General features: G+C 41.7%; 15 non-coding genes across 15 annotated transcripts; 7 read left to right on the top strand and 8 right to left on the bottom strand.

The window, feature by feature from the left end:
• Positions 1 to 23552: 23552 nt before the first annotated feature.
• On the bottom strand, positions 23553 to 23625 carry trnav-uac (transfer RNA valine (anticodon UAC)). The gene has a single exon. It is a non-coding gene; the product is annotated as a tRNA-Val (tRNA).
• A 263-nt stretch (positions 23626 to 23888) lies between these two features.
• trnav-uac (transfer RNA valine (anticodon UAC)) lies at positions 23889 to 23961 on the top strand. The gene has a single exon. It is a non-coding gene; the product is annotated as a tRNA-Val (tRNA).
• A 511-nt stretch (positions 23962 to 24472) lies between these two features.
• trnav-uac (transfer RNA valine (anticodon UAC)) lies at positions 24473 to 24545 on the bottom strand. Its single transcript has one exon. It is a non-coding gene; the product is annotated as a tRNA-Val (tRNA).
• Positions 24546 to 33697: 9152 nt separating this feature from the next.
• trnav-uac (transfer RNA valine (anticodon UAC)) lies at positions 33698 to 33770 on the bottom strand. The gene has a single exon. It is a non-coding gene; the product is annotated as a tRNA-Val (tRNA).
• A 250-nt stretch (positions 33771 to 34020) lies between these two features.
• Positions 34021 to 34093, bottom strand: trnav-uac (transfer RNA valine (anticodon UAC)). The gene has a single exon. It is a non-coding gene; the product is annotated as a tRNA-Val (tRNA).
• Positions 34094 to 34500: 407 nt separating this feature from the next.
• On the bottom strand, positions 34501 to 34573 carry trnav-uac (transfer RNA valine (anticodon UAC)). The gene has a single exon. It is a non-coding gene; the product is annotated as a tRNA-Val (tRNA).
• A 462-nt stretch (positions 34574 to 35035) lies between these two features.
• trnav-uac (transfer RNA valine (anticodon UAC)) lies at positions 35036 to 35108 on the bottom strand. Its single transcript has one exon. It is a non-coding gene; the product is annotated as a tRNA-Val (tRNA).
• A 396-nt stretch (positions 35109 to 35504) lies between these two features.
• trnav-uac (transfer RNA valine (anticodon UAC)) lies at positions 35505 to 35577 on the bottom strand. Its single transcript has one exon. It is a non-coding gene; the product is annotated as a tRNA-Val (tRNA).
• A 462-nt stretch (positions 35578 to 36039) lies between these two features.
• trnav-uac (transfer RNA valine (anticodon UAC)) lies at positions 36040 to 36112 on the bottom strand. Its single transcript has one exon. It is a non-coding gene; the product is annotated as a tRNA-Val (tRNA).
• A 264-nt stretch (positions 36113 to 36376) lies between these two features.
• Positions 36377 to 36449, top strand: trnav-uac (transfer RNA valine (anticodon UAC)). The gene has a single exon. It is a non-coding gene; the product is annotated as a tRNA-Val (tRNA).
• A 434-nt stretch (positions 36450 to 36883) lies between these two features.
• On the top strand, positions 36884 to 36956 carry trnav-uac (transfer RNA valine (anticodon UAC)). Its single transcript has one exon. It is a non-coding gene; the product is annotated as a tRNA-Val (tRNA).
• Positions 36957 to 37254: 298 nt separating this feature from the next.
• Positions 37255 to 37327, top strand: trnav-uac (transfer RNA valine (anticodon UAC)). The gene has a single exon. It is a non-coding gene; the product is annotated as a tRNA-Val (tRNA).
• A 369-nt stretch (positions 37328 to 37696) lies between these two features.
• Positions 37697 to 37769, top strand: trnav-uac (transfer RNA valine (anticodon UAC)). The gene has a single exon. It is a non-coding gene; the product is annotated as a tRNA-Val (tRNA).
• A 364-nt stretch (positions 37770 to 38133) lies between these two features.
• On the top strand, positions 38134 to 38206 carry trnav-uac (transfer RNA valine (anticodon UAC)). Its single transcript has one exon. It is a non-coding gene; the product is annotated as a tRNA-Val (tRNA).
• A 289-nt stretch (positions 38207 to 38495) lies between these two features.
• trnav-uac (transfer RNA valine (anticodon UAC)) lies at positions 38496 to 38568 on the top strand. Its single transcript has one exon. It is a non-coding gene; the product is annotated as a tRNA-Val (tRNA).
• The last annotated feature ends 33239 nt before the right edge of the window (positions 38569 to 71807 follow it).

Genomic DNA, 71807 nt, shown 5'->3' with positions numbered 1-71807 from the left:
CCCGTGCCGACCCCGCCCCGCTGAGGAGGAACTAGAAGAACTCAGCTGTAGTGGAAAAGCACCTTTACCGAGCCGAGCCGTGCGGTGAAAGTGTAGTGGAAAAGCGCCATTAGTACAGCGACTGACAGCAGCCGAAGTGTGTAGCCTACAGTACGTCTTTGGAGTGTGAAGGTGATTTTCAACATCTATTGTATCTTGTGATACAACAAAGGCTCTGGATTGCACACAGGTGCAACCATCGATATCCCTGCATCTGTCCAGTTCCAGCTATTTCATTTTGTGCGAATGCGGCCACCTCCTCCAAGTTTGTGTGGTTTATCCTCCTAAACAAACCAAGTTTCTGACACAGTCTCTTTAACGTCCTTTTACTTATGACCACACCGTGTTTATGAGCCAAAAGAGAGAGAACCTCATTATTACTGAGGCCGATTCTGAAGTACAGCTTAATCAAGGCATCTGTAGAGTAAACTATAGTTTGATATTTTCTCGTTTTATTCATTTTAATGCCTGGCCCCCTTTTTTTTTGCCTGACCATTTTTTTTTTTTTTTGGCTGGCCCTAATACTCCTTCGTAGGTGATCACCTGCCCATCAGTGACCTCTTCCCTCTGTCACACCTTTATCTGAAGTTTCGACCTTCAGTTCTTTGACGGCTACGACGGTCCACACCTTCGTAGACCTTCAAGTCCTCTGATAGACAGCATGTGTCCTCTGACCTGGAGTCTCAGTCCAAGACATGACGACTGTCCCGGGGGAGCGGTTAAACTTGATGTTGTGTTTTCCCAGTGAACTGGTGATGTCAGCGCCTGGTGATGCAAACCCAAGAGCAACAGTTGGAGACATTTTAACTTTTCCTGCTGCAGCGGTTGATATCATAAACAGCTGAGATGCAACATTGATATATAATAATTGATAATAGAGCAGATTTCAGAATAAAACACTCAGAGAAACTAAAAATCCTGCAGAGTGAGTGTTGGTTGGGTGGTGTTGTCCAGGTGGTGAGGGGGCGGGGCTTAGTTGTGACATCACAAAGTGACAGGAAGTCCTGACGGCTGGTTTTAAGGCTCAGTTTCTGAATACAGGCTGTGTGCATTTCTCTGTGGACTGAGGCTTTGATACTTTCACAGTATTAATATAGAACCTAGAGCTGCTTTATAATCACACTACACATGGACATCTACCTTTATACTGTATGGAGCTTTAACACAAACATCTACCTTTATACTGTATGGAGCTTTAACACAAACATCTACCTTTATACTGTATGGAGCTTTAACACAAACATCTACCTTTATACTCGGGGGTTGGGTCATATTGCACCACAGTTGTTTTCTTTTATTCCCTCCTCTCTGTCTCTCTGTCTCTCTCTCTCTCATCAGCTGCTCTGACTGTTCAGACTCACATCAATAACTTTTATCCGCAGCAGCATGCGGCCGTCGCTAATGTGGCTAATTTGGGGGCCGGTTGGTGGACGGGTGGTCAGGAGGAGGAGGGGTTGGGGGGGTGGGGGGTCTGACTGATGGATCTGGATTCCTGCTCCAGCACTAAAGCAAACAATGAATGTCCTGAAAAGCCTGCTCGTATTTTTAGGGTCTGACTGCATTTTACGTAACGGGTCAGTAATAAGAATAGCTCCATCAATCACTGGGCTGCAGCGTCCCGACGCTCTGGGAACAGTGGGATCAGAAAACACAGACCGGGACTCCACGGCCACTGTAACACCAGGGTTCAGCTTTAATAACACAATGTAGTTTATATCTAACATGGTAACTTATAATTAAAGGGATAGTTCACCCAAAATTGAAATTTCACTCATTATTATCTCCTCCCCCTCATGTGGACTAAGGGCTGGGAGAAGTTTCAGAGTCCTCCGTGGCTTCTCTGAGTTACAGGGGGTCTCGGCGTAGCAGCGCATGTCCATATGACGGTTGCAAATGGATACCAACTGTCTTCGTAACAAAAAGACACACCAAAAAACATCCAGATACCTCCATGCTGCTCGTATGTAATGTCTGTCTCTTGTATTGAAGCCCCAAAATGCGAAATTGTCCCGAAAAAAATGAAATAAGTCTATACTTCAAGCTTGCTCTGTAGCGGAAGCTTCTTGAAGCTCCTCTTCCCGGTTCGTCAAATTTGGACGAACTGGGAAGAGGAGCTTCGAGAAAGAAATTTCTCATGTTGGGGCTTCAATACAAGACGGACATTACATACAAGCAGCATGTGTCGTTTTGTAACGAAGACAGTTGGTATCCATTTGCAACCGTCATATGGACATGCACTGCTACGCCGAGACCCCCTGTAACTCAGAGAAGCCACGGAGGACTCTGAAACTTCTCCCAGCCCTTAGTCCACATGAGGGGGAGGAGATCATGAGTGAAATTTCAATTTTGGGTGAACTATCCCTTTAAGTATAAAGTCAGTTAAACCTGAAGTCCCCAGGTCCGGTGTCTCCTCCTCTGTGTCTCTAACCCTCCTCTCCTCCATGTGCTTTTGTTTCCAACAACGAAGCTGGTAAGAAATCAATCCATGGAGCGGTGGATAACGTTATAAATCATATACGACAAACTTTTTTATATGAAGGACCCCTAAACTGACCCCATTGGACAAAATGTTGAAGCAAACACCAGAAACACACAAACATATATACTGTATATGTTCTGAGACTGAAGAACGTTACTTTTTTAGTCGATGTCTGTCAAATTAGGGCCAATGCAGTGAATTTGTGCAAATATTGTAGAGAAAAAAGTGGTACAATTTCTCCAATAATATTTAAACATTTCCAGAAAATGTGGTAAAAATTCTTCCCAGCTTACCGCTAATGCTACGGTTCATTTCTGCGTGTTTCCGACTTGTCAGAACAAAATGAGCAGCTGGATGAAGTTCAGCTTCCACAGGCTTTCTCTCCTCAACCTGGACTCACTAAAGCTCCGGCTAGTTGAGATAAAAATGGACCCGAATGCCGAAGCGGAATGATTATTATCAGAATGAGCCGCGCGGCACTCAGAGATGACATCATCCAGGTCAGAGGTCAGTAGGTCAACCTACAGACCCCGGATGTTGATAACAGCTAACCCCGGACTCAGAGGGGAATAGCACTAGCCTATCAGAGCTAAATATTGGTGAAATGAACGAGTTTCTCTGCAGATAATGTGTTATTTAGAGGCTGCATTCAGTTATCTGGGGGAGGAAATGATCGGATTTTATGATAGAAATAAGGTCCAGAATGTTAAAAAAAAACGGCAATTACCCTTTAAGGTGCACATCCTAAAGCGTTCCTCTTTCACAACTCATTGAAGTGCAGCAGTTTCCTTTTTCCACCCTTGCTGACACCAAAATCCAAACTCTCCTAACTCTTATTTACCTAAGTCACATTTTTTTATGAACAGGACTCTTATTTTTTGGAAAAGATTTTTTTTTTTTTCTGTTTTTGGTTTTGCTGCTTTTATTTTGGAGGCGCGTCCTTCCTCTTCCTGTGTGGGCCCAGGCTTCAGGAGTGTCAGACCACATTTCCACTCCCCCCCCTCCTCCTCCTCCTCCTCCTCCTCAGCAACAACCAAACACCCACTCTGTTGATTTTTCCTGCTCAAAGACACAAAGGTGCGTTTCATTTTCACCTCCACGCCTCATTTCTGCTGAGACGACGATGATGATGGTGATGATGATGATGATGATGAGCTCAGTTGTTAGGGTAACAGGTAATTATCACTTGTCACCAAAGCTGCAAATGTCATCATTTTCCAGCTCATTAATTATTCATTAATTCGCCGTAGCGACGCTTGTCCTTTTATGGACGTGGAGTCGATCCCAGCAGCCGACATGTAGAATTAAATAAGCAGGCAGATAAATAACATCATTATATACTTATAATGCATTTTGCTTCTGTCAAATGACACTAACAGAGATCTAATTTTTCAGATTAAAGCATTTTTTTTTACATTATATTATTATAATTAGCTTCCATTTTCCATTCAAACTGTTTTAATGCAAATGAATGCATTTCCTTTTTTTTTCTAATCAACTTTTTCTTAATTCTCCAGTTTCATTTTCTCTCATTTTACGCTCATTTAACTGCAGCTTTATTTTTCTAGTCACTCAGGCGTAACAGAGTCAAATCAACTCATCACAATCTGAAACTTTACCTGAGAAACTTCAGGTTTGGTGTTTTTAAGACTCTGACTGCAGGACGGTCACTTTATCCCTCCTGCATTCCTCCTGGCTCAAGGAAGGAAGGATGAAAGGAAGGAAGGAAGGAAGGAAGGAAGGAAGGAAGGAAGGAAGGAAGGAAGGAAGGAAGGAAGGAAGGAAGGACAAAGGGAAAGAAGAAAGGAAGGATAAAGGGATAGAAGGAAGGAAGGACGAAGGGAAAGAAAGAAGGAAGGAAGGCAGGAAGGATAAAGGGAAGGAAGGAAGGATAAAGGGATAAAAGGAAGGAAGGAAGGACGAAGGGAAAGAAAGAAGGAAGGACGAAGGGAAAGAAGGAAGGAAGAAGGGAACGATGGGAGGAAAGAAGGAAGGGAAAAGGAAGGAAAGATAGATGGAGGGAGGGAACAGATTGGGTCAAAAAAGAAGGAAGGAAGGAAGGAAGGAAGGAAGGAAGGAAGGAAGGAAGGAAGGAAGGAAGGAAGGAAGGAAGGAAGGAAGGAAGGAAGGAAAAAAGGATTCTGGAAAGAAGGAAGGGATAAAGGAAGGAAAGAAAGATGGAGGGAGGGAACAGACCAGGTCAACTAGATCAAAAGAGGAAGGAAGAAGAAGTAAGGACGAAGGGAAGGAAGGAAGGAAGGAAGGAAGGAAGGAAGGAAGAAGAGGTAAGGACGAAGAGAAGGAAGGAAGGAAGGAAGGAAGGAAGGAAGGAAGGAAGGAAGGAAGGAAGGAAGGAAAGAAGGAAGGAAGGAAGGAAGGAAGGAAGGAAAGAAGCAAGGGAAAAGGGATTATGGAAAGACGGACGGGAGAAAGGAAGGAAGGATGGAGGAAGTGAACAGACTGGGTCAATTTGACCCAGAAGGACAACAGGGGGGTAAACAGAGTTTTAAAGGGACAACCAGGAGTTTTGTTAAAGTGAAGTGTCTCCACACTACATTTATGAGCCTCCGCACCGTGAAATTCTTTGACCGGCGCAAGACAGACTCATGTTTTCATTCATCAAGAATTAAAGTCAGAGGTTGGAAGACGATCACATACCGTCGTAGTTCCCACCATAAACGGAGATTCATTCGGCGGCGTTATTCTCATGACTCGCCACGAAACCGAAAGTAAAGAAACGCTGGTCGGCTCACCCAGCATTTCCACCACCACTAATAATAACAAAATAACCATAGAGACAAAACCATAGATTTATAGAAAATGGACCATTAACAAGTGGTAACGGAGATTCTAGTGATGTGCAGATCGATACTGAAATATCGAGACTTCCGATACCAGGTCTGTGTGCTCTAGAATCGATACTCAAATGAAAATATCGATACTTTTGATACTTCAGTCATTTGTGGTTATGCATATCATTAACAGGAACACAGTGGAAAGTAACTAAACTATTCAGATCTTGTTTAAATGACACGCGGTTGGTAGGAACTACTTTTTCTTCCACCAAGTGCGTAACGTGTGAGCACAGCGGCATGCAGCTGCTCACAAAGTCAGTCTGTGTAGAGTCGATGGTGGAGCGGAAAGGAGTCAGGTGGAGCTATTTCAGTGCCACAAACAGTGAAGACGAAGTCTGGAATATCTGTGGGAAAATGATGAATAATATTATAAATGCATGAATTAAAAAAAATATATGTTTGTTTATCATTTTCTTATTTAATTGCTGGTTTTATTATTTTACTTATGTGCTTTTTTTAGTGTTTGAAACACTATTTTCGGCTATATTCTAAACGAGGCCACTACCTCAATATAGTTCAGAGTTTAAAATAAATACGTTACTCTGAAGTCTTGCATCCTTAGGAAGCTATGACTTGAAATACAGTACTTTTTTTATTTTATTAGATTTACAAGGCACATTAGGTGCACAAAGTATCAGTATTGGATCTGTATCGCCGATACCAGCCTGAATTTTACTCAGTATTGGATCTGAAAGGAAATTTGTGGTATCGAACATCACTAGTAGATTCATCCACATTAACGTGAGACTTTTTTATTGTCCCAGAATTTTTCCTTCTGCCGATGGAGAAACTCGTCGTTGTCCCTTTAAAGATAAGGTCACATAACATAGGATAACATTACATAAGACAGGAGCAGAGAGTCAGTGAGTTGGTGTTGAACAGCGATGAGGTGTTGGGGGTCGGGCGGCGCCAGGTGAACACAGAGAGACAGCAGGATAGATACCTGTGGCTCTGGAGCTCAGACTGGGCCGTGGAGCCTCGGCCTGTTACGTCACGGTTGAGCGAGCAGCCGGTGGACGGGGCAGACGGTGCTCGGCGGCGGACCTCAGGCCGGTGCCAGCTCAGCACCGTGTGGCGAGGAGAGGACGGGCCGATCCCTCACAGGAAGTTGACTGCAGTCGACTCTGCTGATTCAGGACCGAGTCTGTTCTGTTCTGTCACGTCGTTAAAAACACGTCTGTTGTTCCTCAGACAAACTGTGAATTTCTGTAAATTAAAAAAAAACTCTGAGAAGAGCTTCTGTTCTTCTCCAGCAGCTGTTTCTGGGTCAGAGCGACTCAGAGGAGCCGTGGACACAAAGATGCTTTTTGTAAATGTAATCGGATTAACGTGGACACACTGAGGCTCTGCAGGTGAAGAGAGGAGAAAGAGGAGCAGCTTGTTATTGTTGTTGGTTTGGTTCCTTTCAAATAGTTTAAAGCTCCTTCAGTATAAAGGTAGATGTTTGTGTTAAAGGGATATTAGTTCAACATTTTGTCAAATTGGCCCATTGCCATAATCCCTATAGTCATAGCAGTACTGTAGGTTTGTTACCTTTAATTGTCGGTGCAAGCTGTTTTTAGAACGGCGGAGCAGAGCCGTGAGCTGCTCAGAGCTACGCTACGGAGGCTCATGGGATGGTTTCCCTCATCAAACTTGTCAAATAAACAATCCAACAACTCCACAACGCTCTGGTGGACAAGTTGTGACCTGCACATTCACCACGCTATGAGATAATAACACAACGTTACCACACAGAGTTGTTTTAGAGGGAAATACAGAGACTGTTGATGAAAATTGCATGAATTTCCCTCTACAACAACTCTGTCTGGTAACGTTGTGTTATTATCTCATAGCGTGGTGAATGTGCAGCTCACAACTTGTCCACCAGAGCGTTGTGGAGTTGTTGGATTGTGTATTTGACAAGTTTGATGAGGGAAACCAAGAAATCCCATGGGCCAATTTCACAAAATATTGAACTATCCCTTTAAAGCTCCATACAGTATAAAGGTAGATGTTTGTATTAAAGCTCCATACAGTATAAAGGTAGATGTTTGTGTTAAAGCTCCATACAGTATAAAGGTAGATGTCCATGTGTAGTGTGATTATAAAGCAGCTCTAGGTTCTATATTAATACTGTGAAAGTATCAAAGCCTCAGTCCACAGAGAAATGCACACAGCCTGTATTCAGAAACTGAGCCTTAAAACCAGCCGTCAGGACTTCCTGTCACTTTGTGATGTCACAACTAAGCCCCGCCCCCTCACCACCTGAACCCACCATCCATCCAACCAACACTCACTCTGCAGGATTTCGTTTCTCTGAGTGTTTTAGTCTGAATTCTGCTCTGCTTTTATTTACTGGATCACTTTATAAAACAGTCAGCCAATCAGAAGAGAGACTCAGAGCCTCCTCCTCCTCTCTTCTGATTGGCTGACACCGACCTGTTGTTACTAGAGCTCCAGAGAGAAGCTGAGAGAGGAGATGGAAAACTACACTGAGATGGTTTTTACATCTTCTCATGTAGCCTATCAATAGTTTTGTCATGCTGACATCAGTAAAACCCGACGTCATCGTGTCCATTGGCCGACACAGTGTTTTCATCAATTCAGGTTTAATATCCAACCAAAATTAATGTGTTCTTCTGAGTTTAGAGTCGTTAGTGTCCAGTGTTTTTATTAGAGCTGGTGCTCTGCTGAGTTCACAGTCGTTACGTTTAGAGGAAACTAACGTGTGAAGATGTTTAATTCCACCGAGCGTCTGAGAGAAGACCAGACCAGACTCGTCCTGAGCTCAGTGTGAATGTATTCAGACTGTGATGGGATGTGACAGGTCAATCTCTGCTGCTCTGCATCCCATAGCGTCGCTGCTCGGAGGCAGAGCAGAGCGGACAGACCCACGTTGCCACGGCTACCGACAGTCTGGCACGGCAGGTAAGCTTCCCTCTCCCTCCTTCCCCCCCGAGGGAGAGAGGCTGTGAATTCATTCTGCTTCAGACCTGGTTTCTTCCTCTTCCTCATGGAGACGAGGGCGAGATGGGAGAATCACAGTCGTAACGCAGAGCGGAGAATTAAGCAACGCCGTCACTTTAACAACCTGTTAATGAGGGGGAGGAGCCAGAGGCCTGAGTGACAGCAGCTGAGACTCTCTTCTGATTGGCTGACTGGTTTCTAAAGTGATCCAATAAAAAAAATGGAGCAGATTTCAGAATAAAACACTCAGAGAAACTAAATCCTACAAGTTATTGTTGGATGGATGTTTGGGTCCAGGTGGTGAGGGGGCGGGGCTTAGTTGTGACATCACAAAGTGACAGGAAGTCCTGACGGCTGGTTTTAAGGTTCAGTTTCTGAATCCAGGCTGTGTGCATTTCTCTGTGGACTGAGGCTTTGATACTTTCACAGTATTAATATAGAACCTAGAGCTGCTTTATAATCACACTACACATGGACATCTACCTTTATACTGTATGGAGCTTTAACACAAACATCTACCTTTATACTGTATGGAGCTTTAACACAAACATCTACCTTTATACTGTATGGAGCTTTAACACAAACATCTACCTTTATACTGTATGGAGCTTTAACACAAACATCTACCTTTATACTGTATGGAGCTTTAACACAAACATCTACCTTTATACCGTATGGAGCTTTAACACAAACATCTACCTTTATACCGTATGGAGCTTTAATACAAACATCTACCTTTATACCGTATGGAGCTTTAACACAAACATCTACCTTTATACTGTATGGAGCTTTAATACAAACATCTACCTTTATACTGTATGGAGCTTTAACACAAACATCTACCTTTATACTGTATGGAGCTTTAACACAAACATCTACCTTTATACCGTATGGAGCTTTAACACAAACATCTACCTTTATACTGAAGGAGCTTTAACACAAACATCTACCTTTATACTGTATGGAGCTTTAACACAAACATCTACCTTTATACCGTATGGAGCTTTAACACAAACATCTACCTTTATACTGTATGGAGCTTTAACACAAACATCTACCTTTATACCGTATGGAGCTTTAACACAAACATCTACCTTTATACTGTATGGAGCTTTAATACAAACATCTACCTTTATACTGAAGGAGCTTTAACATCATTTTTGCTGCAGGGTGTTTCAGTTTTCTTGATGAATTAGTGCAGTAACAACTACAATCTTCCTCTGGGATTTCATCACTTCCATCATGTAGAAACTCTTTATAAAGATCACTCAGGCTTTAAATTGTAAAACATCTCGTGCTGGTGGATTATTTTCTCTCCTCACAGTTTTATAAAACACTGGCTCGTCCTGAGATTTCAGTTTTATATGGACGGTCGGCGGCTCTTTATAATTGTTTCTGGTGAATGGCTTGATTGGGGTCATCTCACCGCGGGTAATTGCAGTAATTGTATTCTCCCTCTTGCTCATTATGCAAAGCAGAGAGGCAGCGCCAGAGAAACACAACGCTTCATTATGTTTTTTCCTCCGGTCAGCGTGAAGTCGTCCGTGTCCTCGCTCAGTAGACCGAGCGTCTCTCAGGTGAGAGGTCACGTCCATTGTTAGTTAAAGTAGAAAGTCAGCGATTCAGGCGTGAATGGTTTGGTTGTTACAGTGAAAAACGACCTTTCACATTATTGTCCACGTCCACGTCTACAGCAGAGCTCATCAATAACCCCGAGATAACGGCCCCAATCAATTACAGCTCCATTTTAAATAACTACCAGACACAGTGACAATGGACTGGTCACAGTGAGTTATCGATAAGTGACAGTTTATCACCGTTTGTCTGGCTGCACAGTCGAATCTCCTCGAAACACAAAGCCAGAGGACGTTAAATCTGAACTCTGTCTCCTCCTCTGTGTCTCTAACCCTCCTCTCCTCCATGTGCATCTGTTTCCAACAACGAAGAAGCCGGTGAGAAATCAATCCATGCACTGCAAAAACTCAAAATCTTACCAAGAATATTTGTCTTATTTCTAGTCAAAATGTCATTTCTAGTCAAAACAAATCTAATTCTGCTTGCAATAAGACTCATCACATTAAAAAGCAGCTTGGCTTTAGACTCTTTTTACTTCTTTCAAGCATATTCTCACTTGAAATAAGTAGAAAAATCTGATAGTGGAGCAAGTTTTTCTTTCTTATTACAAGCACAAAAAACTGGCAGATATTTCTACTTATTTCAATTGAAAATTAGTTTGAAACAAGTGAAAATGATCTGAAAACAAGTTAATCTTTAGGTGATGAGTCTTATTTTAAGTTGAAAGAGTTTAGTTTTGACTAGAAATGAGACATTTTGACAAGAAATAAGACAAATATTCTTGGAAAGAGTTTTTGCAGTGTGGAGCGGTGGATAAGGTTATTTATCATCTACCATGTTACCATGTGTATATCTGTGTAGTCTTATCTGTCATCAACAAGAGATCACGGGTTACGGGTTAGCGTGTTACGTTTGTGTGGCGGTGTCGCCATGGAGACGAGAGCTGGGACACCGGGTCGGAGGCTCTGATCTTACAAGGTTGGTTTGGTTTTCAGCCAAGAGACGCTCCATTCTCCCTGGAACTAGTTACAAGTCATTTAGTTAAAGGGATAGTTCAATATTTTGTCAAATTGGCCCATTGCCATAACCCCTATAGTCATAGCAGTAGGTTCGTTACCTTTAATTGTCGGTGCAAGCTATTTTTAGAACGGCGGAGCAGAGCCGTGAGCTGCTCAGAGCTACGCTACGGAGGCTCATTATGGGATTTCTTGGTTTCCCTCATCAAACTCATCAAATACACAATCCAACAACTCCACAACGCTCTGGTGGACAAGTTGTGAGCTGCACATTCACCACGCTATGAGATAATAACACAACGTTACCACACAGAGTTGTTTTAGAGGGAAATTCATGCAAAACCACTGATGTGCGTTCCCGTCTGGGGCAGTTTTCTCTGCATTTACCTCTAAAACAACTCTGTCTGGTAACGTACCATGTTGGAAATATTAAATAAAATCCAGTAAATGCTGAAGCTGTTCGTTTCCTTACATTTTTCTCATTGAAAAACTGTACAAATGGCATTTAGATGATGTTCTGCATAAAAAATGAAATGAAATAATAGAAAATTGGTTACAATAGTCAACCGTTTGACAGTTTCCACTGTATTATTAATTAATGTGATCTCATTGTGCGAAAACTTCACTTCGTGTCCAGTGTGAACGCACCGTGACTCACTCTAGTGGTCAGGAGAGGAACTGCAGCTGCAGGTTGATGAGTTGTTACCATCTTGGTCAAATTTAGGTCATTTCCCATCACAGCCTCTCAGTCTCCAGCCCTGTGATTAGCTTTATTGAGGATAAACCACTGCACTGATTCCTCAGCAGTCTTAAGTTTGTCCCTCTCGCTGTAGCCGTAGTTCAGTCAGAGCAGATTTGTATGAAGCTCAGTCTTCTCCCGTGTTTCCTCTGAGCTGCTGCTGCTGCGACTCTAAATCTCTGCAGCTCAGCAGGCGACGAAGAACAGCAGCCTGTCACTGTCCCCATGTCTGTGTGTGTGTCTGTGTGTGTGTGAACGGCTCATTTAATGCAACACACACACACACACACACACACACATACACACACACTTACACACACACACACCGGTTGTGCTGTGTCACAGTCACACACACAGAGAGGAATCAGTCGGTTTGACAGGAAGAAAACTGATGAAGAACCAGAACCAGAGATGGAGGATTTCATGATACGACCCACAGGTGGACCCGTCCGTGGTTGCTATGGTTACAACAGTAACCCCCTGCACAGACAACAACATGGGCTCTTTTTTATTTATTTCTGTTTTACATTATCCCACCATTCATCATCATCTCAAACAGTGACAGACAGTCCAGTGTTAGTTAGCTGGTAGCAGCTACCACAGGTAGACACAGGCCACGCCCCCAGAGCGCAGGTGACATCATCATCATCATCTGAAGACATTTATTAGACTATTTCAGGTTTTCAGTGGTGGACAGTAACAGAGTAAATGTACTTGACTACTGTAGCCTACTTAAGTACATATCCCGAGGATTTGTACTTTACTTGAGTATTAGATTTCTTTGGTACTTATTACTCTTACTTGAATACATTTCCAAGACAAATATTAGTACTTTTACTGGATTTAATTAGTAGGAAGGCTGAAAAGTACTGGTTACTTTCAGGTCTTTTTCTAAACTCCTATTGGACACAAGCTGTGTTTGTCCAAGAAGGAAACCCTAACCCCTAAAAGCAGCACATCAGTGCAGCTACTTTCAAAGAGTTCACGAAGGGAGAGTAAGGACAAAGGGATAGAAGGAAGGAAGGAAGGAAGGAAGGAAGGAAGGAAGGAAGGAAGGAAGGAAGGAAGGAAGGAAGGAAGGACGAAGGGAAAGAAGAAAGGAAGGACAAAGGGAAAGAAGGAAGGAAGGACAAAGGGAAAGATGGGAGGAAAGAAGGAAGGGAAAAGGAAGGAAAGATAGATGGAGAGAGGGGACAGATTGGGTCAATTGGGTCAAAAAGGAAGGAAGAAGTAAGGACGAAGGGAAGGAAGGAAGGGAAAAAGGATTGTGGAAAAAAGGAAGGGAAGGGAAGAAAGATGGAGGGATAGGGAACAGATTGGTCAATTGGATCAAAATAGGAAGGAAGAAGAAGTAAGGACGAAGGGAGGGAAGGAAGGAGAGAAGGAAGGGAAAAAGGATTGTGGAAAGAAGGATGGAGGAAGGGAACAGGTTGGGTCAATTTGACCCAGAAGAACAACTCTGATTACGGCGTATACATGCCGGAGAAAGTCGAATTCCAATCGCATTGTCTGGAAGTTGGAGAACTCTGATATCAGTCGGACTACAGCGTTTACATGAACTCAGTTGTCCAGTTCTAGTCGGATTAAGGCAATAATTCAGTTTTCTCAAGCGTCATGTAAACGTACTGACTGAGTGAGTGTGAACAGGAACCAGAGGAACAAATGCAAAACGTTCAGATATCAGCAGAGACACGTTATTTGTTTTCAGATTAATAGTGTGTGTGAGGACAAAGCGTGTGTGTGTGTGTGTGTGTGTGTGTGTGTGATGCCTCTCAGTAATAACAGCAGGTCACCTTGAGCAGACGTCGCCTGAATACTGAGCAGATAAAAACCTGCTGGAGCTGAACGGAGGAGCGGGAACTGGTCCGTCCTCATCATCATCATCATCATCATCATCATCATCATCATCATCATCATCGTCCACACCAGGATTAAATCACCTGGTATTTAAACGCAGATTTATAGGATTTTAGTTCAACATTTAGTCAAATTGTCCCATTGCCATAATCCCTATAGTCATAGCAGTAGGTTTGTTACCTTTAATTGTCGGTGCAAGCTATTTTTAGAACGGCGGAGCAGAGCCGTGAGCTGCTCAGAGCTACGCTACGGAGGCTCATTATGGGATTTCTTGGTTTCCCTCATCATCAAACTCATCAAATACACAATCCAACAACTCCACAACGCTCTGGTGGACAAGTTGTGAGCTGCACATTCACCACGCTATGAGATAATAACACAACGTTACCACACAGAGTTGTTTTAGAGGGAAATTCATGCAAAACCACTGATGCACGTTGCCTTCAGGGACGGTTTTTCATCAACAGTCTCTGTATTTCCCTCTAAAACAACTCTGTGTGGTAACGTTGTGTTATTATATCTGCAGGCACAAAAATATTCTGGTAACCCTTTAATTTACAATCCGTTAATTACGTGATAATGTCAAGAAATACCCAAGAAATAACAATGAATTGCGTCATAATGTCTAGAAACAGCCGAGAAATATCGGTCAGTTGCAACGACTTGGTGGATTCTGGCCTTTCCCAAAAAATTCAAAGCATGAAAAGTGTGTAATCTTTTGTCTTATATGAAAAACATGACATTACTATGAAACTGACTGTTACTTCTAGACAATTTCTTTAAATTATGACACGATTAATTGTTTTTTCTTGGCTTTTTCTTTACATTATCACGTAATTATCATGTAATTAGCGGTCTTTAAATCAAAGGGTTACCAACTATTCCTCCAGCGTTTTGTTTTTCCTTCAGGATCCGGGATTCACTCAGTGTTGCATCAAATATAAACTAAAACTAACTCCTAAATCTGCTGAGTGTGTTAACAAACCATCCAACACCAACACCTTTCAGCCTCTTTAAAAGCCCTGACAGTTGCTGCTGCTGCTGGTTGGTTGGTGTGAAATGCATTCTGGGATACCGTCTGTAGTGAAGAGCAGCTAAAGTGTCTTAACTCTGACAGATCTGCTCCTGAATAAAACCTGATGAGGCAACGAGCAGCGATCGCCTTCACCAGTTCAGAGTCAGTGAACGTCTCATTGAGGCGTGAGCGTCTCCGTCGGCTGCATTAACCAGAATAAACCAGAATAAACCCATGGGCTCGTTAACTCCTGGTTCTTTTGCTCCTTTAGTCCAGACTAATTGTAATAGATTTTTTTTTCACCATTCATCATTTCTATGAGCTGTCCAGAACAACATACTGAAAGTCCTAATTAAATCCTAGTTGGGGAATTTAATTCTCATCAATCCAAGATGTGTGCAATAAGGCCAGACAACAATACACCCAATTTTATTTCCTTTAGTCCTATCACAATGAAACTTCACATACTTAAAGTACTATCTATGAAAATTAACATTTTTCGTATTACAAGTTTCTTTGAAAATGAATTTGAATATACAAAAGAGCTATACACTAATGGTGACAGTATTTTCTCATTTACAGAGTGATAAAAAGAGATATCCAAAATCCTCCCCTGTAAAAACTTTTGACTCTAATATGTCAACAAAATATAACAAGAATTTTGAAAGTAGCTTTATCCATTGTTCAGATTAATGTTCTGGAAATGTATGCAAATTAGCGCATATTTAATTTGGCATTGCCCCATTTACATATTTAAACATAAAATATGACAAAAGTTGTAATACAAAAAATATTAGTTTTAATGTAAGTGATGAACTTGGGGAGTTTCATGGGGATATCTGTTAGTTTACATTTTTACGCTATTCAACTCATCTTAAAGGGATAGTAGCATTTTTTTAAAGTGATGATCTACAAATAGCCCCTAAGTACTTTAATTGCAGTAGAAGACTCTCTGCACTCCTCCCGTTAGCAACGCCAGCCCATAATAGCCCTGCCCAGAGATTTACAACATACATTGTTGTGAACAGACCCAAAGAAACGGCCTATTTTCGCGGCCTAAAAGAGGTTTTACCTGGAAAAAAATACACAGTTCCATTGTTCACTATAATATAATTTTTTCCAGCCCCTCAAAGTGCAGGAAAAACACAGTTTTTATTTGGACCTAACCAACTCACGTATCCCTCCGCCCAGGGTTAGCACCCACCGATCAGCAGTTGGTTAGGTCCAAATAAAAACTGTGTTTTTCCTGAACTTTGAAGGGCTGGAAAAATTATATTATAGTGAACAATGGAACTGTGTTTTTTTTTTCAGGTAAAACCTCTTTTAGGCCGTGAAAATAGGCCGTTTCTTTGGGTCTGTTCACAACAATGTATGTTGTAAATCTCTGGGCAGGGCTATTATGGGCTGGCGTTGCTAACGGGAGGAGTGCAGAGAGTCTTCTACTGCAATTAAAGGGATAGTTCACCCTAGAATGATATTTCGCTCATTATCTACTCACCCTCATGTGGACTAAGGGCTGGAAGAAGTTTCAGAGTCCACCGTCCCTTCTCTGAGTTACAGGGGGTCTCAGCGTAGCAGTGCATGTCCATATAACGGTTGTAAAGGGACACCAGAGCTCTTCGTAAAAAAACACACACAAAAAAACATCCAAATACCTCCATGCTGCTCGTATGTAATGTCCGTCTTGTGCTGAAGCCCCAAATTGCGTAATTGTCCCGAAAAAAATTAAATAAGTCTATATTTTAAGCTTGTTTGTAGCGGAAGCTTCTCGAAGCTCCTCTTCCTGGTCCGTCCAAATCTCGCGTGATTTGCGCCGGCGTCAGTGCGGTTACTGCGAATCACGCGAGATTTGGACGAGCAGCATGGAGGTATTTGGATGTTTTTTTGTGTGTGTTTTTTTACGAAGAGCTCTGGTGTCCCTTTACAACCGTTATATGGACATGCACTGCTACGCTGAGACCCCCTGTAACTCAGAGAAGGGACGGAGGACTCTGAAACTTCTCCCAGCCCTTAGTCCACATGAGGGTGAGTAGATAATAAGCGAAATATCATTCTAGGGTGAACTATCCCTTTAAAGTACTTAGGGGCTATTTGGAGATCATACAACCCCACTTTTTAAAAAAATGCTACTATCCCTTTAATTCACATATGGTGCTTTTTCCATTTTGGGGTCTAAAATGAGCTGGACTACTGGACTGAACAAGGTTTCATGAACGTCTCCTTCTCCGTCCTCAGCAGCATCAACTGCTCTGGGATCAGCCTGCACGTGTCCACCGGGGCCACATCCATCACCAGAGGAGGTCGTTATGGTTTCTATTACCCATCATGCATCTGGGTTCATCAGCAGCAGCAGCTCCTGTCATCCATCTGGACCGAGCGCCTCGTTCCCATGTGACGAAACAAACGCTCCCATTAGCAGAGTGGAGGTTACGGCCTCGGCATCCCATAATGATCCTGGTCGGTGTAGTAAAAGCTGCTGATGATGAAACACATCAAACACACAACATGGACCCTGGATGGAGGAGAGGGATCTGTGTAACCCACGGTTACCGACCGACCGACCGCTATAGGCTACCGTTTCAGCCAATCAGATCATTTATCTTCCTTTGATGTGACTTTCACTGACCTTCAAATACTCAGAGGTCAGTTTCACTAGGACAATGAGCTTCTTTAAATAGCTCATATGATAATAACTATTAGCATCACAGCACAGCGGAGGAACGAGTCGTGTTGTTACTCACTGCACTGCAAAAACTCAAAATATTTCCAACAATATTTGTCTTATTTCTTGTCAAAATGTCTCAATTTTAGTCAAAACTAATCTCTTTCCATTTAAAATAAGACTCATCACCTAAAAATTAACTTGTTTTCAGATCATTTTCACTTGTTTCAAACAAATTTTCACATGAAATAAGTTTAAAAAAATCTGCCAGTGAAAGTAAGTTTTTTGTGCTTGTAATAAGAAAGAAAAACTTGCTCCACTATCAGATTTTTCTACTTATTTCAAGTGAAAATCTGCTTGAAAGAAGTAAAAAGTGTCTAAAAACAAGCTACTTTTTAATGTAATGAGTCTTATTTTAAGTAGAATTAGATTAGTTTTGACTAGAAATGAGACAAATATTCATTGTAAGATATTTGAGTTTTTGCAGTGTGTTTTCTGTAACATAACGATTAGTTACTTCATCTGTGATTGATCGACTCGAGTTATGTTAATGAGAGTTGTAAGATGTTGCACAATGAAACTGTTGTTACGACCTTTTGAAGATCAGAGTCAAGTCACCAGGGCCCAGTTGTTCTAAAGGTTTAATCTGAGCAAATTTTGAATAATGGATTGAATCAAACCTTGAAAATGTGTCGTTTCAAAACTAAAAACGGATTCTGAGACCAGATCAGATCAGATCAGATCAGATCAGATCACGTGATCCAGTCTTGGTTTTAATGTGGATCAAACCCTCAGCAGATAGCAGACACAGCAGCTGTATCCGTGGTAACAGCATTACGGCGGTGACGGCCGAGGCTGCAGCTCCACAGCGAAGGAATCAACAGACTCAATGTCAGCCGGAGAAAAATACTGAGACTCTGCATTTATATTCAGCCTGGACTGATGCTCATGTGTGTGTGTGTGTGTGTGTGTGTGTGTGTGTGTGTGTGTGTGTGTGTGTGTGTGTGTGTGTGTGTTTGTGTGTGTGTGTGTGTGCCCAGGTCCATACTGAGTCAGTCTGTGGTTGAACGATGTAGTTTCTGTTCTCACAGTTGTTTGTTTCTATTGATGATGTCGTCGTTTCCTGAGGTTTTAAATGTGTTCAACAAGGAAAAAACTCAAAATTATCCATTGCAATGGCCCTTTATTCATTTCTCAAGTGGTAAAAGGGTCGGGGTTAAGGTCAAATCTTTTAAATGTGGCTCTGGTGAGTGACATAAAGTCATTTTGAGGCAGAAAACCCCGTTTCACTGCAACACCTGGAGCTGGAATCAATGTTTGGCAGGTGCAAGACTCCAAATGATGCATTGCAATGGCCCTTTACTCCCTTTTCAAGTGGTAAAAAGGACTGGTTAACTGGTCACTGTGCTTCCTACACTGCAAAAACTCAAAATCTTTCCTGAATATTTGTCTTATTTCTTGTCAAAATGTCTCATTTCTAGTCAAAACTAAACTCTTTCCACTTAAAGTAAGACTCTTCCCCTAAAAATCAACTTGTTTTTAGATCATTTTCACTTGTTTCAAACTAATTTTCATTTGAAATAAGTAGAAAAATCTGCCAGTCAAAGCAAGTTTTTTGTGCTTGTAATAAGAAAGAAAAACTTGCTCCACTATCAGATTTTTCTACTTATTTCAAGTGAAAATCTGCTTAAAAGTGTCTAAAAACAAGTTACTTTTTATGTGACGAGTCTTATTTTAAGTATAATGAGATTAGTTTTGAAGTTGTGCTTCAAGGTCTCAGAGAGGAAACGCCGGCTGCTCCATAAATATCCTGCAGATCCTGATTCCACTTCATCGAGCGTCTCAGAGATAAACGGATCGAACGGAGCATCGTGCATCAGGTGTTCCATCTGCAGAAGGTCGTTCCGACTCCGTCTCCATCTCTCTCCTTCGCTGCTGCTGCTCTCACTCTCAGGTTTGTCTTTCAGCTCCTCTCTGTGGTCTCCGGCTGAAACTGGAGCCTCCGTCCTTCCTTCCTTCCTTCCATGGATCAACCTCCATGTTTCACCTCCAGCTCCGACCTGCTGCTCAACTTTCCTCCACTTTCTTTATGACCTTTATAGCTATACATTAGTCTTCATTTATATTCCTTCCTGTCCTACCTGTGACCACCTTGGTTTCCCTCATCAAACTCATCAAATACACAATCCAACAACTCCACAACGCTCTGGTGGACAAGTTGTGAGCTGCACATTCACCACGCTATGAGATAATAACACAACGTTACCACACAGAGTTGTTGTAGAGGGTAATTCATGCAAAACCGCTGATGCGCGTTGCCTTCAGGGACAGTTTTTCATCAAGCAGTCTCTGAATTTACCTCTAATTTACCCATTGAGATCATTGAATCCAGTCCTGCTCTGCTCTGATTGGATGTTTGATCGACAGCTGATCTGAGATCCACTTCAATAGATCTAATATGAGCGAGAGGAAGCTGCTCGGCCTCTTCACCTCCAGCGTTTTCTCCCCCCGACTCCTCGTTAAACAAAGAGCAAAGAGTCAAAGCTAACAATTAAAGCTTCTGTCCACAGGATGCTCGTTAACAGAGACTGTGTCGTTACTCAGCCAGAGAGCAAAGAGGAGAATAAAACAAGGATGAAGGGAAATAAAAGACAACAGAAGACGTGTCAGGGAGTTGGAGGAGTTGGCGTCCTCCAACTCCTCTTACTCTACAGTTTCAGGCCTGCATGCGCTGCGCTACGTGAGGTTTGGGTTTCCCTGGTCTGAAAATAGCATCACCCCCCTCCGACTCCATCAGATACCAGTCATACTGCAGCTCCAGCTCATCACCGCGGAGACGGAGGGACGACCACGTCCACGTCCTTCAGAGACACAAGACAGGAGAAGAGAAAGTCAACAAGTCGTTTATTATAATCCGTTAAAGCTCAGATCATAATAATGATAAACCTTCTTTATATAGCACCTCTCATGACATCCTTTATTGTCATTGTATGGACATACACAGAAATTAGGGGTGCAACTCTTTTTTTTAGAATTTTTTAACTTTTTAGAGAAATTTTACCTGTTTTTTTTGTTTTTTTTTGGATAATTTTTTAGAATTTTTTTTTTTTTTTTTTTTTAGAATTTTTTGAAACTTCTTTTTTGAGGAAGTTTGCCTTTTTTTGTTGTTGAAATTTTATATTTTTTTGTGAATTTTTTTAACTTCTTTTTTTAATTTTTAAAACTTTTTTTTGAGAAATTTTAGCTGTTTCCTGCAAATTTTTAAACTTTTTTTTTTTTCTTTGGAGAAAGTTTACCACTTTTTTCAAGAAATTTCTCTAAAATCTTCTCAAAGATTCAGGCCACTGACCCTAATTTGAACGTGAATTGACTAAGAAAGTAACGTTATTCAGTCTCAGAACAATTACAATTTTGTCCCATTGCGGTCCGTGATCTCATTTGTGTCAATCTAGGGTCCTTGATGTAAAAATGTCTCAGAACCACTGAACTACGACACCTCACATCTTCTAGTTGTTTGTATAATTTTTCCTCAGAGCAGTTGTAGATATTTTCCTTTAATAATCAATAATCGTGTTTTTCTGGGAGAGCTGGAGCGGCGGTCGGGCCGGACGAGGTAGGAGCAGCAGCAGCATTAACTGATGAGATGTAACAGCGTCATGATGCATTCGATGGATTTTTCTTTTAAATTAGCTGCAGGTTGATTGACAGCTGGCTACGCCCCCCTCCCCAGCAGGAGGAGGAGCTGACAGATGTGACAGATGTGACAGATGTGACAGATGTGACGGACGCTTCGTAGAGGGTCTGTTTCTCCACCGCAGAGCGAAGCTGCAGAGGAGAAACAGAGTGTCATGGTGGAGAGAGAGAGGAGAGGAGGGAAGTGACTCCATGTCCTTGTCAAGGACCTAATTACCTGCAGCAGCAGCAGAGGGGGGAGGGGGGAGGGGGAGGGGGCCGGCTCACACACAGAAACCTCTCATACTCTCATCTCCAGAGTGTGATGTGACGGCTCAACGTGGTCGACGATGTCACTTCCTGTCTGAGAGGTTTAGTTTTGTTCACACCTGAACCTCCAGGAGGAGATGGAGATCCCTCATGATGTCGTTTCAGTCCGACTAAAACCAGACTAGTTTCCTTTTTTCTTTTTCAAGACGAGTAGTTTTTTTCTCCTACCTTTTTGTTGACGGTTTCGGCATTTTCTTCCGCCTTCATCAGAAGTGAAGAAAACGCCGAAATTGTCAACAAAAAGCCATGTTGACTCCCTAAAGGGATACGCCAACGTTTTTTTTGTGTGTCTTGCATCACTCCCGAGTCCATGACCAGCAGATAGACACCATCCTTTCGACTGTGTGTGCAGTAACAAGGGAGATAGAGCCGTATCGCCGTAATTAGCTTAGCTCAAACGCTGGAAGTGTATGGGTAGTGTTAGCCTGCCTCCTACCCGAGTCAGAAGCTGATTTCATTTTAGCTCTAAACTCTGTAAATATATCACTTTATCCACATTTCAAACATGTTTAGGTGAGAAAGTAGCCGTTTAGATCAGCAGTGTGTCGTTAATTTGTCTAAATACCAGCTGTTTACAATTTTGTTTGGACGAATTCGGCGCTACTCAAGCTAGCCGTTGTGGCCAACGCACTTCTAGTTACTTTCACTAAATAAAACACCCGTTGCCCTTTACATACAGAAAACCATGACGATAGAATTTGTGCTTTTACTTTGAAACAGGAAGCTAACCTACCCTCGATGTAGCTAGCTTGAACCAAAATAAAGCGTCTTTGCTTGAACCCTCCGTTTTGACCGATCTCGTCCCGTTAGCGGCATTTGACCGCTCAAGATGCCTTACCGGAGAGTTTTGTAGCTCTGAGACGAAGATCGGCCCGCCGGTTTCCCTTTAGAGCTGCTGAAGAGTTTCTCTGATGACTTTAGGTGGAGGCAGGCTAACACTACCCATACACTTCCAGTGTTTGAGCTAAGCTAATTAGCGACTTTAGGTGTAGGCAGGCTAACACTACCCATACACTTCCAGTGTTTGAGCTAAGCTAATTACGGGCGATACGGCTCTATCTCCCTTGTTACTGCACGCACAGTCGAAAGGATGGTGTCTATCTGCTGGTCATGGACTCGGGAGTGAGGCAAAACACGGAAAAAATAAAATGTTGTTGTATCCCTTTAAAGGTGCGTTGACAGGTACCTGCACCCTGAGGCGTTCAAGGACCTGCCTCCACTGCAGGAATCCAGAGTGAGGGGGTGTTAACTCCCTGACAGCAGACGTACGACACCACTAACGAGAGGCTCTTAGCACAACAATTACCCCTCTCTCCTTCAGGCTTCACCCCATGGGGCCGTGTGATCGGCCCCCGGGGGCCCATCATGATTCATTTACTGCAGCGCTGCATTGATTATAGAATATGACGACTCAGCATTGATCTGCCAACACATGTAAAGACAGAGAGAGAGAGAGAGAGAGAGAACGACTGGGATCAATACGCAGTCAGCTTCCATCTCCCAGGCAGTAAATCCACATCACATCAACATGAACATGGACTTCAGCTTCGCTCCGACAGCGTCCCACGTCCCGTCGTTACATCCCACAGGACTGAAGCATCGCTTTTTCAATGATGCCTTTATTGCAAGATTAAAAAACACAATTATAAAGAAATTACACAATATAGTCATGAAATAGGCCGATACTAAATCAATAAAACTATGTCAGAAACTGAAGCACATTGAGCAGACACAAGAAAGCGAGCTTCCCACTCAATGCTTTGTAAACCAGAGGGTGATAGTAATGAAGTACACTGCAAAAACTCAAAATATTTCCAAGAATATTTGTCTTATTTCTTTTCAAAATGTCTCATTTCTAGTCAGAACTAATCTCTTTCCACTTAAAATAAGACTCATCACCTAAAAATTAACTTGTTTTTAGATCATTTTCACTTGTTTTAAACTAATTTTCACCTGAAATAAGTAGAAAAATCTGCATCTGAAAGCAAGTTTTTTGTGCTTGTAATAAGAAAGAAAAACTTGCTCCACTATCAGATTTTTCTACTTATTTCAAGTGAAAATCTGCTTGAAAGAAGTAAAAAGTGTCTAAAAACAAGCTGCTTTTTATGTGATGAGTCTTATTTCCTATAATGAGATTTGTTTTGACTAGAAATAAGATAAATATTCTTGGTAAGACATTGATTTTTTTTGTTGATCTGTACCTTACTTGAGTTTTTTTTTTTTTTTTTATCAGGACACTGGCAGATTTTTCTACTTTCAAGTGAAAATTTGTTTGCACTGATTCAAGCCTCTGGTTTCCATCTAGAAGTCCAACACATCAAGTATCTTTTCGATCATTGATCTCCGCCTTGAAGACAAATCATTTGGTTCCACTGGGGATTGAACCCAGGACCTTCTGCGTGTAAAGCAGACGTGATGACCACTACACTATAGAACCACTTCATGTGTTAAATCCTGTCTCACCTCCCGGTCAGTCAGGTTTAAATTACACTCTGTGTTAAAAAGGCCGAGTAGTGAACGTCTTTTGCTGGTTTTGTTCAGCTGGTGTTGAACTCATTAAACGACTCTGAGCTCTGATTCTTAAATTCAAGAATAAACTTGACTGGACAGGACGAGACGTTCACTACTCTGCTTCTTAACACAGAATGTAATTTAAAACCTGACTGACCGGCAGGTGAGACAGGAAGTAACACATGAAGTGGTTCTATAGTGTAGTGGTCATCACGTCTGCTTTACACGCAGAAGGTCCTGGGTTCAATCCCCAGTGGAACCAAATGATTTGTCTTCAAGATCAATGATCGAAAAGATACTTGATGTGTTGGACTTCTAGATGGAAACAAAGGAGATCAGAGGGTTCACTCAGTGGAGGTTTAACATCTACATAAACATATCGTCTGCATAGATGTGAACATGGAAAGGCAAAAGTCAGATCAGTGAACGTCTCGTCCTGTCCAGTCAAGTTTATTCTTGACTTTAAGAATCAGAGCTCAGAGTCGTTTAATGAGTTCAACACCAGCTGAACAAAAAGGATCCAGTGGTCTGATGGTGACAGTGTGACAGTGAACACCACATACAGACCTGGACAAATTGTTGGTACTAATCATCTGCATCTATGCAGACGATACAGTCGTTTATAGAGATGAATAAAAGCTGAAGAGCTTGTTGTTAAATCTGTACAGATGATAAGTTCAGTGTTTTCAGATACAGATAGAAACCCCTGATTTCCTTTGTTTCCATCTAAGTTTCCTTCCAATCATTGATCTCGATCTTGAAGACAAATCATTTGGTTCCACTGGGGATTGAACCCAGGACCTTCTGCGTGTAAAGCAGACGTGATAACCACTACACTATAGAACCACTTCATGTTTCAGTTCCTGTCTCACCTACCGGTCAGTCAGCCACTTTTCACATTTTTGTCTTTTCTTGATGCATCAGTGAGGGGACAGAGGATTCAAAGATAGAGGACGAACCAGGGTCCGTCCTCTTCCCAGTTCGTCCAAATTTGACGAACCGGGAAGAGGAGCTTCGAGAAGCTTCCGCTACAAAACAAGCTTGAAATATAGACTTATTTAATTTTTTTCGGGACAATTTCTCATTTCGGGGCTTCAATACAAGACAGACATTACATACGAGCAGCATGGAGGTATTTGGATGTTTTTTGGTGTGTCTTTTTGTTACAAAGACAGTTGGTATCCGTTTGCAACCGTTATATGGACATGCACTGCTACGCCGAGACCCCCTGTAACTCAGAGAAGCCACGGAGGACTCTGAAACTTCTCCCAGCCCTTAGTCCACATGAGGGGGAGGAGATAATGAGGGAAATAATTTCAATTTTGGGTGAACTATCCCTTTAATTAAAATGTTATTTCATGGTTTAATCAGGTTGTTTTTGTATATGTTTGTGTATTTGTCCATGTGTCAGTCAGAGCAGGTAAAAGCTCAGCTCAGTGTTTTTCTCTGAGGCCTCGAGTCACTGAGCAGATGAGACAGGATGAGACAGATAAAAGCAGAGGAGGAGGAGGAGGAGGAAGAGGAGGAGGAGGAGGAGGAAGAGGAGGAGGAGGAAGAGGAAGAGGAGGAGGAGGAAGAGGAGAGAGGAGGTGATGTGTTTGTCTCTGTAGATAAGATCCCGTCTGGGAGCAGCAGAGTTTTATCGTACAGACGATCTGCAGGGACACGAACGCACCACAGACCGAAGCACCTGCAGGTCAGTCACAGTCAGCGGTGCGTTCAGGGAGCCTCGGTAAAACAGAACGTCCAATGCTCCAATCAGCTGCTGCATCTTCATACGTGTCACAATCACATTTTTATCATATATTATAATGATTTGGTCTTTATATATCTGACCGTCTGTGTAACTTTGTTGAGTAGGCTACTATGCACTGCTACACTGCTCTGCTCTCTCTTCTTTTTTCTTTTTTATATTGATTGCCATTGCACTATTTTATATTTTTAAATTTACTACCAACCTCTTTGGTTTTAAATATCCTTTTCTTTTCTTTTTCTTGTATCCTTTATTTATGTTATGCAAATGACCAAAGGTAAGAATTTCACTGTAATTATATGTGACAATAAAGTCAAGTTACAACTTAACTTACAAGGCAACGGCATGTTTTGTCTTTTATTATCTTTACATGTATAATATTGACATATGTCAGTGAGGTTTGGTATGGATATACTGTATGTATGTGTGCAATATAAATATAGATCATACATACACGTACATATTCATAAACTAAATACATACATAACACATAATAACTGTATATTAGTGACATTATATTACAGATTATACAGTATAAGTCACAATATGTTATATGTATAGATGCAGGTGGTGACAGATATAACTCCAGCACTGCAAAAACTCAAAATCTTAACAGGAATATTTGTCTTATTTCTAGTAAAAATGTCATTTCTAGTCAAAACTAATCTCCTTCTACTTAAAATAAGACTCATCACATAAAAAGCAGCTTGTTTTTAGACACTTTTTACTTCTTTAAAGCAGATTTTCACTTGAAATAAGTAGAAAAATCTGATAGTGGAGCAAGTTTTTCTTCCTTATTACAAGCACAAAGAACTTGCTTTCACTGACAGATTTTTCTACTTATTTCAATTGAAAATTAGTTTGAAACAAGTGAAAATGATCTAAAAACAAGTTCATTGTTAGGCGATGAGTCTTATTTTAAGTGGAAAGAGGTTCGTATTGACTAGAAATGAGATATTTTGACAAGAAATAAGACAAATATTCTTGGAAAGATTTTGAGTTTTTGCACTGTCCGACCTTTAAATACATATATAAACATATACTGTATATTTAAATGGTCTGGAGTTGTACTGTATCTGTCACCACCTGTATCATGTTCATATACACACACACACTCTGCATGTGTGTGTGGGTTAAATAGGGAGTTGCTTTGTGGGCGTCTCTGTCTGGTGTTGTGTGTTGGCATGACGATGGCTGTGACCAGCGTGTGGATGGAGGACGGATTTTGTGTCATCTGAGCTGCCGTATTGTTTCCCCTCAGTCAGAGGAGCGGCAGGAATGCTCGGCGGCTGCTGGGGGGGGGGGGGGTGGGGGGGGGGTCTATACTTAGAGATTGACTGCATGCTCACACACACACACACACACACACACACACCCTGAGGACCATGCAGGACCCTCAGAGACAGAAAAACGCTGAAGCTGAATTTTCTGCACTAAACTATATACGAATCAAATCATGATGATGGGGAGGTGAGGGGGGGTCGAGGGGGTCGAGGGGGGTTGACGGCTGCTGACTCGCCTCCACACATCACCCCCCAGATAAAAAGCCTGACACGCCACCATGCCTGAGTTTTACAGCCACATGTTCAGGATGTAAATCCAGGTGACGCTCGGTGTGTTTCTGCAGCAGGATGTAAATGAGAGATCGATCTACAACATGAACTCTACTCACACGTCATCGGCACTGCAGCGGCTCAGCGACTGTCAGACTAAGTCCTGTCTTCATGAACACAAAGACTCATCAGAGTTTTATACAAACAGACACAGAATCACCTGAGAAACGTTTATGACAATGTGTTTTATGTTTCATAATGTCATGTTTAATGTCTGACCTTTATTTTTCTTTAAAGAGACCATGAGGAGTTTGTATTTGGTTATAAAAGAGTCTCATATTAATGTGGATGAATCTACGTTGAATGAATGAATGAATTTTATTTTCGAACATGTATTAAAAAAAAAAGTAGGTAACACTTTATTTTAAGGGGTCCTTGTTCCTGTGTATCTACCTAATTAATTACAGTGTAATTACCTATGTAACCGTATGTAATAACATGTACTTACATTGTAAATACATAGTGTATTTTAGTGTACTTACAGGTCCTTGTTACACTTGTGATAAGAAATGCCAAAGTGGCCTCTCTCTTTGCACAAGCATTTCTTATGACAAGTGTAACAAGGACCTGTAAGTACACTAAAATACACTATGTATTTACAATGTAAGTACATGTTATTACATACGGTTACATAGGTAATTACACTGTAATTAATTAGGTAGATACACAGGAACAAGGACCCCTTAAAATAAAGTGTTACCAAAAAGGGTGTAACTATTTGTACATACAAAAAGAAAGAAAAAGAGAAATAAAAATAAATAAATAAATAAAGTCAAGACATAACAAAACACTGCGCATTGTTCGAAAAAGGAGTGGGAGGAACAAAACTTTTAACTACTCTTCAGTTTCTAACCACACAGATATCCTTATAACTATAATACACCTATATAAATATATACCATATATACACTTCTATATAAATATATAATTACAAAAATAAAAATATACTACATACATATCCTATATATATATATATAAACTATCCCCATAAATAAATATATACCATACTAACAATATAACAATCAACCCTATTCTATTTATAGATTACGCACTTGTTAATGGATCTATTTTAGATAAATATATCGTTTTGTCTTTACAGTTATTTTGATATTATTATTTAGTGGTCGACTCGTCCAGCATTTCCTAGTTTCAATTTCCCGGACGCTGCCCGGTGGGTCATTGGAATAACGCCGCCGGATCGCTAGTTGGCATCGTTTATGGTCAGAACTACGACGGTATCTGATCGTCTTCCAACCTCCGACTTTCGTTCTTGATCAATGAAAACATTCTTGGCAAATGTTTTCGCTTTCATCCAAGAATTTCACCGTGCGCGCCGCTGAGGCTCATGGGAAATGTAGTGAAAACACTTTGCTTTCCGAAACTCTGTTGTTCCTTTAAAACAGTTATTTTATTGTACAAAATTTGAACAATTCAACTCATTTTTATGTGTTTCCTGTCACCATGAACCTGAACCTGAACCTGAACCTGCTGATGATGAAATTGATCAAATGTTCAAACCTTGTGATTAATGATCAGAGGCTGAAGCAGCTTCACCTCCCCCCCCTCCTCCTCCTCCTCCTCCTCCTCCTCCTCCTCTGGATCTTTACATTGACTCCCAGTCAGTCAGAGCTGCTGAGTCGTCAGGGCATCAAACAGCTGGAGGATGGAGGTGGGAGGGGGGGGGGTAAACAGCTGGTTAAAGGTGTAACGAAGCCAGACGTTTCCCCTGTGAAGCCAGTTCACCAGAGCTGAACCACACACAGAACAGCAGAGTCTGTTTATAACCAGGGACATTGAACCTGACGCTGGCTCTCAATGCAGCAGCAAGACTTTCATTTACAGGACGCTAATTATGTGATAATGTCAAAACAAATCTCATTCTACTTAAAATAAGACTCATCACATATAAAAGTAGCTTGTTTTTGGACACGTTTTACTTCTTTCAAGCAGATTTTCACTTTAAAAAAATCTGACAGTGGAGCAAGTTTTTCTTTCTTATTACAAGCACAAAAAACTTGCTTTCACTGGCAGATTTTTCTACTTATTTCAAGTGAAAATGTGTTTGAAACAAGTGAAAATGATCTAAAAACAAGTTCATTTTTAGTTGATGAGTCTTATTTTAAGTGTAAAGAGATTAGTTTTGACTATAAATGAGACATTTTGACAAGAAATAAGACAAATATTCTTGGAAAGATTTTGAGTTTTTGCAGTGTAGAAATAACGATTGATTGTGTAGAAATAGTCCAGAAATAATTGATTGTAATTGACAGTTTCAAGGACTTGATGGAGAAAAATTCTGTCCTTTCCCATAAAATTCATCCATGTGTAATATTTTGCCTTCATGAAAAACATGACATTACTATGAAACTGGCCGTTATTCTTGACATTATCACATACAGTACTTAGCGGCCTGTAAATTAAAGGGACGATGCATTCAAAGACTTAAAACCTCAAGTTATGAAGAAAAAAAGTGAGGTGACATGTTGTTGAGGTCGTCTCAGGCGTCTGATCTGATCTCAGTTCAGTGTTTAGAGACGACGCCTTCAAAGAGCGTGAAGGTCGGAGGACACGGCTGTTGTCTCTTAACAACACGTCGTCCACCACAGTGGAGTCAGAGCACTTCACACTTTACATCTGATGATGGTGGTGGCGTCCCTCAGGACCGATGATCCATTAACCGTCCGCTTCTTCCTCTTCTCTTGTCTCTACGATCTAGCTGTTCTGTTGTTTTTTTGTTTTTATTTCAGTTTAGTGACGTCACGATGACTTGTTTTCACGGTCATGTTAATCAAGGTATTATCACGGTATTATGATGCCATGTAAAGCCCTTTGAGACAAACTGTTTGTAAAAACGGGCTATACAAATAAAATTGCCTTGCTTAATTAATCGTAAAGATTCCTAAATACCATCACTTTCCAAAAAAGATTATGTCAAAACCATACAGTACAGTAGGACTATGTACAGATACTGGGTTCAATTACTTTAATGTCAATTTACCTAATGAAACATTGAATTAGTAGGAATTTATATGTCAGTGTGTCATTTGTAACAATTAAAATGAACTTAAACATTTGGTCTAGATGACGATTAATGACTTTAATATTTCAATCATTTCCCCTGGAGGATGAATAATTGGACGTAGGCTATATTAATAGATACTGGAAATATTTTGTGTAAACAATAAGTAATTATATTTTGACTATATTTTGATTATATTTGATTTTACACATTCATAGTGTTGTGAAGTGAATTAATGCAGAATAATTGTGATAATCAAACAGTAATACTGGGATTTTTTCTCTGCCAGTCATCGTACGAAGAAAATCTATAATCATGAACTCCCTACTTCAGTTATATAATTAACCAAACTTCTGTTTAATACGAAACTCTGGTTCCTCTTTGGGGGATTTCAGGAGGAAGGAGGAGACGATAGAATCATTTTAATCACTAATCTCTGATCGATTAGACACTACACTTAACACTACATTCATGTATCATCGTGGCATGTCATTACCTGTTGTTGTCTGTACTTATGTCGATTGTTTGTATGTTTGTCTATGTGGTTATATGTGTTTATAACGTATTTGTCCCTCACGTCACCTATTAAATAAAAAAAAAATTTAAAAAAGAGAAAAAAAAAGAAGCAGCTTCAGTTTGAGGATCAGTCGACATCGTCCTCATCATCACCGGCTGTCGTTTGTTTCATCTTCATATGAATTTATATAGAAGAGGAGAGGAAGTATCAAACTGAACATCGTTAATACGTCAGCGTTTAGTATTGATCAGAGGGAGGAGGGGTAAAGGGGGGCAGGGGGGCAGGTTTCAGAGTGAAGCTGCCGTTTGCATCGACTTGATTTATGTGCATCCAGATTGAAAGTGAGACCCCGGCCCCTCCCCCACCCACCTACAGCACATACATGTACATGAGCACATACATGTACTCAGCCTGAGTGTTGCAGCTCTGCAGCAGAGGGTGGAGGTGGGGGGGTGGAGGGTGATGGGGGGTCGTTGTCTCTTTGCAGCCAGCTTGTTTCCTGACGTGCAGCCTCTGCGACTTCATGATCTCAGCTCGGCTTCGTCTCGGCCGTCACGCTCACTTTACCTCAGGCTCCAAACGGCAAATGGTGCAAATCTGAATAATACACTGCAAAAACTCAACATCTTACCAAGAATATTTGTCTTATTTCTAGTCAAAAACAAATCTCATTATACTTGAAATAAGACTCATCACATTAAAAGCAGCTTGTTTTTAGACACTTTTTACTTCTTTCAAGCAGATTTTTCACTTAAAAAAATCTGACAGTGGAGCAAGTTTTTCTTTCTTATTCCAAGCACAAAAAAAACTTGCTTTCACTGGCAGATTTTTCTACTTATTTCAAGTGAAAATTAGTTTGAAACAATTGAAAATGATCTAAAAACAAGTTCATTTTTAGGTGATGAGTCTAATGTACGTGGAAAGAGATTAGTTTTGACTAAAAATGAGACATTTTGACAAGAAGTAAGACAAATATTCTAGGAAAGATTTTGAGTTTTTGCAGTGTAGCTACACGCTCCTGCTCCCAGAATGCCGCTGGGCTAACAAACATTAGTTCAGTGTTGTTACCTCTGCCAGGCGGCGTCTTCACGGTCAGGCTGCTGCTACAACATGAATGGATTTAATGACGACATGTTCACACACACACACACACACACTGCAAAGTAAAAACTCAAAATATTTCCAAGAATGTTTGTCTTATTTCTTGTCAAAATGTCTCATTTCTAGTCAAAACTAATCTCTTTTCACTTAAAATAAGACTCATCACCTAAAATTAACTTGTTTTTAGATAATTTTCACTTGTTTCAAACAAATTTTCCCTTGAAATAAATAGAAAAATCTGCCAGTGAAAGCAATTTTTTTTGTGCTTGTAATAAGAAAGAAAAACTTGCCCCACTATCGGATTATTTTGAGTGAAAATCTGCTTGAAAGAAGTAAAAAGTGTCTAAAAACAAGCTGCTTTTTAATGTCACAAGTCTTATTTTAAGTATAATGACATTGTTTTGACTAGAAATAAGACAAATATTCTTGGAAATATTTGTCTAATTTCTAGTCAAAACTAATCATTTTTCCACTTAAAATAAGACTCATCACCTAAAAATGAACTTGTTTTTAGTTAAATTTCACTTGTTTCAAACTAATTAATATACTAATACTAAAATTTTCACTTGAAATAAGTAGAAAAATCTGCCAGTCAAAGCAAGTTTTTTGTGCTTGTAATAAGAAAGAAAAACTTGCTCCACTATCAGATTTTTCTACTTATTTCAAGTGAAAATCTGCTTGAAAGGAGTAAAAAGTGTCTAAAAACAAGCTGCTTTTAATGTGAGGAGTCTTATTTTAAGTATAATGAGATTTGTTTTGACTAGAAATGACATTTCGACTAGAAATAAGACAAATATTCTTGGTAAGATATTGAGTTTTTGCAGTGCAGGGACAAGAGAATCACCTCCTTTAATTCACCTCTGACTTCTATAATCCTTCGTCCTGATTGTCTTTGTTGTAATTTAGCTGCTTCCTGATCCTCAGGTTAATGAAGTCTTTCTCTGCACTGATTAAAAAAGAAAAAAAACACACTGTTATATATAAAATCGTCTTAATGTGACTCTGGTTTCCAAATGTACAATTACAGTACAGTAAGACGTTTTAATAATGTCTTGTTCCATAGGAGTTATTTCATTAATTAGCAGTTCAATCTGGGAAAATACACCATAGGCTACATCATCATTTGTAGGATTAATTAACCAGCAGAGACTCATGTTCAACATGAAGTTCATTACACGGCCGTTTGAGCTTAAAAAATGTTCATCAGCCACCAAATCAGACTTTTAATTAAAGATTAATAAACCTCCTGCTGAGGCGTTTTTTGTCTGGAAGCTGTTTCCTAACCTTTGACCTGTTGATATTTATTGATCAGTTTGAAGTGAAAACATTAGTTTTGAATGTATCTTCCTGTTTCTGACTCTGGATCGCTGGTCTTCCCATCTCTGTCCGACAGCTGTGATGGATGTGTGGGATGTTTTACCGCCGCTGCCTCCATAAACAGCTTTGCTCTGATTAGAGTGCTGCGTTTACTGACACCGGGTCGTTTTTATTTCCTCCTGTCTTAAACTTCAGTCAATAATTAGCTGAAGGAGATAAATGTCAGCAGCTGTAGCAGTTGAGTGGAGCAGGAGGTCGGTACCTCGCTGCTGCTGTTGTTGTTGGCACATTGATTAACATTAACCTGATCGATAGGTGATCAAACCCTTGACCCTGGTAAACGTCCCTCTGATCCACCAGGTTCACGCTGTTTGTGATGTGCAGAGAAACTTCAGTGTTTTCCTGCTGCTTTATGATGCTTCACATCATCAGTGTGGCGTTCAATGACCCCAGTTCACATTGGTGTCATGCTTCTATGTTTTCTTCTACAGTGAAGATGAGTGACGCCTTTCCATGTTCACATCTATGCAGACGATATGTTCATGTAGATGGTTAAAAGACGAGCTTGTTGTTTAACCTCCACAGATGGGAATTTCTAATTTCCTTTGTTTCCATCTAGAAGTCCAACACATGAAGTTCCCTTCCAATCATTGATCTCAATCTTGAAGACAAATCATTTGGTTCCACTGGGGATTGAACCCAGGACCTTCTGCGTGTAAAGCAGACGTGATGACCACTACACTATAGAACCACTTCATGTGTTACTTCCTGTCTCACCTGCCAATGAGTCAGGTTTTAAATTAAATTCTGTGTTAAAAAGGCCAAGAAGTGAACGTCTCGTCCTGTACAGATGATATATTTGTTTATGTAGATGAATAACAGCTGAAGAGGTTGTTAAATCTATACAGATGGAAACAGATTTCCTTGGTTTTCATCCAGAAGAGATCCATCACATCAAGTTTCCTTCCAATCATTGATCTCGATCTTGAAGACAAATCATTTGGTTCCACTGGGGATTGAACCCAGGACCTTCTGCGTGTAAAGCAGACGTGATGACCACTACACTATAGAACCTCTACGCATTTGACTTCCTGTCTCACCTTCCCATGAGTCAGGTTTTAAATTACATTCTGTGTTAAAAAGGCAGATCAGTGAACGTCTCGTCCTGTCCAGTCAAGTTTATTCTTGACCTGAAGAATCAGAGCTCAGAGTCGTTTAATGAGTTCAACACCAGCTGAACAAAAAGGATCCAGTGGTCTGATGGTGACAGTGTGACAGTGAACACCACATACAGACGTGGACAAAATATTCGTACTCTTCATCTGCATCTATCCAGACGATACAGTCGTTTATAGAGATGAATAAAAGCTGAAGAGGTTGTTGTTCAATCTGTACAGATGGAAACAGATCTCCTTGGTTTCATCTAGTAGTCCAACACATCAAGTTCTCCTTCCACTCATTGATCTTGAAGACAAACCATTTGGTTCCACTGGGGATTGAACCCAGGACCTTCTGCGTGTAAAGCAGACGTGATGACCACTACACTATAGAACCACTTCCCTTACTTTTATGAAACACTTATAGACGTGGACAAAATAGTCGGTACCTTCTGTAAAGACAGAAAAACCCACAACTGTGACTGAAACAACTGATCGATAGGTGATCAAACCACTGACCCTGGTAAACGTCCCTCTGATCCACCAGGTTCACGCTGTTTGTGATGTGCAGTGAAACTTTCCTGCTGCTTTATGATGCTTCAAATAATCAGTGAGGCGTTCAATGACCCCAGTTCACATTGGTGTCATGCTTCTATGTTTTCTTACACAGTGAAGATGAGTGGCGCCTTTCCATGTTCACATCTATGCAGATGATATGTTTATGTAGATGGATAAAATGCCAGAGCTTGTTGTTAAACCTGCACAGATAGAAACCTCTGATTCCCTTCGTTTCCATCTAGAAGTCCAACACATCAAGTTTCCTTCCAATCATTGATCTCGATCTTGAAGACAAATCATTTGGTTCCACTGGGGATTGAACCCAGGACCTTCTGCGTGTAAAGCAGACGTGATGACCACTACACTATAGAACCAGTTCATAATTGAATTCCTGTCTTACCTACTCGTGAGTCAGGTTTTAAATTAAATTCTGTGTTAAAAAGGCCGAGTAGTGAACGTCTCGTCCTGTCCAGTCAAGTTTGACCTGAAGAATCAGAGCTCAGAGTCGTTTAATGAGTTCAACACCAGCTGAACAAAAAGGATCCAGTGGTCTGATGGTGACAGTGTGACAGTGAACACCACGTACAGACGTGGACAAAATTGTTGGTACTCATCATCTGCATCTATGCAGACGATACAGTCGTTTATAGAGATGAATAAAAGCTCAAGAGGTTGTTGTTAAATCTGTACAGATGGAAACAGATCTCCTTAGTTTCATCTACAAGTCCAACACATCAAGTTTTCCTTCCAACCATTGAAGACAAGACATTTGGTTCCACTGGGGATTGAACCCAGGACCTTCTGCGTGTAAAGCAGACGTGATGACCACTACACTATAGAACCACTTCCTTTAGTTTTATGAAACACTTACAGACGTGGACAAAATAGTCGGCACCTTCTGTAAAGACAGAAAAACCCACAACTGTGACTGAAACAACTGATCGATAGGTGATCAAATCATTGACCTGGTAAACGTCCCTCTGATCCACCAGGTTCATGCCGTTTGTGATGTGCAGTGAAACTTTCTTGCAGCTTTATGATGCTTCAAATCATCAGTGTGGCGTTCAATGACCCCTGTTCACATAGGTGTCATGCTTCTATGTTTTCTTATACAGTGAAGATGAGTGACGCCTTTCCATGTTCACATCTATGCAGAAGATATGTTTATGTAGATGGTTAAAAGAAGAGCTTGTTGTTTAACCTCCACACAGATTGGAATTTCTAATTTCCTTTGTTTCCATCTAGAAGTCCAACACATCAAGTTCTCCTTCCACTCATTGATCTCCACCTTGAAGGCAAATCATTTGGTTTCACTGGGGATTGAACCCAGGACCTTCTGCGTGTAAAGCAGACGTGATGACCACTACACTATAGAACCACTTTATGTGTTACTTCTTGTCTCACCTGCCAATGAGTCAGGTTTTAAATTAAATTCTGTGTTAAAAAGGCCGAGTAGTGAACGTATTTTGCTGGTTTTGTTCAGCTGGTGTTGAACTCATTAAACGACTCTGAGCTCTGATTCTTAAAGTCAAGAATAAACTTGACTGGACAGGACGAGACGTTCACTACTCTGCTTCTTAACACAGAGTGTAATCAAAAACCTGACTGACCAGCAGGTGAGACAGGAAGTAACACATGAAGTGGTTCTATAGTGTAGTGGTCATCACGTCTGCTTTACACGCAGAAGGTCCTGGGTTCAATCCCCAGTGGAACCAAATCATTTGTCTCCAAAGTTGAAATCAATGATTTGACTAACAGTTGATGTGTTGGACTTCTAGATAGAAGCAAAGGAGATCAGAGGTTTAACAACAAGTTCTCTACTTTTATTCATCTACATAAACATATCGTCTGCATAGATGTGAACATGGAAAGGTGTCACTCATCTTCATAAGAAAACATAGAAGCATGACACCAATGTGAACTGGGGTCATTGAACGCCACACTGATGATTTGAAGCATCATAAAACAGCAGGAAAACACTGACGTTTCTCTGCACATCACAAACAGCATGAACCTGACCAGTGGATCAGAGGGACGTTTACCAGGGTCAATGGTTTGATCACCTATCGATCAGTTGTTTCAGTGACAACTGTGGGTTTTTCTTTCTTTACAGAAGATACCGACTATTTTATTATATAGCAAAGCAAGTGGTTCTATAGTGTAGTGGTCATCACGTCTGCTTTACACGCAGAAGGTCCTGGGTTCAAACCCCAGTAGAACCAAATAATTTGTCTTCAAGATCAATGATGGAAGGAGAACTTCTTCTAGATGAAAACCAAGGAAATCTGTTTCCATCTGTACAGATTTAACAACAACCTCTTCAGCTTTTATTCATCTCTATAAACGGCTGTATCGTCTGCATAGATGCAGATGATGAGTACCGATAATTTTGTCCACGTCTGTATGTGGTGTTCACTGTCACAGGACGAGACGTTCACTGATCTGCCTTTTTACTGCAACACAGAGTGTAATTTAAAACCTGACTCATGGGAAGGTAAGACAGGATATAAGACATAAAGTGGTTCTATAGTGTAGTGGTTATCACGTCTGCTTTACACGCAGAAGGTCCTGGGTTCAATCCCCAGTGGAACCAAATGATTTGTCTCCAAAGTTGAGATCAATGGTTGGACTAACACACTCCAACACTGTGTTGGACTTCTAGATGAAATCTGCTTCTGTCTGTATAGACTTCACAACATCCTCTTCAGCTGTTATTGATCTACAAAGACGACTGTACCAACGTCTGTACTTGGTGTTCACTGTCTCACTGTCACCATCAGACCACTGGATCCTTTTTGTTCAGTTGGTGTTGAACTCATTAAACGACTCTGAACTCTGATTCTTCAGGTCAAGAATAAACTTGACTGGACAGGACGAGACGTTCACTGCTCTGTCTTTTTAACACAGAGTGTAATTCAAACCTGACCGACTGGCAGGTGAGACAGGAAGTAGCACATGAAGTGGTTCTATAGTGTAGTGGTCATCACGTCTGCTTTACACGCAGAAGGTCCTGGGTTCAATCCCCAGTGGAACCAAATGATTTGTCTCCAAAGTTGAGATCAATGATTGGACTAAGACACTCCAACACTTGTGTTGGACTTCTAGATGAAATCTTCTTCTGTCTGTATAGACTTCACAACATCCTCTTCAGCTGTTATTGATCTACAAAGACGACTGTACCAACGTCTGTATGTGGTGTTCACTGTCACACTGTCACCATCAGACCACTGGATCCTTTTTGTTCAGCTGGTGTTCAACTCATTAAACGACTCTGATTCTTCAGGTCAAGAATAAACTTGACTGGACAGGACGAGATGTTCACTACTCGACCTTTTTAACACAGAATGTAATTTAAAACCTGACTCACGAGTAGGTAAGACAGGAAGTCAGATGTGAAGTGGTTCTATAGTGTAGAGGTCATCACGTCTGCTTTACACGCAGAAGGTCCTGGGTTCAATCCCCAGTGGAATCAAATGATTTATCTTCAAGATCAAGATCAATGATTGGAAGGAAACTTGATGTGTTGGACTTCTGGATGGAGACAAAGGAGATCAGAGGTTTCTATCTGTGCAGGTTTAACAACAACCACTGGACCCTTTTTGTTCAGCTGGTGTGGAACTCATTAAACGACTCTGAGCTCTGATTCTTCAGGTCAAGAATAAACTTGACTGGACAGGATGAGACATTCATCTGCCTTTTTAACAGAGTGTTATTTAATACCTAACTCATTGGAAGGTGAGACAGGAAGTCAAAGGTGAATTGGTTCTATAGTGTAGAGGTCATCACGTCTGCTTTACACGCAGAAGGTCCTGGGTTCAATCCCCAGTGGAACCAAATACTTTGTCTTCAAGCTCCTGACCAATGATTGGAAGGAAACTCAATGTGTTGGACTTCTAGATGGAAACAAAGGAGATCAGAGGTTTAACAACAAGCTCTGTATATTTTATCCATCTACATAAACATATCGTCTGCATAGATGTGAACATGGAAAGGCGTCACTCATCTTCACTGTGTAAGAAAACATAGAAGCATGACACCAATGTGTGATATTGTATACCTGACTCACAGTCTGACTAACCAAAGTGTGACATCAAACTTTCAAAATAACTTCACAGCAGCACGTTGATAATTCCTGATGATGAGGTAACACTTTACAATAAGGTCCAAAATTAGAGTAGTTACTGAGGAACCAATGAAGAACTAATGAAGAACTAATGAGTAGTTACTGAGAAACTAATGAGTAGTGGATGAAGCTGTTTAACATCAACATCATCATATAAAGGAACATAACACCCCTCCTTACATAAACATCGCACCTGTTGCTGCAGGTAAAGTCATCACACACACTGTTATCTGTTCTTTCTGTCTCACTGATAAACCTCCTCCTCCCTCAGACAACATCCTCACACACACACTTTATCCTTTTCAGGGCTTTGATCCAGATGTTTTTACATAACGAGCTTTTACAGCTGCCAGTAAAGAACCCTGTGAGTCGATCAGACGCGGTTTTATTATTTATTATCCGTCGTAAAGGAATTTGCAAAAAAAAAACACGATCGAAGAGACTCGGAGGAGATGGGACGGTTATTTGAATATGAGGTGGAACTCGGCTTCAGCGTCCAGAGCCGATCAGATAATATAGTCAATGATCAACTGGTTTATTGATCGGCTAACAGTAGCTGTGATAAGAAGAGGAGGAATCGGGTAAATATTAACTCCAGGTGACGGTTGATTAGCTCATTAGGAAGTCATGTCACCTGAACGCATCAATACCTCCAGACCAGTCTCCTCTGCCTTGAACAGCAGAGATGAACATCTTCTTTTCTTTTCTCCTCCTGAACTTGCTCTAACAAACTGTGACATTGTTTATTCATGAGTGTTGAATTCCCACTGGATTCTGTTTCTGTTGAGTTTTACATCACTACCATCCAACGCTGTGCTCCTTCAAAGCCAAACTGAAGACTTTTCTGTTTAGCCGTCCATTTTCTTGAATGTCTTTGTGTGTGTGTGAAATGCAAATACAGAGACTGCTTGATGAAAAACTGTCCCTGAAGGCAACGCACATCAGCTGTTTTGCATGCAATTTCCCTCTAAAACAACTCTGTCTGGTAACGTTGTGTTATTATCACACACAACTTGTCCACTTGCATTAGGAAAATGAATTAATATTAAAGGGAGAGTTCAATATTTTGGCAAATTGGCCCATTGCCATAATCCCTATAGTCATAGCAGTAGGTTCGTTACCTTTAATTGTCGGTGCAAGCTATTTTTAGAACGGCGGAGCAGAGCGGCGAGCTGCTCAGAGCTACGCTACGGAGGCTCATGGGATTTCTTGGTTTTCCTCATCAAACTAATCAAATACACAATCCAACAACTCCACAACGCTCTGGTGGACAAGTTGTGAGCTGCACATTCACCACGCTATGAGATAATAACACAACGTTACCACACAGAGTTGTTTTAGAGGGAAATTCATGCAAAACCACTGATGCACGTTGCCTTCAGGGACAGTTTTTCATCAACAGTCTCTGAATTTCCCTCTAAAACAACTCTGTGTGGTAACGTTGTGTTATTATCTCATAGCGTGGTGAATGTGCAGCTCACAACTTGTCCACCAGAGCGTTGTGGAGTTGTTGGATTGTGTATTTGATGAGTTTGATGAGGGAAACAAACCGAGAAATCCCATAATGAGCCTCCGTAGCGTAGCTCTGAGCAGCTCACGGCTCTGCTCCGCCGTTCTAAAAACAGCTTGCACCGACAATTAAAGGTAACAAACCTACTGCTATGACTATAGGGATTATGGCAATGGGCCAATTTGCCAAAATGTTGAACCATCCCTTTACTATTGATTCATTTTCCTAATGCTGCACTTGACTTATTTTTTCCTTGTGACATTTTTTGCAGTTTTTCTATCGCTGCACTGTTTATTTTTAAATCATCCTCAGCTGAAGGAGGAAACATCTTCATCACAGTGTTGAGAGTGAAGCTCGTGTGCTCGGAGAAGATCTTTGTTTCCTGTTCTTCTCTTCTCCAGGTGACTCCAGTAGCAGCAGCACGGAGGAAATAAATAACGTCTGGAAGTAATTAGTCCTCTGAAGAACATCCCCCCGGGACAACGACTAAAACACCGGCTCTAATATCAGGCAAATATGCTTTTTTCTTCTTTTTTTTTTTACTCTTTGTGCTTACACAGAGCTGATTAGCATCTGATGGTCCAGTGAAGAGTTTCCACAGAGCAGACATGTCCACGTCCACCGTGTCTCTCTGAGGAGCTTTAACACAAGTTCACACAGTTCAACGTTATTTAGAAAGAAAAAGAGGAAAAGAAAAAGAAAAACTTTCCAAAGACGCTTCGACATCTGAAAACAGAGAAGTTGAAGTGTTTTAGTTTATTGACGTCTGCAGGTAAAAACACTCAGGATCACACAGACGCTCTGAGGTTTTGTTTTGTTGTTTGACTCCAGTTAAAGGGACAGTTCAGGTGGCTTCATTCAGAACTGGTTGGTGTCGTTACAATCTACTAAACAATAAGCTGCATGTTTCAGACCCGTCATGATAATTACAGTAGCATCTTTTTGAACAGTTAGTGTAGTTTGCATCTTTTCTGTCTGTGTGGTTCACATGTTTCAGACCTCAGGCTCTTACTATAGTTAGTTTGCATATTTTTGAACAGTAATGCTGCATTCAAGACAACTCTGAAGTCAGAAATCTGGGTTTTCAACTGGGAGATTCAAAGCGTTCAAGACGCACCACGACCAGAACAACTACGAACGAACTTTGCATTCAAAGTGCTTCATGCAGCTAAGGAATAAAAACTAGGGCTGTCAGAGTTAACGCGTTAATCGCGATTAGATTAATTAAAAAAATTAACGCGATTAAATTTTTTAATCGCGGTTAATCGCGGCCCATTTTGTCCTCTGTCTGCTGGACTGGAGGACTGGAGTGTGGGACCTCCAGTCCAGTAGGTGGCGGTAAGGCACCTTCAAGTTGGTTGCTACACAAATATACACAGTCTAACATATATCCACAGCTCCATCCATTGATTTTTTGACGGCGTCGGTTGTCAACAAATGCACATGGCCAGGCAGAGGCGTAGCAAAGTAAAGGGCAATTTCCACTGGATGCAATTCGTTTCAATTCTGTGTGAGTTTCATGCATCATGTGTTATGATTAGGTAGGCCTGCTAGGTCTGGTCTAAAAGTTGTTTGTCTAGAGATTATAACACTTTGGAGGGTTGAAAGTCCAAAGCGCCATATATAATATTTTTAATAGAGATTAATCGCGAGTTAACTATGGAAAAAATGCGATTAATCGCGATTAGAAAAATTAATCGTTTGACAGCCCTAATAAAAACATTACAAAGGCCACAAAAATATTTTAAAAAAACCTCTGACTTTAAAGCAGAAGTAAGCGATCCGGTGGTTTTGGCTAATGCTGCGTTCCAGGCAGGCTTTTGAAACCGTAAATTACAGCTTCAAGTCACAACTTACGACTTTGTAGCGTTCCAGGCAACCCACTCGTGTTTCTCCGACCTGTTTTACCTGTGAAAGTCACTATAACGGCCACTCGTAACTTCTGACCCGTGAACTCGTACCAGATCGAACTGGTACCACTTCACAGGTCGGAAAAACACGAGTTACGAGTTGCCTTGAACGCACCATAACGTCTTGTCAGCAGATGGAGTTAGCAGCCCCCGCCCTCGTCATGGATCTATTGGTCCTCGTCCCTACGTCACCACATTCAGGCGCATCCCTTGGCTGCACACACAGAGAGGACTGCCCCTTTATGCCGTTCTCTCTCCTCTATTGGATAAAGGTTGTAGGATACAAGGAAAGTTTTCTCCTGGGCTCAGAGCAGAGCAGAGTGACTGACAGACCCGTGTTTCAGACCAAACACTCTATAGAAGTGATTGCTGTCGGAAGATACAACTATTTAAGACTTAGATTAACACAAACATTCTGCTTACTTCTGCTTTAAAAGCAGGTAAACACTGAACTGAAACACTCTGGGCGCCGCTGATGGTTGGGTGGTGTAGGGGGGTGTAGGGTGGGGGATTGTTGGTCTCCAGGCAACAGACTCACAAACTGGCCGGCGAGCAGCAGGTGCTGAGGTTCAGATCTGGTTCTGGTGGCGAGCGACCGTTCACTGGTCTCTGAGGTTTATTTTTACCCATCAGCCCCTGCAGCCCCCCCCTTCTGCCCCCCCTGCCCCCCTCTGCCCCCCCTGTGTGGAGAGCAGAACATGGCCGCCGTGCTGACAAACCGGACCGGGCCGAGTCTGGAGCTGCAGCGACACCTCCGAGCGTCTGACGGTGATAATGTGAGAAGAGCGACGCTCTGACAGCTGGAGAATAAAGACCCTCCAGAATAAAGATGACTGCAGCCCCCAGGCAGCTGCCCCCACCCCCATCCCCCCACCCCGACCCCCCACCACCACCATGCTGCGTTCAAGAGCTGCCAGGACTTCATGGAAACACTGAGCTCCACTAATCTGACAACACTGAAATATGAGTTGAATTAAAACTGATTAAACGATCACGACTGTCAGTGAAGTCAACGTTAACCCTTCGTCACACAGGAAACACTACGACAGAGTGTTAGGGCCACATTGAGGGAAAAAAAATCATAGACTTCAAGAATAAAGTTATAGTTTTACAAGTAAAAAGTCATATTATGAGAATAAAGCCATATTACAAAAAGTCCAACTTTTATCAGAAAAAGTCATACAAAAAGTCACAATTGTATGAGAAACAGTCATAATTTTACTTAAAAAAGTCATACTTTTATGAAAAAAAAGTCATAATCTTACGAAAAAAATCATAATTTTATCAATAATTTTAACATTTTACGGGAAAAAGTCATAACTTTATGAGAAACAGTCAGAATTTTACAAAAAAAAAAACTCAGAATTTTATGAGAAAAAGTCATTATTTTAGAAGAAAAAAGTCATAATTTTATGAGAATAAAGTCATAATTTTTATTTTTCTCAATGTGGCCCTCAAACTCCGCCATAAAACACATCTGACTTGTGACAAATAAAATAAGTTATTTAAGTATAAGTTAAGTGATATGTTTAGAGTAAGTATTTTTAATGCACATTTTTATGTTTCAATTAATGTCCTTTGAATTTTAGCTGTGTTTTTTAAAATATTTTTATACACATCTTTTGGAAAAGGCTGAAGATCCATATGGTAACTTTGTTGATTTGCATATTTACAAATAAAGGTCTTTTTTTTTAAATTATATATATATTTTTTAATTTTAATTATAGAAATAACAATTAATTATGTAATAATGTCAAGAAATAGTCTAGAAATACCTGTCAGTTTGATAATAATGTCATGTTTTTCATAAAGGCTAAAGATTACACATGCTTTTCACGCTTTGAATTTTTCTCCACCAAGTCGTTGCAGTTGACTGTTATTTCTGGAATATTTCTACGGAAACAGTCTTTATTTCTTGGCATTATTATGAAATTGACCGTTATTTCTAGGCTATTTCTAGACATTATGGCACAATTACTTGTTATTTCTTGGGTATCTATGGACATTATCACGTAATTAACGACCTGTAAATTAAAGAGTTACCAAAAATATCAATTTGTCTTCAAATTAAATCTCTTCTGCTTCAAAAATACAACAATTTGCTCCATAATTAACATAATTAGTCGATAAATGTAGAATTTAGAGCAATATGAATCCAGTTTTTCATGTTGTGCTGAGCTCAGAGAGTTTCAGACTAATGACAGAGGAGTGTGTAGTGTGCAGTGTGCAGTGTGCAGTGTAATCAGCAGGTGGACGTTCTCTGTAAACACACTCAGCTCCGTTTATTCTCAGCGTGGACAGAAAATAAAAAACATGTTTTCACCGTTTGCACCTGATGATGATGATGATGATGGGATGGAAAAACCCCGAACTAAATAAAACACAGAGGTTGTTTTGTTTCCAGCAGCAGAGGCAGCAGCAGGTCTGAGATCAGTCAGTTTCTGTGTTTGATGAATTTAGACGAGCGTCTAATAACGGTGTTGATCTGATATGTTAATTAGCGTTGGAGGAGCAGGTCGTCACTCTTTGATGTGTTAATGTGTGTGTGTTGGGTTCACACACACACACACACACAGACAAAGAAACAAAGCTGCAGCTCTGATCTGCATCTTAATCAGATTAAAACAGGTTCAAACCACAGAAACATCACAGATCAGCTGATGATGATGATGAATGAAAAACACTCAATATGTTTCAATGACACTTGAAAATACAGAATTATTGCTTTAATCCGACTATAGAACTGGATAAGTGCATGTAAACGCGTTAGTCCGACTGATATCAGAGTTCTCCTTATTCGACTAAGACGCCCAGATAACGTGATTGAAAATTGGGTTACATAATAAGTAAACACTATTAAGCATTAGTTAAGCATTAATAAATACTGAATTCATAATTTATAACACATGAAAACTCATTAGTATGTAGTTTATAAACAGTTAACATGTTTTACTCATTGATAAGCACCAACTGTGTTTATAAACTACATACTAATGAGTATTCATGTGTTATAAATGAGGAATTCAGTATTTATTAATGCTTAACTACCGTAAAACTTCAAATAATGGCCGAGTCCCAATTTGCCACCGGTCCAAATTAACCGCCGGGTGTAGCTAAATATTTTTTATATTAAACGAACACTATTAATAAACGCAGGTCCCAAATAAGCACCTGTTGATTTGAGCAATTTAAGCAAATAAACGCCTGGGCCTTTATTTGGTGTTTTACAGTAGGCTAATGCTTAATAGTGTGTACTTATTCTAAAGTGTTAAAGAAATTGTATTTTCTTCTGTATGTATTCACCTTAATCTGAGTTCAACTGGACAATGCATGTGTTCATGCTCCACAACAGTAAAGATGACACTAAGAGTAGCGCAGGAACCGGCCTGAACTCGACCAAGAAAAGAAAAATTTAAAAAGTGGCGTCAGCGCCGATGGAGAGCATTTCACACAGAGCAACCAGCGAGAAAGAAAAAAAAAACAACATTTGCAGATTCTCCTAAACCCTGGAGCTCCAATTGGTTCACGTCAAAATTCAGTGCAAATTCTGCAAAAGAAGCTGTGAAGTTTCACTAAAATCTGCTCTGTACTTGTCACAGGTCCAGACTGGTCACATCATCACATCGTCAGGTGAGTTCCTGACTCTACGTGTCGACATGAAGACATTTTATCGACACTGAACCTTCAGTCGTCGGTGTCTCTGAGTTTGGAGCCTCATTAACTGGAAAAACCACTTTAACTGCTCCGGGGAAGAATGTGGGGGTCCAGACCTCACACTGGGGGTCAGGTGTGTAGCTGGAGGGGGCGGGGCTTAATTGGTGCAGGAACAGGTTTCATCTTTTGATTTTCTGTCTCTTTGCATTTTTTTTTTTTATACATTCAGCAAAACTCAGGAAACTTCAGAGAATGAAGATTTGCTGCTTTTCTTTCTTTTCGTTTCACAGTCATTTGAACATTTTTAAAGGGTTTGAACAGTTTATCAGATGGAAACAAACATTTAGATCAAGTCAAATCACAAACAAACCGATCGATAAGAGTCACTTTTAATGGGCGAAGAGATCTTTAAAGGGATAGTTCAACATTTTGTCAAATTGGCCCATTGCCATAATCCCTATAGTCATAGCAGTAGGTTCGTTACCTTTAATTGTCGGTGCAAGCTGTTTTTAGAACGGCGGAGCAGAGCCGTGAGCTGCTCAGAGCTACGCTACGGAGGCTCATTATGGGATTTCTTGGTTTCCCTCATCAAACTCATCAAATACACAATCCAACAACTCCACAACGCTCTGGTGGACAAGTTGTGAGCTGCACATTCACCACGCTATGAGATAATAACACAACGTTACCAGACAGAGTTGTTTCAGAGGGAAATTCATGCAAAACCACTGATGCGCGTTGCCTTCAGGGACAGTTTTTCATCAACAGTCTCTGCATTTCCCTCTAAAACAACTCTGTGTGGTAACGTTGTGTTATTATCTCATAGCGTGGTGAATGTGCAGCTCACAACTTGTCCACCAGAGCGTTGTGGAGTTGTTGGATTGTGTATTTGATGAGTTTGATGATGAGGGAAACCAACTGAGAAATCCCATAATGAGCCTCTGTATCGTAGCTCTGAGCAGCTCACGGCTCTGCTCCGCCGTTCTAAAAACAGCTTGCACCGACAATTAAAGGTAACAAACCTACTGCTATGACTATAGGGATTATGGCAATGGGCCAATTTGACAAAATGTTGATCCCTATCCCTTTAACAACATTTTTCCATGTCTTGAGCTCCTGCTGGTCTGACCCGTCTGCTCCTCCTTCCTTCCCATCATGCATCAGTGCTGCTGAGGTGAGGCGAGGCGGTGTGTTGTGTTTTCCTCCTGCAGGTGGAGGAACAGAGGAACAGCGCCGTAGTGTCCCGGCTGACAGGTGCTGTGTGGACGTTGGACGGAGAGATCGACGCTCTGCCAACTGCAACTAGGGCACAGAGCTTGGCCCCGGGACAGACACCCTCAGACCGCCATGGAAAAAACAGAACAGAATGAGCATAAATAAGCAGCGGAGAGCACACACACACACACACACACACATAGAGACACACACACACACACACACACACGGCTGTTATTTCCTTGCAGCAGACAAGTGGCTGCTTTCTCCTCAGCTCCTCTTCCTGAGTAAACAGCTCCGCCCGCCGCTCCTTTCCCCTCAGCAATTAGCTCAAACAGGACGTCTCAGTGTCCCGCTTTGTTTGGAAACAAGAGGTCACAAGAGGTCACATCACCTTCATCATCATCTTTTAAAGGGATAGTTCACTCAAAATTCAAATTTCACTCATTACAGTATCTCTACTCACCCTCATGTGGACTAATGCTGCGTTCAAGACAACTCGGAAGTGGGAAAAAAACGAGCTCCGAGTTGTAAAAAATGAATTGAACGGCGTCAAACTCGGAAATTACAGGTCGGAAACTCGGGTATCATATCAGAGCTCCGACTTTCCGACTTGACGTCACGACAACATCAAAACATGGCAGCCCTCATCTTAAACAGTTAGGATTTAGACATTTGAAGTTATTTGTTGAGGTTTGAATGCATATTATTGTGTATTATTGCAGTAGCCTATATGAAATACGTTTATATTGAGCTGTGATTGTTGTATGGTGTGAAATTGTGTTCCTCGTATGTGACGGGAATAAGGTTTAACTGTTATCAAGGCTGTAACATTATATGTGCACTCATCTGCAGCGTCTCCTCTCCTCCAGAATAAACATCATTTACTGCTGCATTGATTTTTCATATTCAGCTATGAGCCACAATACGCCAAACTTCCTTCGGGTATCCATGTTTTTTCTCTTCCGAGTTCCTGCAGCGTGAACGCAATGATGTCGGAAGTCAAACATTTCCGAGTTGGGAATCCCGACCTCCGAGTTGTTATGAACGCACCATAAGGGCTGGGAGAAGTTTCAGAGTCCTCCGTGGCTTCTCTGAGTTACAGGGGGTCTCGGCGTAGCAGTGCATGTCCATATGACGGTTGCAAATGGATACCAACTGTCTTCGTAACAAAAAGACACACCAAAAAACATCCAGATACCTCCATGCTGCTCGTATGTAATGTCCGTCTTGTATTGAAGCCCCGACATGAGAAATTGTCCCGAAAAAAATTAAATACGTCTATTTTTAAAGCTTGTTTGTAGCGGAAGATCCTCTTCACGGTTCGTCAAATTTGGATGAACTGGGAAGCTTTAAAAATAGACATATTTAATTTTTTTCGAAACTTCTCCCAGTCCTTAGTCCACATGAGGGTGAGTAGATAATGAGTGAAATTTGAATTTTGGGTGAACTATCCCTTGAACCCTGAGGCTGTGGAGCAGGACCAGAGCTTTAGAAACCAGCCTGGCCCGGTTTAAATGATGTAATGAGTTTATAAAATGGTTTAGAAGTTACTATTGATTGTTTTTCATCTTACAGTAAAGGGATAGTTCGACATGTTGCCAAACTGTCCCATTGCCATAATCCCTATAGTCATAGCAGTAGGTTCGTTACCTTTAATTGTCAGTGCAAGCTATTTTTAGAACGGCGGAGCAGAGCCGTGAGCTGCTCAGAGCTACGCTACGGAGGCTCATTATGGGATTTCTCGGTTGGTTTCCCTCATCAAACTCATCAAATACACAATCCAACAACTCCACAACGCTCTGGTGGACAAGTTGTGAGCTGCACATTCACCACGCTATGAGATAATAACACAACGTTACCACACAGAGTTGTTTTTGAGGGAAATTCATGCAACAGAAACAAACAGAAAGTGAAGCTGCAGCAGCACGACTGTAAACTCACTGTGGAGTTTATATCTGTATCTAATTTAGATCTTTAAGCTCATATTCAATACGTGTGTGTGTGTGTGTGTGTGTGTGTGTGTGTGTGTGTGTGTGTGTGTGTGTGTGTGTGTGTGTGTGTGTCTGTGTGTCTGTGTTGTCTCTGTTTCTGTCCTCCTCTCAGAAATAAGCCGCTCAGCTCAGCAACAGTCCAGCAGCTCCCAGAGGCTTCGTGTGCATAATCTCCAACTGTGTGTGTATGTGTGTGCATGTGTGTGCATGTGTGTGTGTGTTTCTAACCAGTTCAAACCTGCTGAAGTTTTTTTGTTTTTCTTTTCTACAAAATCGAATAAAATCCAAAAAATATTTGTCTTGTGTCCATGAGCTGATGATGGTGAAAAGTCCGAGGGTCATTGAAGGCATCACACTTGTCACTGAAAAGGTGTTTCCTATAAAGAATGTAACATGACATGAATATTTACTTCTTTTTTCCCCTTATTTTTCAGAGATGATGGGTTTATTTATATATGGGAGATTAAATATATTTGACCTTTTTCTGTTTCCTTTGTTTTAGATTGCCACAAGTTTTTTTTTATTTTGTTATTGTGGTCTTGAATAAAACGTTGTTGGATCAAAATCCTAAATCTTGAGTATCTAGTTCTTCTCTCTGCTTTCCAATGTTGTGATGAAACACCTGTGATAAACCAATTGCATTGGTGTATTAAGTACTTAAAGGGATAGTTCAGCATTTCGTCAAATTGGCCCATTGCCATAATCCCTAGGACCAGAGCGTTAGAAATGTAATGTGACCTGAGTTTATAAAATGACTTAAGTCTGTTGGAGTCAAGCTGCGTTCAGGTGTAACTCACATAATACTTGTAGCATGTTAATCACACATGGTTTAGAAATTACTAGCCTATAGATTGTTTTAAATCTTAAAGGGATAGTTCAGCATTTCGGCAAATTGGCCCATTGCCATAATCCCTATAGTCATAGCAGTAGGTTCGTTACCTTTAAATCAGAAGTAAGCGATCCGGTGGTTGTGGCTAACTTCCTGTCAGCAGATGGAGTTAGCAGTCCCCGCCCTCGTCCCTACGTCACCACATTCAGGCGCATCCCTCGGCTGCACACACAGAGAGGACTGCCCCTTTATGCCGTTCTCTCTCCTCATTGGATAAAGGTTGTAGGATACAAGGAAAGTTTTCTCCTGGGCTCAGAGCAGAGCAGAGTGACTGACAGACCCGTGTTTCAGACCAAACACTCTATAGAAGTGATTGCTGTCGGAAGATACAACTATTTAAGACTTAGATTAACACAAACATTCACCTTACTTCTGCTTTAATTGTCGGTGCAAGCTATTTTTAGAACGGCGGAGCAGAGCCGTGAGCTGCTCAGAGCTAGTATTTTAAAAAAGGAAGCCACACAACAATTGAAAAATGTTAGTCTTGATGAAGATCGATAGACCGAAACGTATTTGACCCAGTAAAACGGAGCTTTGATGTGAGTGTGAGAGAAAGAAATGGTTTTGCAGAGGTCAAAGGTCAACATAGTCAGCAGGATTCATCCTCTGGGGATCACGATTGTAGAACCAGTACAGGTTGGTTTGAGTCGACACCTCAGAGGTCAGAGGTCACATGGTGGTGAACTCCTCTGTGATTACCCAGAATCCTCAGCTCCTCCTGACAGCGGCTGCAGGAGCTTTGACATTTCATTTCACTTCAGCCGTGCTGTGTGTCATTGTCGTTCTTGTTGTTCTCGTTGTGTGACGCCGGCCATCTGTCTGCTGCCATCCGGCCCGGCGGGGAATCGAACAGGGCCCCGGGGCGCCGGAGGAGCCCAGCGTGGCGGCGTTTTCCATCCGGCTGCACAACAACACCTGAGGATCGATGGTCGATGGCTGTGATCAGAGCTGCATCGTCTCTTTATCTCTCAAACTCTGATTTAATTAGAATCAGCTGCTTCTGCTCAGACGACCTCTGACCTCTGATTGGTTCCTGAGCTGCGATGGATTAAACACCAGGTTTATTTTTAACCTCCAGCTCACAGACGGACGACGACACCTAAAAGTTTCTCTTCAATAGGAAGAGTGTAACCCTTTAATGTACAGGCCGCTAGTTACGTGTCAAGAAAAAGCCAAGCAATAACGGTCGACTTCATAGTAATGTTGTGTTTTCCATAAAGTCAAAGATTGCACATGCTTTTCATGCTTTGACTTTTTTGGGAAGGGGTTAGGGGTTACGAGAGGTGTGTTAAAAGTCCAGTTCTGCCGACAATCAGCTCGGAAAACGGTTGGCAATCGTAAATATTAGAAATGTTCAATATTTACAATCGTCGGCCCTGACATTTTTATCAAAAGTCATCTTGTGTGTGGGAGAAGCCGACGATCCTGAGTCACAGACTCTGTGGATGTAGAAGCAAAACAAACCATGGATGTATTAGCTACATTAACTTACCGCTTTTAACATGAATCATTTTGGAAAAATGACAAATAATTCATGTAGGCTACAGTAAATTAGTTTTGTTTTTTCACCAGAGAATCACCTTTCAACTGTTGATATGTTCTTCATCCATTGTGTGTTGTGACAGCGCTGACTGGCTGAAAGCACCATGTAAAAAGGGGAAAGTACTTTCTACTGCAGGCTGGTCGGCCTCACCAACAGTCTGAAATACATTTATCTTCAATATGACAAATAGACCGATGCTTCTGTTCTCCTGTTTGGTCTTGGTCTTGTACTTGGTCTCGCTCCCTCAAAGTCTTGGTCATGACTCGGTCTCGGGTTTGGTGGTCTTGACTACAATCGTCCTGTCTCCTTTCTGTTCCAACGTCTCTGTGTCTTCACTAACTGGTCTGGGATCAGCTCCTCAGATCTCCATGTGAACAGCAGCGGTGGCGTCTCATCTCATCTCGTCGTGTCTCATCAGAGGAGAGAGTCCATCGTCCATCGTCCGTCCTCTGGCAGCTCCATCAATCAGCTGCAGTTTAACCTCCGTCCACCGTCCTTCACGGACAAACGTCCACACGCTGCTGCTGCTGCTGCTACTGCTACGTCTCCGTCAGGACTCGAACACACGATCTGTCACCGCGGCAACATGAGCTGCTGTCACTGATGAGATGAGTGGAGGAGTTTTATTGAGCCTCAGCGGAGACGAGGACGAAGCAGCAGGACGGATGTTGATCAGTAAGGTCCAACGTTGACCTGCAGCGTCTTTAAACTGTCTCTGTCCTCATGTCTAACTAGATAGATAGATAGATAGATAGATAGATAGATAGATAGATAGATAGATAGATAGATAGATAGATAGATAGATAGATAGATAGATAGATAGATAGATAGATAACTTTATTTAATCCCCAAGGGGAAATCTAAAATGTCACAAGCAGTGGCTAAGGGAAAATACATAACAACCACAAGACAAAACACAAATCACAGAAACACAAAAGCAAAACGCGTAAAAAAAAATGCGTAAAAACATAATGTATAAAAACACGATAAATAAAATATATATGTTTCTGTCTTCATGTCTCTGTCCTCATGTCTAACTGTCCTCAGCAGTGAGAGACGCTGCAGAGCGACGTCCGTCGTCCTCCGAGGTGCGTTTGTTTTCCCCACAGCAACATAGTCTCCGGCGTCCTTGTGAGTCGTTACCGTGGTAATTTGTGTGTGAGCTTAACGAGGCCTGAAGAGTCACAACTCATCAACGACCTCTTCGCTCCAGGAGGAAGTTGAGAGTTTAAAGCAGCTTGAATCAACGTCTCTGTGAAAACACGAGAATCGACTCACTGAGGCCGATGTGATGCAGCTTCAGCTCCGTCCTCAACTTCACTGTTACTGTTCAGCAGCAGCATTTAGCATTTAGTAGCTAATTTCCCAGTAGAGGAGGTGGAGACCAAAGACGGAGCAAAAAGAGAGAGAGACTGTGTCGACTGACAGCTCCAGAGCTTTTATTTTAGTAAGGAGAACAATAAAAAGATAAAACAATATTAGAAACATAAAAACATTTTTTTTAAAACCCACCAAACTTGAATTAAAGCGGAAGTAAGTGATACGGTGGTTTTGTCTAACTTCCTGTCAGCAGATGGAGTTAGCAGTCCCCGCCCTCGTCCCTACGTCACCACATTCACGCGCATCCCGAGAGAGGACTGCCCCTTTATGCCGTTCTCTCTCCTCATTGGATAAAGGTTGTAGGATACAAGGAAAGTTTTCTCCTGGGCTCAGAGCGAGTGATTGCTGTCGGAAGATACAACTATTTAAGACTTAGATTAACACAAATATTCCGCTTACTTCTGCTTTAAGAACTAAAAAAAAACAGTTTTGTAAAGTAAAGTGCAACATGTACAAAAAGTGCAGAGTAATGCTGCGTTCGAGACAAGTCCGAACTCGGATCGTTCCGACCACCGACTTGAAAAAGTGCAATCCGATGCCACCTCGAGTCGGAGAAAGAAATCTACCCCGACTTGGCCGAGAATCAGTTGTCTGACGTCACACAACAATCTGCACCCGGTCAGAGAGGCCCACCGCCGACGGTAAAACATCAATTAAAATGCATTTAAATGCCAGAATACATCAAAATATTATAATTTTTTAAATGTTTTTGTGTCTTTTGTAATGTTTTTATGTCTTACGTGACACCATGTTTTTGGTTATTCTGACCTGGTGCATCTTGAACGCTTTTTAGTCGCAACTCTGAATTTTCAACTGGGAAATCTGCTCTGCCTTTATTGGAGAAAACAGTATAAACCGTAAATTACTCACTTGTATTTTTCACAGACTTAAAGAAGTGATGCAGCAGGACTTTATATAATTATTATATAGGCTATGATAAAACCTTCTCATAGAGCAGATGAGATCAAAGTGTTTAAAGTGAGGAGAGGATGTGTGAGATCCTCAGGAAGTCTCTGTGCGTCACTGTTTTGCCTCCTGTTGGTTATCTAACAGCAGCAGCAGCGTCTCGTGGTGGGATGGTGGTGATGATGATGGTGATGATGATGATGATGACTGACGCTCAGACACATGCAGCTCACCCACGGACCAGGTGTACAGGTCACCTGCACAACCTCCTCCAGAGAGAGAGAGAGAGAGAGAGCTACATGTTCTTTAAGACGCTGCAGGAAGAAAAAATAGATTCTGAACATTTATTAGATTCACAACAGGCAAGACAGAAGATGAAATCATGCAACAACGACAAAGTGTTTAGCTGCTATTAGCTCGTAGCAGAGCTAATGCTAAACCAGGCTAAACACATTGACTATAACACAGCACAGGTAGTGTTGTAGATTTAAAGCAGATATCATCGGCACGGCCGTTTCGGCTAATGCTGTGTTCAAGGCAGGCTTTTGAAACCGTAAGTTACAGCTTCAAGTCACAACTACGACTTGGTAGCGTTCCAGGTAACCCGTAGCTCGTGTTTTTACCGTCCTGTTGTCTGTGAAAGTTCCCTATAACGGCCACTCGTAACTTCCGACCCGTGAACTCGTACCAGATCGAACTGGTATGACTTCACAGGAAGGAAAAACACAAAGTACGAGTTTCCTTGAACGCACCATGAGTTAGCAGCCCCCGCCCTTGTCAGGCATCAATTGGTCCTCGTGCTACGTCACCACATTCACGCGCATCCCTTGGCTGCACACACAGCCCTTCATGCCGTTCTCTCCCCTCATTGGATAACACTTGTATCCCACAAGGAAAATTTTCTCCTCGGGTTACAGCAGAGCAGAGTGACGGAGAGACTCGTGTTTAGGCTGAAATACTTCATGTAAGTGATTGCTGACGGAAAATAGGACTATTTAGGACTTATATTAACAAAAACATTCCACTGATATCTGCTTTAACTTCAAACTAAAAAATTACGAAGCGAGACGTTTTCTTCCATTCAAAAGTACTTTAGTTGATAATAATACAAATAAAAAAAAAAGAGGAAAAACATACAGCGTGTGCGAGTTTGCAAGGTTCAACATGGCTGACTACACAACAACAACCCTGACGTAATCACATTACGTTACCTTCTTGCTCCTAGAGCATCACGGGAAATTAAGTTCCATTTTAATGTAACTACAAATCAAATGAATTGCAGTCTCCTTTTTTAACCAAATATTCAACATATGAACTGTATTTATCAATATTAATGTTAACTTAGATTTTAACTCATTAACTTATTTATCATTTAGCCTATTTATTCTTCTGAAATAATGTCTGTCCAACAAATAAATTCTCAACAGGTAGGTTAGCATCTGTTAGCATAAAGACACTGGTTTGTGCAGGACTTCCTGGGTCCGGGTATAAAAGTATAATCCGTTTTTTCGTTTTAAAACAAAAACGGAAAAACGGAAAGAGCGCCCCTTTTTCCTTTTTTCATTTTAAAACAAAAACGGAAAAACGGTTTTTGCTGTCAGCATAAAAAACGAGAAAACCAAAAAACCAAAACCAAATAACGGCCGAAATTTGGTTTTTGCAAATTCATTTTGTCGTTTTTCGTTTCTTATTTTTTTACGAGTATGATATGACGGCGGACAGACCGGAAGCGGAAGTGAAGTGTAAAACCGTCAAAATAATAGTTTAGCGTGCTGGCGCTAACTTCTTAGCGTATATTATAGACTACCGTCCTCTTTCTACACCATATGGTTCACTTTTTTTTACTTCTGTGAAACTATAACAGCTGGTTGTTTGGAAGAACGTGTTAGGCCTATAATCAGAGATGTTCTAATATAATCTATTCCTGACGTCTGCGGTTGATATAAAGTCGATTTCGGTTTCATTCATTGACAGACAACACAAACAGCCGCGCTGCACCCACAGTCATGTGTCTGCCAGCTGACACAACAACACACAGCACGGCGACGTGTGGAGGCTGCTGCAGCAGTGCACATCAAAGGGACACCGCCGAAAATAAAATGAATAGGCTACACGTAGTTTTTAAAATTGTTTTTGTGCATGTTTTCATCCATAAAATGAACAAAAATGAGCACAAAATTGGATTTCTTGATTACTATAAACAAATTAGCCTAAAACAACATTTGTAGCCTATAGAGATGATTCCGTCCCAAGCCTTTTGATCTATAAGCGGTTGATTACTGTATCCGTGATCACTATAAGCGGTGTCCACTGTAAATCAATCTGCTCCTCCTGACTGAAATGAAGTGATCACAGGCGCAGCTCATCACCGCCGTGACAAAACTAAATCCCGGGCAGACCCAACTGGTCTGTCCGGGGATTTAGTTTTTGTTGAGCCGCATCATGAACAGAGCCTGGCTGTGTTGGCCGGCTGTGGTGGCCCTGAAGTGCAAAACACAACGGCAAAAGAGAAAACACAACGGCAAAAGAGAAAACACAACACAAACAGAGAAAACACAACGGCAAAAGAGAAAACACAACACAAAAAGAGAAAACACAACGGCAAAAGAGAAAACACAACACAAAAAGAGAAAACACAACGGCGAAAGAGAAAACACAACACAAAAAGAGAAAACACAACGGCGAAAGAGAAAACACAACACAAAAAGAGAAAACACAACACAAAAAGAGAAAACACAACAGCAAAAGAGAAAACACAACACAAAAAGAGAAAACACAACACAAAAAGAGAAAACACAACGGCAAAAGAGAAAACACAACACAAAAAGAGAAAACACAACGGCAAATCAGAAAACACAAAAGCAAAAGAGAAAACACAACACAAAAAGAGAAAACACAACGGCAAAAGAGAAAACACAACACAGAAAGAGAAAACACAACGGCAAAAGAGAAAACACAACACAAAAAGAGAAAACACAACGGCAAAAGAGAAAACACAACACAGAAAGAGAAAACACAACGGCAAAAGAGAAAACACAACACAGAAAGAGAAAACACAACGGCAAAAGAGAAAACACAACACAGAAAGAGAAAACACAACGACATTAACCAAACCGGAGAAGGTATACCCTCGGGCTGGTTTAGGTAAAGACGGTTGGTTTAGGCGTGTGAAGGGAGTGGTTAAGGTTAGGGTAAGATGCAGGGATAGGCTTAGCCTTGCAGAGGCAGCCAATCAGAGGCAGAGTAAGGCGGGTCTTGGCGTGGCCATAGTAGGAAAAAAAGTATCGCAAGCGGGACTAGCACAGAGGCCGCTATGTATTGCCCAAAATGTTTTGCTTTTGTGTTTTCTGATTTGCCGTTGTTTAGTAATTTGTTGTTGTGTTTTCTGTTTTGTTGTTGTGTTTTCTGATTTGCCGTTGTGTTTTCTCTTTTTGTGTTGTGTTTTCTCTTTTGCCGTTGTGTTTTCTCTTTTTGTGTTGTGTTTTCTCTTTTGCCGTTGTGTTTTCTCTTTTTGTGTTGTGTTTTCTCTTTTTGCGTTGTGTTTTCTATTTTTGCGTTGTGTTTTCTCTTTTTGTGTTGTGTTTTCTCTTTTGCCGTTGTTGTCTGATTTGCCGTTGTGTTTTGCACTTCAGGGCCACCGTAGCCGGCCCATCATCCGCCGTGGTAGCACTGCGGTCTTCATGTAAAAACTGCGCCACCCTGTGGCTAAACAACTGCACTTAAGTCACAAGTTCTCAAAATCATTCAAGACAGTCTGGCTGCAGACCTGCAGTGTCAGGACACCTAGTATTGACTGTGGGTGATGGGGACCTCTGCTGACTTGATAGACGTTCTTAATTTAGGCAGGGGACGTAAACGTAAAGCTAATAGTAACGTTTTTCCACAGAAAGTGCATTCACACAATCGGCTAAAATTATAATAATAACACGTTCTTCCAAACAACCAGCTGGAAAAAAAAAAGTGAACCATATGGTGTAGAAAGAGGACGGCTAAGTAGTTAGCGCCAGCACGCTAAACTATTATCAAAGATATTCGTCTATTATTTTGACGGTTTTACACTTCACTTCCGCTTCCGGTCTGTCCGCCGTCATATCATATTCATAAAAAAAAAGAAACGAAAAACGACAAAATGAATTTGCAAAAACCCAATTTCGGCCGTTATTTGGTTTTGGTTTTTTCGTTTTCTCGTTTTTTATGCTGACAGCAAAAACCGTTTTTCCGTTTTTGTTTTAAAATGAAAAAAGGAAAAAGGGGCGCTGTTTCCGTTTTTCCGTTTTAGTTTTAAAACGAAAAAACGGATTATACTTTTATACCCGGACCTTCCTGTTGTTCTTCTGGGTCAAATTGACCTCATCTGTTTCCTTCCTCCATCCTTCCTTCTTTCCACAATCCTTTTTCCCTTCCTTCTCTCCTTCCTTCCCTCCCTTCGTCCTTTGGCTACTTCTTCTTCCTTCCTATTTTGATCCAATTGACCCAATCTGTTCCCTCCCTCCATCTATCTTTCATTCCTTTTTCCCGTCCTTCTTTCCTCCCATCTTTCCCTTTGTCCTTCCTTCCTTCCTTCCTTCCTTGACCCAGGAGGTTAAACTGTGTTATTTAAAGGGGAACCATGAAGGTCCAGACACTTTTTCTTTGTTTTAATCTCTTTTTTCTCAATACACTGTAAAAACTCCAAATCTTTCCAAGAATATTTGTCTTATTTCTTGTCAAAATGTCTCAATTTTCATCAAAACTAATCCCTTTCCACTTAAAATAAGACTCATCACCTAAAAATTAACTTGTTTTTAGATCATTTTCACTTGTTTCAAACAAATTTTCAATTGAAATAAGTAGAAAAATCTGCCAGTGAAAGCAAGTTTTTGTGCTTGTAATAAGAAAGAAAAACTTGCTCCACTGTCAGATTTTTCTACTTATTTCAAGTGAAAATATGCTTGAAAAAAGTAAAAAGTGTCTGAAAACAAGCTACTTTTTATGTGATGAGACTTATTTTTAGTATAATTAGGTTTGTTTTGACTAGAAATTACATTTTAACTAGAAATAAGACAAATATTCTTGGTATGATTTTGAGTTTTTGCAGTGTAGAGCTCCCCCTACAGTTTCGGAGCACTTACATCGTCACTGTTGTAAAAACTCACAGCTAATGCTAACGTGTCATCAGGTGATGTTTTATGGTCGATTGTGTTAAGACGCTATGAACCACTGAGTCTTTGTTGTGTGATGTTGATGCTTCTGCAGCAGAAGGTGGAAGTCATGTACTTCATGGATCAATCAAATCCTCTCAAGACAGGAGGCCGACATTGTTCTCAGTGATTTATATCGATGGCTCCTCTGATCTCCTTCATCGAGCCTCAGTAAAACGTTGTCAGAGTGAGACCTCCTGAGCTCCAGGGATCTCTGATCTCTGATGTTTCAACCTGTGATCGACAAACAAACCCAGAGATTAAACTGAGCAGCTCTGGAGAATCGACACCGGTAGAGACAGAAGACAAGGAGAGAATAAAGTCACAGAACAACGTTAAAGAGCTTTCACTCTCTGGTTTGTATACCGTATGATTCCTGCTCCTTCAACATTAATATTAAAGGGATAGTTCAGCATTTTGGGAAATTGTCCCATTGCCATAATCCCTATAGTCATAGCAGTAGGTTCGTTACCTTTAATTATCGATGCAAGCTATTTTTAGAACGGCGGAGCAGAGACAAGTTGTGACCCGTACATTCACCACGCTATGAGATAATAACACAACGTTACCAGACAGAGTTGTTTTAGAGGGAAATCCATGCAAAACCGTTGCCTTCAGGGACAGTTTTTCATCAACAGTCTCTGTATTTCCATCTAAAACAACTCTGTGTGGTAACGTTGTGTTATTATCTCATAGCGTGGTGAATGTGCAGCTCACAACTTGTCCACCAGAGCGTTGTGGAGTTGTTGGATTGTGTATTTGATGAGTTTGATGAGGGAAACCAAAAAAATCCCATGAGCCTCCGTTTGTAGCTCTGAGCAGCTCACGGCTCTGCTCCACCGTTCTAAAAACAGCTTGCACCGACAATTAAAAGGTAACGAACCTACTGCTATGACTATAGGGATTATAGCAATGGGCCAATTTGACAAAATGTTGAACTATCCCTTTAAACAGAGTGATTCGGGGGAAACCACAGTGACAAACATCGACTGTACTGACTGTCCTCGAACACATCGCTGTGGACCGGTGGTGTGAAGAGGAAGATTAGCTGCTCAGCTCAGCTTTGATGTCACCTCAGTGAAACAGATTAACACCGAGAGAAGCAGCAGAGGAGGAGGAGGAGGAGGAGGAGGAAGAGAAAGGAGGAGGAGGAGAGAGAGGAGGAAGAAGAGGAGGAGAAAGGAGAGGAAGGAGGAAGAGGAGGAAGAGGAAGGAGAGGAGGAAGAGGAAGAGAGAGGAGAAGGAGGAAGAGGAAGGAGGAGGAGGAGAGAGGAGAAGGAGGAGGAGGAGGAGGAAGAGGAGGAGAGAGAGGAGGAAGAAGAGGAGGAGGAGGAGGAGAAAGGAGGAGGAGGAGGAGGAGGAAGAGGAGGAAGAAGAAGAGGAAGAAGAGGAGGAGGAGGAGAAGGAGGAAGAGGAAGAGGAGGAGAGAGAGGAGGAAGAAGAGGAGGAGGAGGAGGAGAAAGGAGGAGGAGGAGGAGGAGGAGAAGGAGGAGGAGAGAGAGGAGGAAGAAGAGGAGGAGGAGGAGGAGGAGGAAGAGGAGGAAGAAGAGGAGGAGGAGGAGAAGGAGGAAGAGGAGGAGAGAGAGGAGGAAGAAGAGGAGGAGGAGGAGGAGAAAGGAGGAGGAGGAAGAGGAGGAAGAAGAAGAGGAAGAAGAGGAGGAGGAGGAGGAGGAGGAGGAGAAAGGAGGAGGAGGAGGAGGAAGAGGAGGAAGAGGAAGAAGAGGAGGAGGAGGAAGAGGAGGAGGAGGAAGAGGAGGAGGAGGAGGAAGAGGAGGAGAGAGGAAGAGGAGGAGGAGGAAGAGGAGGAAGAGGAAGAAGAGGAGGAAGAGGAAGAGGAGGAGGAGGAAGAGGAGGAAGAGGAGGAGGAGAGTAGGAGAGAGGAGGAAGAGGAGGAGAGAGGAAGAGGAGGAGGAGGAAGAGAGGAGAAAGGAGGAGGAAGAGGAGGAGGAGGAGGAAGGGGATGAGGAAGAGGAGGAGGAGGAGAGAGAAGGAGGAGAAAGGAGGAAGAGGATAGGAGGAAGCAAGAGAAGGACGAAGAGGAGGAGAGAGGAAAAAGGAAGAGGGAGGAAGAGAGAGGAGGAGGAGGAGGAGAAGGAGGAAGAGGAGGAGAGAGAGGAGGAAGAGGAGGAGGAGGAAGAGAGAGGAGGAGGAAGAGGAGGAGGAGGAAGAAGAGGAGGAGGATGAAGAAAGAGGAGGAGGAGGAAGAGGAGAGAGAAAGAAAGAAGAAGAGGAGGAGGAAGCAGGAAGAAGAGGATAGGAGGAAGAGGAGGAGGAGAGTAGGAGAGAGGAGGAAGCAAGAGAAGGACGAAGAGGAGGAGAGAGGAAAAAGGAAGAGGGAGGAAGAGAGAGGAGGAGGAGGAGGAAGAGGAAGAGGAGGAAGAAGAGGAGGAGGAGAAGGAGGAAGAAGAGGAAGAAGAGGAGGAGGAGAAGGAGGAAGGAGAGAGAGGAGGAGAGGAAGAGGAGGAAGAAGAGGAGGAGGAGGAAGAGGAGAAGGAGGAAGAGGAGGAGGAGGAAGCAGGAGGAGGAAGAAGAGAAGGAGGAAGAGGAGGAGAGAGGAAAAAGGAAGAGGGAGGAAGAGAGAGGAGGAGGAGGAGGAAGAGGAGGAGGAGAGAGGAGGCAGAAGAGGAAGAGGAGGAGGAAGAAGAGGAGGATGAAAAAGAGGAAGAAGAGGAGGAGGAAGAGGAGGTCAGGGTTGTCGTCCTCTGGCAGCAGGAACCTTGTGAAAACACTCAGCTGATTAGGAACTGGTTTCAGTCGTTTCAGTTTGTTTTCTCAGTCCGTCTCTGGCAGCAGCCGACGTGTTTGGACCAGGAACAGTTGGACGTCTCCTCCTCGCCGGGCGGCCGCCCAAACACCCGGCCCCGAGGAAGGAGAGGAAGAAGGAGAAGGAGAAGATGAAGGAAAAGGAGAAGAGCAGCCCACGGGCGACTTTATATTTAGTGTAACACATAACCTCCGTCTACACAGAGAGAGAGAGAGAGAGATGAAATGAGCTGTGAGACGCTCAGAGCTGAGGAGCTGCAGGTCACCGGGAGCGTTCAAGAGAAATTCACATTTTATTTACTTGCACAGTTAAAAATTACACAAGTAAAAGTAACAATTTAACAATTTAAAGTGCAGGAAGAGGCGAAAACTCAAGGAGCTTATCAGGTGCCTCCACTTATAGTTAACAATAAAATATAATATCATACTAAAGAAAACAAAATATAGCCTACAAATGAGCAATCAGAAATGTATAGATGATAGAAATAAATGAAAATTTACAAGGAAATTACCCCAAAAAATAATAATCGAAATATATGAATAACAATAAAGAGTAGGCTACAATTTTAAAATGACTAAAGAACAAACCGAATAAAACAAACATGAAATAATTTAGATTACACAAGAAGATAAAATATGTCATGTCAGTGCATCCATTACTTTTGCCAGAGCAGTTCCATTTACAAAACCAAAATTAAATGGTGTTTCAGAAATCCTTTATAACCTTGTAGGCTACAGATGAGCATTTTATATTCCATAGTTTCCAAGAGCTGCAGAGCGTTCCTCTGTTTCCTGACGTGTTGCAAAGGAAACCATAGAAAATAAACAGATGAATCAACTTTCCTCTGTTTCCATGTAGTGGAGCACATTAATGAAAAATCGTTCACTTTGTGGTACAAGCGCCAAATTTGGTACACAAGTGCTTTTGGACCTACTATCTCATAAAAGTACGTTGCCCACTTGAACAAACAAAGTGGCCACCATTTTTCAAGATGGCCGCCATTCGAAGTGGTTTGAAACAGCGTTTGAACTATATTTTGATTGAATAGTCCTATTCTGATGGTTTATACATTGAAATATGTGTTTTTGCACATGAGAAATACAACTCTGCATTTAGAAAATCAAAATTATTGAATATTATGATGATACAATGCGAATTAAATGAAAAAAACACTCACAAACTAGGGGCCCTAATTTCTTGGCGCAACTCAGGGTGGCGCAGCGAAGCGAGCCCTGACGCAGCTGGCGAAGTGGTATTATCGTCCAGTGCAACAAGGTGCGCAGCGGATTCGGTAAATTGGCAGACTGCTGTGCGCTGAGATGGGAGTGGTCGCGCAGCAGGGGGAGGTGTCGACAGATTCGCCGTGGCGCAGTGACAATTTGTTGCCGATAGACCGCGCGGAGAGTGCGCCGAAAGCTCGCCAGCTCCAACCTGGTCTAATCTCAGCGCAAGGCGAAGCGCAGCCAGCGCAGTGGCAATTTGACTGCCCAGTGCGCAGTGCGCACACGTCACCAAGACCCCACAGGCAGATTTCCACACTTCCAGGCACATTTAAATGCAATTAATAATAATAATAATAATAATAATCATCATCACAATAACCCCTATTTATTGTATCTGAATCAGCACATACACCTATATCTATATAGATTGTCCCGTCACACTGATGGCAGATCAAAGGCTTGCGTAATGGAAACTCAGCCTGACTGAATGAACACAGATGAAACCAGGGAGGGACTGAGACAGCCGTGGATGTCCCAAGAGCAGGTGTTGACACTACACACTGTGCCGTTGCAGATGATCAGCTATTTATTTATTTATTTACTTATTGATTTATTAGGGGCCAGCGCCGCATCGTCACGCGACCATAACAAATAAAACTGAAATGCCTCCGTTACGCACAGCTGTTTGTTTATGCTGTGATCTGTGCACACGTGTTTAAATATAGGTTAGATAGATAGATAGATAGACCTGGATAACATCATAACCTCCTCCCTCCCAGACTACTTTTGCATCATCAGCCCGTGAGGTCTGTTCGCGCGACCGGACACTGCCAGCTTGGACCGGACCAGAACATCAGTTTCCTCCCGTCTCACTTGCTCTGACAGATTGAGAGCTGTTGCCCAGTAAAAAAAAACAAAAAACAAAACACACACACCCCTTTTCCATTAATAAAGACACTCATATTTAGTAACCTATATTTAAACACGTGTGCACAGATCACAATATAAACAAACAGCTGTGCGTAACGGAAGCATCACGGAGCGTCTCTCTTTTTCTTTTTTCTTTAGAATTTACCTGAGATGGAGATGTTAATATCTGCTCACTATGATGCCAGGCTGATTGTGGTTTGCTGTGAGAGATGATAGTTTATTTGTTTTCAGTTTTATTTGTTATGGTCGCGTGACGATGCGGCTCAATAAATCAATAAGTAAATACATAAATATAGCAGATAATCGTGTAGTGTCAACACAGCAGTAATCCATCCTCATCTTTCATCTGTGCAGCCTTTGATCTGTCATCAGTGTGACGGGACAATCGATATAGATGTGCTGAATGTGTATGCTGTAATCTGTAGGTGCTGATTCAAATCTTCTCTTCCACGGTGAAATCAAACGTCCGCCTTGCGCGCGCGGCGGATTGAAAGGCGAGGAGAGGAGCTCATTTGATTGGTGAAGATCTGACTCGGCTGTGTCAAACCCACTCCACGCCTTCTCTCCTCCCTCTATGCTATTTGCGCCGGTGGGAGGGAAGTAGGCGGGATGCGCTCCGCTGCGTTTCGAAGGAAAATCGCTATCTGCTCCTGACCACTCCCCGTTGGCGAAGCGAAGGCGAGGCGCAGGCCTGATCCGCTCCGCCTGCACCTAGTTCACGAAAGTAGAGCCCAAAGACATTAGTTTCACTTAAAGCTTTTGGACCTGTAAGCTACTTGTAGGGGAGGCCACGTAGAGGCTGTCTTTGTCTCCCCCATTTTTTTTTTTTTTTTTTTTGTATAGGCTATTTTTTTTTTTTTTTTTTTTTTTTTAATTTTTAGATAACGGTATAAAAACACAGAAAAGGTGTCAAAGCATAGCTTTTGTATCTGTCTGACAGAGGCAACACTTGCTCCAGTCAGTTTTAGTAGCACAACTCAATGGATTATCGGCAGACATCTTATACAGTTGAAGGTCGAGGGATTATCCTTTTACCACCCAAACATACAAAATATCATAGCACATTGGAATATGGGATGCAACTAGGTTCAACTATCTGGTGCCCTACACCTAGCCCGATCGTTCATCCAGTGCCATAAATCCCGTGCGATCTGTACACCATCCAGGTAACTAAAGCCCCGTTACCCTTGGCTCGGCTATCCCGCGCTGGCACATCCTGTCAATTCAGGTGCGGCTATCTATCTACAATACTACAACTAACTAAACTTCTAGTTGAGTCTATACAGGGGCTTATTAGATAGCATTTGGGACACTAAAGTATACTACAACTACAGTGAGTACACCACTACAACAGTTAGTAAACTACAACTACAGTTAGTACACTACAAGCTGACACTGAACCCCATGCTGAGTCTCACAGCAGTGATGTCACCAGTGTGCCCTGGTTGTGCTTTGACATCACTCTTATAAAAAATTACTAACCAATAAATGTTGACCACAGAATTTTAATGAATTATCATTTATATTGCTAAATTAGTACTTTTATTTCAGTAAAGAACGCTTGTGTTGCTGTATGTGTGTGTGTGTGCGTGTGTGTGTGTGTGTGTGTGTGTGTGTGTGTGGTGAGTGACAGTCAAAAGTTTGGACACATTTTCACAAATGATTCACACAAAAAACACATCCCTCAGAATTCTGCAGATTTTCACTTAAGATCATTGCAGAAAACTGAAGAAAAAACGCGAAAACGCTACTTTTTAGTCATTTAATAGCCATTATCTTGAAAATTGGTGGCCATATTGGAATTCAATTGACACCATCGAGTTATTCCAGTCATAATACATTCATTTTGATGCTTGGATCATTAACATTCTTCTGTTAATTCAAGTTCTACCTCGAAAACCTTTTTTTGGCGTTTGACGAGGCGGCCATCTTGAAAACTGGCGGCCCTCTTGGATTTTCAGCTGGGCAACGTACTTTTATTAAAAGGTATGTCCTGGACATCATTTGTACCAAATTTGGTGCTTGTACCATGAAGTGAACGATTCGGCTCAAAAATGGACTTAAGCAGCCCCACTAATGTGCACAAAGAGGTGATGAGGAGGAAGAGGAGGATGAAGAGGAAGAGGAGGAGGCATCTCTGACCTTCTCACCTTCTCTAAACTTTCCACCTCGACCAGGATGAAAATGAAACCGGAGCGGATTCTGGCAGGAAGAAAAAAGTCTCTTTGTGGGTTTTGGACCGTTGCCCTGACGACGCCACGGCGACCTTGACTCTTGACACTGAGCTCAACACAGGGAGGAGGATCAGAGATAAATCACTGAACGTCTCCAAACTGAACCAGCAAACCAGAAAAACATTTTACAAAGTTGATTTTAAAAAAATAAATAATGACAATTTACACTGAAATAAATCAACTGGATTCAGCTTGTAAATCTCAGACAGACTGTACAGAGTCTGTAGTGCTGCTGATCACTTTGTTCCCGTCTGTTCACACAAACTCTCTTATGAATCATTCACTCCGTTTCCACCTGGCATTAAAGGGATACGCCAAAATTTCTTTTTTTTTCGTGTCTTGCCTCACTTCCGAGTCCATGACCAGCAGATAGACACCATCCTTTTGACTGTGCGTTCAGTAACAAGGGAGATAGAGCCGTATCGCCCGTAATTAGCTTAGCTCAAACACTGAAAGTGTATGGGTAGTGTTAGCCTGCCTCCTACCTAAAGTCGCTAATTAGCTTAGCTCAAACACTGGAAGTGTATAGGTAGTGTTAGCCTTCCTCCTACCCAAGCTGATTTCATTTTAGCTCTAAACTCTGTAAATATATCACTTTATCCACATTTCAAACATGTTTAGGTGAGAAAGTAGCCGTTTAGATCAGCAGCGTGTCGTTAATTTGTCTAAATACCAGCTGTTTACAATTTTGTTCGGACGAATTCGGCGCTACTCAAGCTAGCCGTTGTGACCAACGCACTTCCGGTTACTTTCACAAAATAAAACACCCGTTGCCCTTTACATACAGAAAACCATGACGATAGAATTTGTGCTTTTACTTTGAAACAGGAAGCTAACCTACCCTCCATGTAGCTAGCTTGAACCAAAATAAAGCGTCTTTGCTTGAACCCTCCGTTTTGACCGATCTCGTCCCGTTAGCGGCATTTGACCGCTCAAGATGCCTTACCGGAGAGTTTTGTCAGCTCTGAGACGAAGATCGGCCCGCCGGTTTCCCTTTAGAGTTGCTGAAGAGTTTCTCTGATGACTTTAGGTAGGAGGCAGGCTAACACTACCCATACACTTCCAGTGTTTGAGCTAAGCTAATTAGCGACTTTAGGTGTGGGCAGGCTAACACTACCCATACACTTCCAGTGTTTGAGCTAAGCTAATTAGCGACTTTAGGTGTAGGCAGGCTAACACTACCCATACACTTCCAGTGTTTGAGCTAAGCTAATTACGGGCGATACGGCTCTATCTCCCTTGTTACTGCACGCACAGTGGAAAGGATGGTGTCTATCTGCTGCTCATGGACTCGGGAGTGAGGCAAGACACGAAAAAAAATGTTGGTGTATCCCTTTAAAAACAGAAACAATTAATCATATCTGCTGCTGTCAGAGTTCATACAACAATAACTAACATGTTAATGGAAACTCTTTTTGTCCTTGATGTTTGATTAACAGACGTTCTGTCACATTGACCTTTGAGTCTCGGTCTCAGTCTGAACCGTCCGTCTCTGCTACAGTTTCCACTCGTCGTGTTTTTACTGGAGCTGATCTGTTTTTATCAAACACACTGAGGCCTTCGAGGTTTCGTGTCATGTGTCATTTGTTTTTGTTCGTTTCTTTAGTTCCTGTCATCCAGCAGCAGCAGCAGCAGCAGCAGCATGGAGGTTGAGTGTTTGATGAGACGACGTGTTTCTTCCCGTCAGCGTTAAACAAACAGTCGACTTGTCTGAGTTTCTCTTCTCTCTTTGTTGTTGCAACAGGTTCTGACTGCAGGTCTGAACACGACTCAACCTGAGGAAACGTTCAGCAAACAGAGCGAAACAGAAGCTGGACCTCTTCACCTGTTTCTGACTGATGCTGCCGACTTTAAAGAGGAACTATTGTAATGTTAGCAGTAGCAGCTGTTTAATCTCTATAAACACTTCAGCCATCGTCCTGTTTACAAGACAAGACGTTATAACACGACTGGAAGCTACACTGACTCTGTATCGGAAAATGGTGTTGGGCTAATTGTTAGGTAGTTTACTGTTGTACAGTAGGGTCTGGGTTAGGGTTAGGGTTAGGGACCCGTGTCTAACTTCATCAACATGTAGACCATGCATGACCTAACAGAACTGCAAAACATCTTGAGGATCTCATTTTGACCAAGTTACATTCAAGAACCTGTTTCCAGTGACGGAAAGTAAATTCACTCGAGCGGTAATGAGCATCATTGATTGTTCGTTTGTCTGAAAATGAAATTAAATGAAATTTAATGTATTTTTAAAAAAGATAAAGGTCACAGTATACTTGTAATCACATATTAACAAGGGCATTGTCTATAAACACAATATATGTCGTGTTACTATTGACTCCACTGATCGGGTTGAAAGTAAGAAAACAAAACAAACTTCTCTTGAAAGTCAAATTACACCGACGTTGCTTCACATTTGTACTAAATAACACCTGGTATTGATAGAAAACACGTGTGAGATAGTGATCACAACAAAAAATAGTTTTTCTCTGTAACGTTATCTTTTTAAATAACGTTTATCGTACGTTCAACCCGGCTCTCCCCATTGTTGTTTTACATAAAGTTGTGTTAGGCTACATCACGTTTCATTACATTACGGTGTTTTAAATAACATTATGTTGCATTTTGTCACGTCGTTGTGTCGACATGCTAACAGAGGTTTCCAACATTCAGCTAATTAATTAACTGACTTTTATCTCCCACTCTGAGAACAGGCCCTGAATGTAGCATGAACACGAGCTTTAATTTCACCTGTGATGTGTTTAAGTCCAGTCATCCCTCCATCAGAGATAATCAGTAACTAGTAGGAGGTGAATCGATGTTTTGTGTTTCAGTGTGTGACAGAGAATCGGACTGAACCGGTCGGTGAAGATCTCTGAGGAAGTTAAACGGTTCGTTAAACTCATGAATATTTAATGAGCCTCCAAGATTAAAAGGGGGCGGAGCTAAGGGATCGATGGGAAACACGAGGTCTGAGTCTCTTAGCGCTGGTGTTTCCAGAGGCCATTGAATGCATCAGTCAGAGTCACAACACTGTTGCTCAGGGCGACACCTTCCTTCATCACCACAAACACAAACACACACACATACACACACACACTGTCCTAGTGTGGCAAACACCCGTGTGTGGATTAATCCACGGCTGAAAATAGTCCCTGACCGTTGATCTGAGTGTCTGATGAAACAACAGCAGCTGTCTGAGCAAATTAAAACTACTTTTAAAACTAAACTCTAAATTAATGAGGTGAATTATTCTTATTCTTATTCTTAATTATATTATATTTATATTTATATTATTTATTATTTATTTTATCATTATTAATACTTAGGAATCTTTTTCTTTAGTTGCAGTTTTACATTTGTAGTTTCAGATCAAGGTCAGAACTACATTACCCATAAATCACAGCAACACCTTTGAATGGGCGACGGCCGTTATCTCCATGACAACAGCTGAGGTGTGTTTTTTTTTTTGTTTTGTTTTTCATTTTCAGCCTCGGGGCCCTGACCAATCACAGTGTGTGTGTGTGTGTGTGTGTGTGTGTGTGTGGTTAAACGTGTGCAGTGATGTCGCTGCTGATTGATTTTCTCTTTACTCCTGTTTTATTTCACTGTGATGGTTTCTTCATTTTCCCGAGGGAACACACACACACACACACACACACACGTAGCTACACACACACACACACACACACACACACACACACATACACACGCACACACTCTGTCTTTCTCTGCTTTTTCCATTTACAGCGACATGCACACATGAGGTTTTCCAGACATATTGAACAGTTATTAACGTGCTGTTGCAGCTTCAGTTAATTTACTTATTAAAGGGATAGTTCAACATTTTAGCAAATTGGCCCATTGCCATAACCCCTATATAGCAGTAGGTTCCTTACCTTTAATTGTCGGTGCAAGCTATTTTTAGAACGGTGGAGCAGAGCCGTGAGCTGCTCAGAGCTACGCTACGGAGGCTCATTATGGGATTTCTTGGTTTCCCTCATCAAACTCATCAAATACACAATCCAACAACTCCACAACGCTCTGGTGGACAAGTTGTGAGCTGCACATTCACCACGCTATGAGATAATAACACAACGTTACCACACAGAGTTGTTTTAGAGGGAAATTCATGCAAAACCACTGATGCACGTTGCCTTCAGGGACAGTTTTTCATCAACAGTCTCTGTATTTCCCTCTAAAACAACTCTGTGTGGTAACGTTGTGTTATTATCTCATAGCGTGGTGAATGTGCAGCTCACAACTTGTCCACCAGAGCGTTGTGGAGTTGTTGGATTGTGTATTTGATGAGTTTGATGATGAGGGAAACCAAGAAATCCCATAATGAGCCTCCGTAGCGTAGCTCTGAACAGCTCACGGCTCTGCTCCACCGTTCTAAAAACAGCTTGCACCGACAATTAAAGGTAACGAACCTACTGCTACGACTATAGGGATTATGGCAATGGGCCAGTTTGACAAAATGTTGAACTATCCCTTTAAATTATTTCACACTTCTGTTTGTTTTAAAGCTCTAGAGACGTTTCCTGTCATGTGACAAAAACAAACATCGACCTCGACTCATTAATTTAACATGAATAATTAATTTCTGTGTTCGTGTCTGTGATGAAGATTCTTGTTCCAACTGATCCTGAATCAGATCAAACATGTTTCCTCCTGATGAGGAGGAGGAGGAGGAGGAGGAGGAGGAGGAAGAGGAGAAGGAAGAGGAGGAGGAGGAGAGGAAGAAGAGGAGGATGGAGGAAGAGGAGAAAGAGGTGGAGAAGGAAGAGGAGGAGGAGGAGAGGAAGAAGAGGAGGATGGAGGAAGAGGAGAAGAAGGAGGAGAGAGGAGGAGGAGGAAGAGGAGGAGGAGAGAGGAGAGAGGAAGAGGAGGAGAATCCTCTCTCCTTCCTCTTCCCCTTCCTCTTCCTCTTCCTCCTCCTCCTCCTCCTCTACTTCTCCTCCTCCTCCTCTTCCTCTTCCTCCTTCCTCTCCTCCTCCTCCTCTTCCTTCCTCCTCCTTCCTCTTCTTCCTCTTCCTCCTCCTCCTTCCTCTCCTCCTCCTCCTCCTCTCTCCTCTTCCTCCTCCTCCTCTTCCTTCTCCTCCTCTTTCTCCTCTTCCTCCTCCTCCTCTTCCTCCTCCTCCTTCCTCTCCTCCTCCTCCTCCTCCTCCTCCTCTTCTCCTCCTCCTCTCTCTCCTCTTCCTCCTCCTCCTCCTCCTCTCCTCTCCTCCTCCTCCTCCTCCTCCTCCTCTTCTCCTCCTCCTCTTCCTCCTCCTCCTCCTCTTCCTCCTCCTCCTCCTCCTCCTCTTCTCCTCCTCCTCTTCCTCTTCCTCCTCCTCCTCTTCTTCCTCCATCCTCCTCCTCCTCTTCCTCCTCCTCCTCCTCTTCTTCCTCCATCCTCCTCCTCCTCTCTCTCCCTCCTCCTCCTCTTCTCCTCCTCCTCTCTCCTCTTCCTCTCTCCTCCTCCTTCCTCTCCTCCTCCTCCTTCCTCTCCTCCTCCTCCTCCTCTTCTCCTCCTCCTCCTCCTCTTCTCCTCCTCCTCTTCCTCTTCCTCCTCCTCCTCTTCTTCCTCCATCCTCCTCCTCCTCTTCCTCCTCCATCCTCCTCCTCCTCTTCCTCCT

The sequence above is a fragment of the Trachurus japonicus genome, chromosome 23, assembly GCF_045865225.1.
Source record: "Trachurus japonicus isolate A0001 chromosome 23, Traja_1.0".
Classification (NCBI taxonomy): Eukaryota; Metazoa; Chordata; class Actinopteri; order Carangiformes; family Carangidae; genus Trachurus; species Trachurus japonicus.
The sequence above is the reverse complement of the archived record's forward strand: the minus strand, read 5'-3'. Positions and strand labels throughout refer to the sequence as shown.